At 41.5% G+C, this 71,202-nt stretch overlaps 4 protein-coding genes and 1 pseudogene across 10 annotated transcripts; 4 read left to right on the top strand and 1 right to left on the bottom strand.

Annotated features, from left to right (window-relative positions):
- Nucleotides 1-4,143: 4,143 nt before the first annotated feature.
- LOC122019852 (lipase-like PAD4) lies at nt 4,144-11,769 on the top strand. Of its 5 annotated transcripts, none has more exons than XR_006122048.1 (6): nt 4,144-4,337; nt 4,427-4,781; nt 5,850-6,599; nt 6,804-7,619; nt 8,460-8,510; nt 9,930-10,175. XR_006122048.1 is itself a non-coding variant. In XM_042577424.1 (5 exons), the coding sequence occupies exons 1-4, from the start codon at nt 4,306-4,308 to the stop codon at nt 7,599-7,601; spliced, it is 1,935 nt and encodes a 644-aa protein (XP_042433358.1). In that variant the 5' UTR covers nt 4,144-4,305; the 3' UTR covers nt 7,602-7,619; nt 11,650-11,769. The 5 variants fall into 5 exon arrangements, 3 of the variants coding, with proteins under 3 accessions (XP_042433358.1, XP_042433357.1, XP_042433356.1); XR_006122049.1 differs by having other exon boundaries at nt 8,451-8,510; XM_042577424.1 differs by lacking the exons at nt 8,460-8,510; nt 9,930-10,175 and adding an exon at nt 11,650-11,769.
- Nucleotides 11,770-19,419: 7,650 nt separating this feature from the next.
- Nucleotides 19,420-20,520, top strand: LOC122021339 (amino acid permease 3-like). The gene is made up of 2 exons (XM_042579462.1): nt 19,420-19,793; nt 19,888-20,520. The coding sequence occupies exons 1-2, from the start codon at nt 19,649-19,651 to the stop codon at nt 20,073-20,075; spliced, it is 333 nt and encodes a 110-aa protein (XP_042435396.1). The 5' UTR covers nt 19,420-19,648; the 3' UTR covers nt 20,076-20,520.
- Nucleotides 20,521-20,698: 178 nt separating this feature from the next.
- LOC122019521 lies at nt 20,699-22,020 on the top strand (annotated as a pseudogene).
- A 1,450-nt stretch (nt 22,021-23,470) lies between these two features.
- LOC122020649 lies at nt 23,471-24,492 on the bottom strand. Its single transcript, XM_042578655.1, has 2 exons — nt 23,837-24,492; nt 23,471-23,770 (listed from the first exon to the last, which is right to left on the bottom strand). The coding sequence occupies exons 1-2, from the start codon at nt 24,445-24,447 to the stop codon at nt 23,692-23,694; spliced, it is 690 nt and encodes a 229-aa protein (XP_042434589.1). The 5' UTR covers nt 24,448-24,492; the 3' UTR covers nt 23,471-23,691.
- A 17,070-nt stretch (nt 24,493-41,562) lies between these two features.
- On the top strand, nt 41,563-49,011 carry LOC122020800 (O-fucosyltransferase 38-like). 3 transcript variants are annotated; one of them, XM_042578824.1, is made up of 12 exons: nt 41,563-41,875; nt 42,238-42,316; nt 43,296-43,363; nt 44,256-44,344; nt 44,429-44,606; nt 47,041-47,169; nt 47,296-47,429; nt 47,499-47,712; nt 47,801-47,985; nt 48,389-48,484; nt 48,612-48,750; nt 48,975-49,011. In XM_042578824.1, the coding sequence occupies exons 1-11, from the start codon at nt 41,699-41,701 to the stop codon at nt 48,736-48,738; spliced, it is 1,476 nt and encodes a 491-aa protein (XP_042434758.1). In that variant the 5' UTR covers nt 41,563-41,698; the 3' UTR covers nt 48,739-48,750; nt 48,975-49,011. The 3 variants fall into 3 exon arrangements, with proteins under 3 accessions (XP_042434758.1, XP_042434757.1, XP_042434759.1); XM_042578823.1 differs by lacking the exon at nt 48,975-49,011 and having other exon boundaries at nt 48,612-48,875; XM_042578825.1 differs by lacking the exons at nt 43,296-43,363; nt 48,975-49,011 and having other exon boundaries at nt 41,733-41,875; nt 48,612-48,875.
- Nucleotides 49,012-71,202: the final 22,191 nt, after the last annotated feature.

The raw sequence follows: 71,202 nt of genomic DNA, 5'->3' as shown, positions 1-71,202 counted from the left end.
AATTCTAATTGCACATTAATGATGCTTAACTTTGCAATTACTCTCATGCTTTTAAGGACATGATTTTATAGGTTCCTAGAATTGTGGTTGTGTTGCCTAAGTAATCAAATACATTGATCTCGTATAAAGTGCTTTTTATATTTGATTTAGATACACGAGTGTTGATTGTTTTCTAGCAAAATATGCCCACTATTTTTGCAAATGGCGGCTTCCATGAAAGCCTCTTGCTACACAATAACCATGCTATCTATCTCTTTATCATCTCAATGTTAGCTGTAATATTATATCTATATATATAGAGAAAGTATTATTAACCTTGAGCGATGCGCACACGAGTAGCCCGTGAGCGCCTCTCATGGGAGAGGCACCTCCAATCATTGGAGGTGCCTCCTTGTGTGAGAGGCGTCCATGAGAGACGCCCACACGTATCACCCAAGGCACAACGAGCGTGGACGCCTCTCACAGGGGGAGGCACCTCGTGTGAGAGGCGCCCACGTGTGTCGACCATGCACATTGTGCAAGGTGAAAAACATGTATATATATATATATATATATATATATATATATATATATATATAATCTCGAACGGCCATGTGGACGCCTCTCATAGTGAATGAACCAATTTTTTTTTTTTGTTTAGTTTTTTAAGCTCCTAATTTTGCGAACGGAAAAATTTTAGATATGCACGGAATATACAAGGTAATAGAGCGCTCTCTCTCTATATACATATGTTGGTGCTATTTTGAGCGTCGGCTGTGGGTGACACTCACAGCAGCAACAATCAGTGATTTATGTGTGATCCTGTCGGGAAGCTGAGAAGACGGACCTACCGGTGTGACGTGTCTGGAAGGTTGACCGTATCCCCATGACCTGGTTGATGAGCTGTCTCCTGTGTTGACCGAGTCGTCAGAAATCCTCCGGTCAACCGCGATCGTTACCCGACCGGTACCGGTGCCGAGGTCCCGCGAACATATACATCCAGGACAACAACTACACAAATGAAGACGCACCGCCCGGGCGCCGGACGGTCGCCATGCTGATCGAACGCCGCCGCAGCAGATAGACCACAGATGAATAGCCGAACAGATCCGCAGACGGTCCGACCACGTCGAGGTAACGAGGGCCCAACAGGCAGCCCGACCGAAACCCGAGTAGACCAGTGAGGGCCCAGATATCGCCGCCGGATGATAGCGATCCGCCGGAGGCAAGCCGGAAGGAGCATGTCGAGGCGACCGGTCGCCGACCGTGGGTCGAGGCACGGAAGTCGACAGCCGCCCAGGAATCACAGACGTCGACCGGCGACAGAGTGCAGCCACGGTGGCACCGGGTCACGGCAGAGGCGGCGAAGAGGACCAACGCGAGTGAGCGCCGCCGACGTTAGAGGCGAGACGAGCGAGAAGGAGAGAGATCCACGCAGCGATGTTGGCGACGCAGGTGGAGAGGAGATCGGGCCCGCCGGCGAGGAGAGCCCGCCATCCTCGAGGAGGCGCGACGAAGAACCGCCGCCTCCATGGTGGTGGAGGCCATCCCGCCACCGCAGGTGGTGGCGGCGGGCTCTTTTTAAAAGAAAACTCTTCGACAACGCCTTCGCTTCCTTAATTCCTTTAAACCCTCATATATCCTCGCGCAAGTCCGACTGACTGGACAGTCCATCGCAAAGGGCTGAACCGCCCTTGATACCAAAGTCCAATTGCTGAACACAATGTACATTGTCATGCGAGCGGTCGCCATAATAACGATGTCGCATGAGATAGCAACGATGTCGAGCGGATCAAGTCGATAACCGGCCCGATGCCGAGCGAACGATAAACATCAAACGAGCGACAAAACAACAGGCGAGCGACGAGTGCAAGGATAGTAGACGGAGACCTCCGGGTTTCGAGTCAGAGGGTTATCGACTTGATCTGCTCGTTTGATGTTTTGCCGCTCGTTTGATGTTTATCGTTCGCTCGGCATCGGGCCGGTTATCGACTTGATCCGCTTGACATCGTTGATATCTCATGCGACATCATTATTATGGCGACCGCTCGCATGACAGTGTACATTGTGTTCAGCAATTGAACTTTGGTATCGAGGGCGGTTCAACCCTTTGCGATGGATTGTCAAGTCAGTCGGACTTGCACCTCCTTCGACTAGACTTGAAGGGGAGGCTTGTGATGCGGATATATTGAGGGGTTTAAAGGGAATTAAGGGAAACAGGAAGGGCAGTTTGGTCATTGGACGGGAATAGGGTTTTTCTTTTAAGAAGGGCACTGTAGCACACCGAGGGCAGGGGGATTCCTTCGTGCTTTTCCGCCACCTGCGGTAGCAGGATGGCCTCCACCACCATGGAGAGGAGCAGCCGGTTCTTCTTCATCCATGGCCGCCTCCTCCGAGGATAGCTGTCGACGAGCCACCTCTTCCTCCCCCCTCTCTGCTCGCCGGCAGGGGCCCCCGGTAACCACCTCCTCTCCACCTTACGCACGTCACCGACATCGCTTACATTGGATCTATTTCTCCCTCTCCTTACTCGCTCGTCAGCAACTCGCCCGAGCATCGTCTCTAGCCTCCCTAACGCCGGCAGCCCCTAGCGCGCTCACTCGCGTGTTGGTCCTCTTTGCTCGCCGCCTCTGCCGACTGACCCGCGACCTCTGCCGGCCGCACAGTGCCACCGTTGTAGGCTGCACTCCTGTCGCCGGATCTGACGTGTCAGCTCACCTTCGTCTTATGATTCCTCGCCAACGGCTTGTCCCAGCTTCCATGCGCCTCAGCCCCCTGGTCGGCAGCCAGGTGCTGCCTCCAGCACGCTCCCTTCCAGCGGACACTAACGCCGCTGCCTCCAGCGGTTACGCTCGTCGCTACAGTCACCATCCAGGCAGCCACCAGAATGCTTAGGCCCCTCACTATTGGTCTACTCCTGGTTTCGAGTTAGAGGGTATCCGGCCTGCGAGCCGTTGTTGTATTTCGGCCCTCGTGCCGTTATTCCGGCCTACGAGCCGATACTGTAGTCGGACCATGCTCCGTCCTGCGGATCTATATCGCGTCTGGTTTCGAGCCACCGGAACCAGCTATTCATCTGGTGGACATCTATCTACTCTGCACGGCAGCAGCGACTCGATCAACATAGCGACCAGCTCACCGACCCATCCGAGGGCGTTCCCCTAGGGCCAGGGTACGTCTTCATATTCATTTTGTACTTAGTTTGTTGTCCTATTATTATGTGGATGCTTATATGTTCGCGGGACCTACCTCGAGCACCGAGGTACCAGGGATCGGGGTAACCCGATCACTGGTTGCAGGTACGGTTGACCGGAGGATTTCTGACGACTCGGTCAACACAGGAGACAGCTCATCAACCGGATCACGGGGATGCGGTCAATCTTCCAGACATGTCACACCGACAGGTCCGTCTTCTCAGCTTCCCGACAGGATCAATATACATGACGTATGAGCAACTAAATATGATTCTGGTTGCCCCAAGTTATTTTTGAGAACTCGGGAGCTCAAAAGTGATTAGAACATATGAAATCTTACTAATCATCCACGATCACGCACATAATAAATCATACGAAATTCGATGATTATCCAATAAAACAACGATAAATTTAACTAGCCAGATTTTGGCCAATAGAAAATAAATTTATCTAATTAAAAAAATAATTAAATTAAGTTTAAATATTATTAATAAAAATTAATTAGATATTATTTTTAAAATAATATTAAATATAAAAAAATTGAGAAAGAATATAATTGACTCGTAAAAAATAAAACATGACCCTAAAAATTATTTTAAAAAAATTTAACTAGTCAGATCGTAGCGGATTGTCCATCAAAACAAATCTGTCATCCGAATAACAATTCGGCTGCACATCAATTCGGTCACACATAGAAGCTACAGTCGTTTGTTGCTAAGTCGTTATCCAAATTTCTTCGGAACTTGACCCATGATAAAAGGCATTTCGTTAATTGGGCGGCCCATCGAACGGAGATAACAGCTGCCGCACGCAAACAACAAAAACAAAAACAAAACCAAAAACGAACGGCAGTGCTATCCATTGAATTGGATCGTTACCTATCAAATAAATAAATAAATAAATAAATAATTGAATTGGATCGTCAACCATGTTTTACATTTGTAGTTATCGTCCTTCATCAAACACGCTTTCACACCTCAGCCTCCACTTTTAAAGATCCAAAGCTACTGCCACCCCTCTCTCTCTCTCTACTCTTTTAGGTTTTGTTTGCTAATTGCAAAAGTGGCCATGAAATCCAAACCACCCAATTTTCTCCTCCCGAATCCCACTCCTCCTCCCCCGAGCTGAATCCATGGCTTCTCGCATGGAGCTGGAGCGATCCATGTAACTACCCTTCTCTCTCTCTCTCTCTCTCTCTGTGTATGTATATATGTATATATATATGTTGATTTGGGCATGTTTGTCTCTTGAAGGTTCGAGACAAGCCATGTCCTTGGGGCGCTCCTGGCCTCCTCCCCTCTGCTGACCCAGGCGTGGAGCGGCTGCCTGCGGGCCAATGCCGGCAGCACCAGCTTCGTTCTCGACCGCTGCGGCGACACGGTGTTCGTCGCCTTCTCCGGAGCACAGATTACCGCTTCGTCGCCGGCGGCCACCTCTGGCCTCTGTGGTGGGTTCTTCGACCCTGTTCCCCTCCCCAGCGATTCGCGCGAGCTCTTCGCGCCGTTGGAGGCGGGCGAAGGGAACGACGGAGGGAAGCCGCAACCGGTTCTCCTCCAGGCCGGCGCCCTTCATCTCTTTATGAATTTCTACCATAGCTCCGAGTTCCAGGTAGGCGTTCGATTTGCGAAATTCGGGTTTATTCTTCTTCAAAGTTTAATCAAATTAGGATGATTTCTTGCAAGTTTTTTTTTTTTTTTTTCCTTTCACCAAATCCCCTCCATGAGATATAGTGGTCTTGTTACTTTGTTGAGCGGAGCAAAAAGAAAAATTGGCCTTTGGACTTTTTACTCCACGAGCCACTTTACCATAGTGTCAGTTATTAGATGGCGTCCAAAGTCAAATCTCAGTACATCCTTTAGGAGTAGGCACTACAATTCCTGAGATATATGTGAATCTGGGCATGGGATTTGTTACTCTTGTCATTGTTTTAGTCTAATTGAATCTGAAATTTGCTACTCGTGGTGAAAAATAGTCACTTTACATGTAAGAAAGCTCGTTTTGCTCGGTCCAAGGGGATTCCTTATTTGTGTTTCTTAGAAGGAGCCTTATTAGTTCTATCGGACTACAAGAACATTAGAAAATTTTCTGACATAGAAGCTCTTGGGTCATGGCATCCTTATTTTTGGTTCTTCCTATACAAGGTCTAGAAGATTTACAGTAGAGTTAGAGATGCCGCATTATATGCTCGGAGAAGGCTTTCCTTATGCAACCAAAGATGGTCAACAAATTTCAGTCAAAGGTAGGCTAAGTGTCATAGGGAAGTTTTTAATAAGCCAGCTGATAAAGTCCTGGTCTTCGTAGTTGAAATCAATTTTGCATTAAGAAGGAAGATGCCAATCTAACAATGTTGACCTGCTTTCCCCTGCAAAAATTTACGTTAGCCAGTTCTAAGTTCCTTTTTATTGTTTTAGTAAGGAATAAGATATGTGATCTCAATTATTAAGACGTGGTCGTGTTTACCAACACAGGAGTACGAATTCTTAAATGCCACCTGCCAAGTCTTAATTGCTGTCTCAATCGAGTGAATGTTCTGATAAGATGCATATGATGTTTGGATTTTTTTTATCTTCAAGGACCGTGATGCTATGTTATCTTAGAGCATTACTTGATTTCTCATATATAACAATATTATGTTGCTATAGTCTAATCATTATTTTCTTCCTTCTAAATGCTTAGCTGATGATATCAGAGACAAAAAACCAGTTGGTGGTTTTGACTGGCCATTCTATGGGTGGTTGCTTAGCCTCTCTTTTGGCCCTTTATTTCCTCTGCTCATCTTATGCTCGACCAAATGCTCTGGTACCCAGTTCACTACTCTGCATCACATTTGGAAGCCCATTAATTGGGAATGCAACACTATCCCAAGCGATTTTGAGGGAACGTTGGGGTGGAAAGTTCTGCCATGTTGTTGCACAGCATGACATCATGCCAAGGCTGCTATTCAGCCCTTTCAATTCCATGCCTCCCCGGTTAACTACCTTGATTTACAATCTCATGCAGTCATGGCATGTCTCAATGCGGTATCCTCAGTTCTCAAGACCCAAATCGCACTTGTCTGATGACGAGAAATCAATGCTGCATCACTATATATCAATGCACATCGGTGAAGTAGCAACGGCAGCAGCAGGGCAAAAGCGGCAAACTAGCCCCTATCAACCATTTGGAAACTATGCTTTGTGTTCTGCAGAAGGTTTAGTGTGCATGGATGATCCACTCACTGTGGTGAAGATGCTCCACCTGACCTTCATGACTGGTAATGGAATTAGCAACTTTGAGGAGCAGCATCTCGACTATGGAGATCTTGTTTCAAAGATATCAGAAAACTTACAATTCAAGAAGCAGCCCTGCCATGAAGAATGTGAATCCAAATCTAGGTATAGCGTAGGGATCTCACTGGCTTTAGAGGCTTCAGGGATTAATGTTCAGGTAGCTTGTTATTTATAGCTAACTCAACCTCTTCATCTTTGCTTTAAAAATTTAAGCCATCATCAATTGGTCTTCAATGTGTTTCTTTTGTTCATTTCAATGTATGCTTATGAGACATAGTATTTAGAAAGCTCATAATCTAAGCCTGTGCTAAATGGTTGTGTTAAGAACCTGAAACATTAATAGAGTACATAAATGTATCAGGACATGGGCAACATGGAGGCCCGAGAATGTCATGAACTGAGCATGTGCCAGCGCCCAAAGCTGCACAGCGCAAGCTTGGCAATAAAGCTAGCCAAGGTGACGCCATGCCGTGCCCAGATCGAGTGGTACAAAGCATTGTGTGATGATGACATGGGCTACTATGACTGCTTCAAGCTCGAGAGGGCATCCAAGCGTGAAGCAAAGGTCAACATGAATCGCATCAGGCTTGGCCAATTCTGGGATGAGTTGCTCTCCATGCTTCAGCACAACGAGCTACCGCACAATTTCCTAAAGCGTGATAAGTGGGTCAATGCTGCACAATTCTACAAGCTCCTTGTCGAACCCCTTGATATTGCTGAGTACTACCGATGCAAGCTCCACAAGACCAAGGGCCACTACCTGAGCCATGGCAGGGAGAGGAGGTATGAGGTGTTTGAGAAATGGTGGAATGAGAACAAGGATAAAAATTCTCTGGATAAGGCTGAACGTAAGAGGAGCAAGTATGCTGGACTGACTCAGGACTCGTGTTTTTGGGCCAAGGTGGAGGAGGTGAGGGAGTGCCTTACGAATGCAATGAATGAGAAGAGCCCCACTAAACTGGTGAAGCTGTGGGAGAACATCAATGGCTTTGAGAGTTACGCAAATAGGCTGATTGAGCAAAAGGAGGTGTCGATCGATGTGCTGGCCCCGCGGTCAAGCTACAGCTTGTGGTTGAATGAACTGAAGGAATTGAAGCTGAAGCAGGGATGCTGTATTCTTTCGTCCTCTGTACTAGTTGGAATAACCGGAGGGACATAGTCTGTCAAGCATTACCAGGTATCTATATGTGCAGTGTCCAAATTATATAGTATAATTGCTCTTAATATAAAGCCTTAGATTGAATCTCCTTGATTCGCCAATTAAAAGTTTCATATCCTTGTTTACCTCATTGGCCTGTTGTGATAAAGGCCATTACTAGATAGAAAATATCAAGTATAGTGCATAAATGTTAATGTTCTTGCAAAACATAACAATTCATTTTGTAGTTCAGAATGTATAGTTCTTTCTCCTTAAAAAAATCAGTCTATCAAACTTGATCTAATACTTGAGTGAATTGATAAAATATAGAGGTAGACTTTTGACTTTTTTTAGTGGCAATTACATTGAATGCCAAAACTGGTCACTGATGCTTTTTTGTTGGTAATATCTGTTCTGGTCATAACCTAACAGAGAAGTTTATAAAGACCCATAATTTTTTTTTTTTTTTTTGAGGAAAAAGATTGAGTGGTAGGAGAGTCTCCTACCAATATAGTTAGAGCTCATAACAAGGGAAATTGTATACTTGTATAGAAAGGCTAACTTGTAAGTTGTAAAGATGGCTAGCCTAACTACTATAAGGAAACTAAAATAACTGCTATACCAAACTACAATAAGCATGGATGTATCAAAGTAAAGGAAAAAAAAACTTAAACATGCAAATTCAAATTAGGCCAGAAAGTTGATCTAAAGACAAATCAAAGGTTTCTCCACCTTTCTTGTGCTACTGCAATCTTCAGCAAAGAAGAGTTTGGATAACATTATCAATCAGATTGATCTAGTGCATCTTTCGACTAATTTCATTAAGTAGTATGGTTCTATATTTTTACCTTGATATACTCATTCATCCAGTTCCTGCAGAGATGTCACCAGCTAGTGACGGATGGGCTCTGCCAAAATCTCCCATTCAAGGTGATTCCATTCTGTTGATTCCATATACACTAGAAAGTTTGTAGATCCTAAAGTTGAAGGTCTTGCTTGAGTGAGGCATAGGGAAATATATTCGTCAATAGAGATACTGATAGCCTAACCAACACAATATCATCCTCTTCTAGTGTTTGGATACTGTCTAATTAGATGTGCAGAAGTTTCCAAAGTAACTTTAGAATTCAATTCAGTTTCCAAATAACTTCAGAAGTCCAATCCCCAAAATTATACATCAGTTTTCCAAATAATTTTAGGAAATAATTTTGAAACATTTAGAAATAATTTTGAGAACCAATTTTAACTATAATCAATTTCAAAATAATTTTAGGAATTAATTTAGAACTTTTGAGCAGTTCAAGGATTAATTTTGTATCCTATGATAGCTAATGTCGTATCCTACACTAGGGCTGAAGCCTAGTTCAAGGATTAACCAACACAATATCCATTACTTTCTCCTATAGGATTGATCACTAGGGCTGAAGCCTCTACTATTAGTGACCTAGTGACCTTAAATCGATGACTGAGACTTTGTTATTCACCAGACGCTACCTCTTGATTTAATTTGGGTCTTCTTGTTGCTCTCCGAAAATGTACTAGCAATTGTTCTACAACTCAACTCATTTCTATATCTTTTTCTAAAAGATAAAATGTTATGTTTTGCTTTCTCACCTTGTCCTCTCTTGCTCTAGTTTCTTTTTTTTTATCTTTATCTCTATTACTATTACTTAAGGATGATTTTAGAGGCAACCTCATATCTTGGATGAAGACACACTATGGTTTAAGGATATACAAGCTTTATGTTTTAATGTTAAATGAGAACTAGTATTTCTTCTTCCTGAGAGTTTATAGTAGATTGCAAATGGTTACTATGAAAACATCATCTTGCAATATTTTGGATCTACTACTGACTTGATTAGTGACCAAGGGGTACTCTCAATTCTATACAATGGATTATTTAGAGACTTCTTCACCTTTATTTAAGATTGCATTAGCTTTTTTTAGTTGACACTATATATCCAACTCTTCAAACTGAATTATGACTAATTCTGGGGTGACTGGCATGATCCCACATAAATTTTCCACTAAGTGTTCATGGAGACCAATCCAGACAATTTAGGCTCGCTTCTCACCTGAGAGAATATCCCCTACAGTGCGCTATAGTTGAGACTCAAATAGATCTCTTGGCTAACCATTGTACCACTGCCTCATTGCATTAGTTTCATGAAAGAGGTATACATACAGTAACCTTTAGGATTTATGGTCAAGGAGAGAAGTAGTCCAGTATGCAAATTGAAGTTTCTATAGTTAGAATCATTTTATCTTCTTGACTCAGAAAGGTTAACATAGAGAAATAAGTGGTATACCACTCTCGAAAATTGATACTTTTGTTATTTCGGTTCATAGGTTAAAGACCAAGTGTCAAATGTGATACAGTGTGGCCAGACACGCGGAGTCATGGTTGTGGCTAGATCGAATATATGTATATAAGTAAGCATGGGTGACATCCGACGTGTGCACCTGTGGCTAGATCGAATATATGTATATAAGTAAGCATGGGTGACATTCGACGTGTACACCTGACACGTGTCAAAATTTAATTTTTTTTAATTCCTATATGTATGTAATAATTTTTTTCTCTTTCTTCTTAAATTAAATTAAAATTATCTCTTCTCTTTCTTTTGATTGTATGTAATAATTATTGTGGTACCGATTTTTAATACCAGCATAACAAATTAAATACATTAGCTATCATTATGGTGTTAAAGGTAGTCCGGTGCACAAAGTTCCTGTCATGCGGGGTCCTAGGGAAGGATTCATTATACGCAGTCTTATCCTATTTTTTGCAAGAGGTTATTTTCAGGATTCGAACCTATGATCTTTTGGTCACATGACAACAGCTTTACCCTATCGTTGTGGTGTTGATTTTTAAAAATTTTAAAAATCAGCATGAAGATTTGTGCTGGCACTAAGATGGTGCACCAAGGTGTTAGGGTGTTAGGGTGCTGGTCTTTAAAGGCCAACATCAGGTGTGCTAATTTTTAATCAGATGTTGATTTTTAAAGAGCAGCATCAACACCAAGATGGTATTTGATCTTTAAAAACTAGCACCAGGTTAAAAAACTAGCACCAAGTTAAAAATCAACACCATCTGATGCTGGTACCACCACATCTTTAAAGACCAGCACACCTTGGTGTTGGTTTAAAGACCAGCACCATATTAAAAATCGGTGCTGGTCTTTAAGCACCAAGGTGTTAAAGACCAGCAATGAGGTGATGTTGGTTTTTGTGCCGGTCTTTAAAAGTCGGTGCTGGTTTTTAAAAATTAGAATCATCTTGTGTTAATTTTTAAAAATTAATACTATTTAAATTGTGGTGTTGATTTTTAAACCAGTATAATAATAATTGTTGTATACAATCAAAGGAGAGAGAAAAAAAATTTATTTTAATTTAAGAATAAAGAGAGAATAGTCATTGCATAAAGATGAAAGAGGAGGATATGCGTGCCTGCATGCGACTTTCATTTCCCTCATCTGCATACTCTCTTCCTTTTTTGGCAAATTTATAGGCACTTTTGGAACTTGTTCTTGTTAAGTATGAAAACCATGCAAGTGATGATGCCTCTTCACCTTTGAAGATTCAAGCATACACATGATTAGGACAGTTGATGTCCTCTTAGAAGTTTGGCATCCCCCTAACAATCATATCCAACACCTTAAGATAACTTCTTTCTAAATCAACAAAAACAGACTTCATTGACTTTCTATGAACTATGATCCAAGACAAAACAGAGTCCACTGCAGCTTGAACACACTTTATATATTCCCTCTAGCCATCTTTTTGTCTCTTCACTTTGACTATTTTGTCTGCTCTCCTAAACTTTTCTCTATTGCCTTTGAAAAATCAACAAAAAACAGACTTGATTGACTTTGTAAAATCTCTATGAACTATGATCCAAGACTAAACAAAGTCGACTGCAGTTTAAACACACTATATATTCCCTCTAACCAGCTTTTTGTCTCTTTACTCTGACATTTTTTGCCTTCTCTCCTAAACTTTTCTCAACTGCGTGCGTTGCTTGCTGCATCCAACTTTTGAAATTTTTTTTTTTAAAAATGTCTTGCAGGTTGACAATAAAAAGTCACATTTGGAACATAATTTAGGGATGCAGATGCTCCAAGTCGATTACCTTCTCGATAAAAAGTAGTTGGATGCTATATATATATATTTGAGTATTATAACACTATTAGATGGATACACAAACACTAAAATTGAAATTCTGGATGAGCAGTGTTCTCTAGAGATCTAAGTGACTCAATTTTATCTGGACTTTGAATTATGGTTGTAGCTGTTGTTTCTAGTAAATTCTGGAGTATGCAAACTGATCGTCGAGGCTAGTGTTCGACACTATCTCCGTAAACGATATTGCTCCGTTACGGTGCTTAACGGATTGTTACAATTCGTTCCCAAGATACAACGACGACAATCGTCTCGGAATCGTAGCACTCCGACTTCCGAGACCAGCGAACCTTCTCGTAGGCTTCTTAGACTCTTGAATGCACAAGATGAGTGAGTGAATACTTGAGGAAGAGAAGATTAAGTTGAGTGATTTAATTCCAATCTGGAGGGTTCTATTTATACAGAAGGAAGAGGCTTTAGGGAGGGGTGTGACCTTTGGTGGATTAATCTGGGCCGTCCGGACTGAAGAGTTATAACCCTTCACATAGCCCCTTTAATCTCATCCATCAGATCTAAGAGTTGTGACCTCGTGTCTATCACCATCGGATCCGGATCCATTGATCCGATTTCAGATCATGTCTCATCCCAAGCCGTCGATCGTGACTCATTGTGATCCAACGCCTAGATCGCATCACAAGCGATCCACCATACTTCTTTGATCAACGTTGATCAACGACCGCCATCCGTTCGCCCAACCAACTGTCCAGCCATCTCCCTTTGCCCACGAGGATGCCACATAGGCACCATGTCACCGGAGCATAAATTTAAGCTCCTCAACGCAGTGCAAAGTGCGCCCAAAGCGCCCATTGCGCACGTGCGCACGTGCGCACGTGCGCACGTGGCGGGTGGCGGGCTCACAGGTGCGAGCACCTGCTCGCCCCTGAGCAGAGAGTACCTGGTACTTTTCTGAGTTAACTCCAATAACTCAACATCATTAATAAGTAAGGAATGCACATCGGAAATTTCCGATGTGGGACTATTCTCCCTTGCATTTCCTTAATGAATAACCAACGTTATTTTGGGCCGACTTTGAACATTAATTTCTTATTCACCCTTAATCGGTTTTGAGCAAATTAATGTCTAAATCTATCTACGCGAAACGTAGATTTCAATTTTGAAGTCAATTACGACTTTCAACAATTGATGGCTTCCGATTTTTCCTCCTCAAAATCGTATTGGTCCATTTAGGCCCCAATATCCAACAATCCCCCACATGAATGGAAATTAATGTAATGCGTGTATGCATGCTGACACTTTACAAGAGTCCAATCGATAAGTCACTGCATCGGGAGAGGTAGTTTGTGGCTTTGAACCTTCCGTAGTGGAATGCTATCGAGTATACTAGGCTGCGCAGTGCACGTGATGTCTTGAACTGCTCAGCTGTTTGTGTATACTAAGACAATAACACCCACACAGAGACCTATCTCACCTACTTTAGGTTCTCATGGTTGGTTCCGTTTTGGCCATGGACACCATCTTGGATTCATGAGTGTTTCATTGAAGCGGCCTGTCTTCACACTCACATAGGTGACACTTCTATCAAGAGTATCCTACCATACTCCACTTTATAAGGTATAGAAGTCACTAAAAGCATAAGCTTAACCTCACTACATGAGGTAGGACAGCACAAATTCATCCTAGGATTGGGATAGAGATAAACTATCTCCTGTGCTGAACCACTTTGTTGTCCCATCGAACCAAGATCTTGGGATCTCCAACAACAAGGTTGGGTTTTCCTTCAGTTGTTTTAGTTGTAGATTTTAAATCCCATTCCTCTTGATGAGCAATATACTTGATCTCGACTCAACCCTTTCGTAAGAGGATCTGCCAAATTATCTTTGGACTTAACATAGTCGATTGCAATCACTCCATTCGAGATCAACTGCCTAATGGTATTATGTCTACGACGTATATGTCTTGACTTCCCATTATACATACTACTCTGTGCCCTTCCAATCGCCGATTGACTATCACAGTGGATCAGTACGGCAGGTACAGGTTTTTCCCAGCTCGGAATATCTTCCAAGAAGTTCCGCAGCCATTCAGCTTCCTCAGCTGCTTTGTCTAGTGCTATAAACTCGGATTCCATAGTTGACCGAGCAATGCACGTCTGCTTAGTGGATTTCCAAGATACTGCTCCCCCACCGATCGTGAATACATATCCACTAGTGGATTTGGAGTCTTTTGTATCTGATATCCAATTAGCATCACAATATCCCTCCAACACAGCGGGATATTTTCCATAATGTAATCCATAGTTCATAGTATATTTCAAATATCTAAGAACTCGCATCAATGCCTTCCAATGGGCGTCGTTTGGATTACTGGTGAAACGACTCAGCTTGTTGACCGTACAGGCAATATCCGGACGTGTGCAGTTTGTAAGATACATCAAACTGCCTATTATCCGAGAGTATTCCAACTGCGATATGGTCTCACCATGGTTTTTCGCTAAGTGTTGACTTAGATCCATAGGTGTTTTTACAGTAGAAAGATCGTACGCATTGAATCTTTTCAATACTGATTCTACATAATGGGATTGCGTTAGAACTATCCCCTCTGATGTCCTGAGAATTTTAATTCCCAATATAACATCTGCTTGACCCATATCTTTCATATCGAAATTTTTTGTCAATATTTTCTTTGTAGTCATGATTACATCATGATTACTGCCCATTATTAGCATGTCGTCTACGTACAGACAGACGATTATATAGCCTTTGGGTGAGTCTTTGACATAAATGCATTTGTCACATTCATTTATTCTGAATTCGTTTGACAGCATTACTTTGTCAAATTTTTCGTGCCATTGTTTAGGCGCTTGCTTAAGTCCGTATAACGACTTAACAAGTCGACACACCTTTTTCTCATTTCTTGGAGCTATGAACCCTTCGGGTTGCTCCATATAAATTTCTTCTTCCAACTCACCATTTAAGAACGCAGTCTTAACATCCATTTGATGTATTTCAAGGTCATACAGTGCTGCAATGGCTATTAGCACTCGTATGGACGTAATCCTTGTCACCGGTGAGTAGGTGTCGAAGTAATTAAGGCCTTCCTCTTGCTTGTACCCTTTGGCTACAAGTCTGGCCTTATACTTGTCAATTGATCCATCAGCTTTATACTTGCGTTTTAGTATCCACTTACAACCTAATGGTTTATTACCAGAAGGAAGGTCTACTAATTCCCAAGTATGATTATTCATGATAGACTCAATCTCACTATTGACAGCTTCTTTCCACATTGGAGCATCGGGACTAGAGAGAGCCTCACTTAATGTTCTTGGTTCCATTTCTGACATGAAAGTCATGAAATCTGGCCCGAACGATTTCTCAACTCTAGCCCGTTTGCTACGACGTGGCTCTTTGTTTTGATCGTCAATAGTTCTTTTATAACAGCTAAGTTCGGTAACGACATTCTCGTTTGAACTTCCGTTGTTATCATTTTCAACATTTCCCTTCTTATTTGGGAATACGTTTTCAAAGAATATTGCATTCCGAGATTCTATGGTTGTTCCCACATGAATATCAGGAATGTCTGATTTGTGAACTAGGAAACGATATGCACTACTATTATGGGCATATCCGACAAATACCGCATCGAACGTTTTAGGTCCGATCTTTACTTGCTTTGGTTTAGGTACTTCGACCTTTGCCAAACACCCCCACACTTTCAGGTATTTGTACGATGGCTCGCGGCCTTTCCATAGTTCATAAGGAGTTTTATCACTTTTCTTATGAGGGATTTTGTTGAGAATGTGATTTGCCGATAATATTGCTTCCCCCCACAAGTTTTGAGGTAAGCCTGAATTTATCAACAAGGCATTCATCATCTCTTTTAGTGTCCGATTTTTACGTTCGGCAACACCGTTCGATTGAGGTGAGTAAGGCGCCGTTGTTTGATGAATAATGCCGATTTTGAACAAAATTCATTAAACGGTGCACCATATTCTCCACCTCTATCGCTACGAATTATTTTAATTCGTTTGTCAAGTTGATTTTCAACTTCTGTTTTATAAGTTCTAAATGCCTCTAGGGCTTCGTCTTTACTTCTTAAAAGAAAGACATAACAGAACTTTGTGCAGTCATCGATAAAAGTAATAAAATACTTTTTACCTCCTCTAGTTTGCACAAATTTCAAGTCGCATAGATCACTATGTATTAACTCTAGAGGAGTCGTTGACCTTTCCACCGAATGAAAAGGTAGTTTCGTCATTTTTGCTTCCACGCACACTTCACATTTGTGTGTTCCGTCAACATTGACGTTTGGTAATAAATTTAATTTGACGAGACGTTTAAGAGTATTATTATGCACATGTCCGAGTCGATCATGCCACAAATTAAAACACTCAACAACATAGCTGGAAGCATTTATTTTATTACCATCAATATTTCGGAGTACAGGCATTACAACCATTTTGAATAGACCCTTTTCTAGGTACCCCTTTCCTACGAAGATATTATTCTTCGTAAGTACAAAGTTGTCTGACTGGAACACTAGCCTAAATCCGGCCTTAACTAGTGCCGCTCCAGAAACTAGGTTCTTACTGATGTCGGGAACATGGAGTACATCAATGAGTGTTAGCTCCTTTCCGGACGTCATCTTCGTAACAACTTTTCCGAGTCCGACAATTGGCGACGCCGTGGAATTACCCATATAGAGCTTCCGCCATTTATCGGAGTATACTTGGCGAACCTCGCCTTATAGGAAAAGTTATGCCGAGTTGCTCCAGTATCACTGACCAACTGCTTCGGGTTGGTCTCCACCAAGTTGGCTTCAAATACACCCGACGTGAGCCCCAAGTCATCAAAAGAGGTTGCGACGTGGTTCGCAGCATCCTTTGGCCCCTTGGTTGGCTTCTTGGGCGTCTGCAGTCCTTGGACAGGTGTCCCGCCTTTCCACAGTTGTAGCAGGTTCCTTGAGCCTTCTTCTTGAACTGCTTCAGCTTTTTGGCGTTCGGCTCAACCAGGTTGGACATATCGTCTATAGTCTGCTTCGTTCCTCTGGATCAAATAACTTTCGATTATCCTCCTCTATTCGTAGCCTCGGGATCAGGTCTTCAGTTTATCTCCTTTTGCTTGTGCTTTAGGTAATTCTTGAAATCCTTCCATGACGGAGGGAGCTTCTCAATTACCGCAGCAACTGCGAATGACTCGTTCAGCTTCATTCCTTCGGTGTCCAGATCATGCAGTATTAATTGCATATCTTGGACTTGAGATGAGACGCTCTTTGAGTCCACCATCTTGAAATCCATAAACCGGCCGACGATGAATTTCTTCAGTCCGGCATTTTCGGTCTTTGTATTTCTTCTCAAGTGATTCCCACAAAGATTTCGCTGTCTCCAATGAACAATACACGTTATACAACGTGTTGTCCAAGGCGTTGAGAATGTAGTTGCGACACAGAAAATCTCCGTGCGTCCACGTATCGCAAGCAGCCTTGCTACCGTCCGTAGCGACTGGCGGGTCTTCACGCAAAAACCGTACAAGGTTTAGCGTTGTTAAGTAGAACAGCATCTTCTGCTGCCATCTTTTGAAGTCGGCTCCGGTGAATTTCTCCGGCTTTTCTCCGTGCGGAATGGATGTCGGAACGGCGGTCGGAACGGCCGTTGGAACGTCGTTGGTAGCCATATCAGTTTGTACGGAATATCGTTTACGACTGTTGTTTCCGGTAAATTCCGGAGTATGCAAACTAATCGTCGAGGCTAGTGTTCGACACTATCTCCGTAAACGATATTGCTCCGCTACGGTGCTTAACGGATTGTTGCAATTCGTTCCCAAGATACAACGACGACAATCGTCTCGGAATCGTAGCACTCCGACTTCCGAGACCAGCGAACCTTCTCGTAGGCTTCTTAGACTCTTGAATGCACAAGATGAGTGAGTGAATACTTGAGGAAGAGAAGATTAAGTTGAGTGATTTAATTCCAATCTGGAGGGTTCTATTTATACAGAAGGAAGAGACTTTAGGGAGGGGTGTGACCTTTGGGTGGATTAATCTGGGCCGTCCGGACTGAAGAGTTATAACCCTTCACATAGCCCCTTTAATTTCATCCATCAGATATAAGAGTTGTGACCCTCAGATCTATCAGCCATCGGATCTGGATCCATTGATCCGATGCTTCAGATCATGTCTCATCCCAAGCCGTCAGATCGTGACTCATTGTGATCCAACGCTCTAGATCGCATCACAAGCGATCCACCATACTTCTTTGATCAACGTTGATCAACGGCTGCCATCCGTTCGCCCAACCAACTGTCCAGTCATGAAATGCAAAGTGCGCCTACAAAGCGCCCATTGCGCACGTGCGCACGTGGCGGGTGGCGGGCTCACAGGTGCGAGCACCTGCTCGCCCCTGAGCAGAGAGTACCTGGTACTTTTCTGAGTTAACTCCAATAACTCAACATCATTAATAAGTAAGGAATGCACATCGGAAATTTCCGATGTGGGACTATTCTCCCTTGCATTTCCTTAATGAATAACCAACGTTATTTTGGGCCGACTTTGAACATTAATTTCCCATTCACCCTTAATCGGTTTTGAGCAAATTAATAGTCTAAATCTATCTACGCGAAACGTAGATTTCAATTTTGAAGTCAATTACGACTTTCAACAATTGATGGCTTCCGATTTTTTCTCCTCAAAATCGTATTGGTCCATTTAGGCCCCAATATCCAACAGTAGCACCATTAAGGTGACTCAGTCATGTCATTAATGGATATGCAAATACCAAAATAGAGATTTTAGAACACTAAGAGTGATGCGCATTTTTCATTTTCATTTTCTGAAAAACGCACGTTTTCTAGAAAATATAAAACGACTTTTTGTTATTTTCTATTTTTCTAGAAAACGCTAACTTTTTTTATAGAAAACAAGTACGAAAAACGCAAATCAAACATCATTTTTCAGAAAACACGCATTTTTCAAAAAATGAAAATGGAAAACGCGCGTACCAAATACACCTTAATGTGTTTTTGGATGTTGTTGAAGCTCAATTTTCCCCCTCCAATTTTCATTTTGGCTATAATAATAATAATAATAATAATAATAATAATAATAATACATATTTTTTTAGAGGTCTAGAAACTCAAATTTTTTTCCTTAAGACGTATGTTTAAACCAATATAGCACCATTAAAATAGAATGGATAACATAGAGGTGCACTTTAAAATTTATATGCATTTCCATCTATTTTTTTATGCACATAAAGGAGAGATTTCATGTAATTTTGTCCCTAAATAAGTATTTTCAAATATGGCGAGTTCGAATTCAAAATAAATTAGTAATTTTCCCATCCTTGTGTATATGAAACATTTGCAACTCATCTCCTTTGTATATTGTAACTATTCCTACTTAGGGGATTAATAAATTAAAGTACATGCTCAAAAAACAAATATTATAATTAAATAACAATCTATGGAAATTTTGATTTTTTTTGACATAATAAAAATACTTAATAATTAAATAAAAATACCTAAAATAATTAAATAAAAACACCTAAAATAATTAAATAAAACATCTTTTATAAATATTTATTATAATTAAATGAAGGAATTAATGAATGTTTAGATTTTAATTATTATTTTTTATCAAAATAAAGATAACTATTATAAATAAATATAACTCAATGAAATATTATAATAATAAAAATGGCACAACCATCTCATAAATAAATAAATAGAAAAACTAAAAATAGGTTAAAATTATCAGTGAACCTTAGCGGTTCTCGGGGTATTTACTTGCCCCTCCTCCTTCTTCCCGGCCTTCTGTATAAACCACAGCGACATGGGCGATCTCCGTTCCTCAGTGCTTCACTACCATGCCTCGGTCCTTCCCTTTCCTGGAGAGCAGCAAGATCTCAACTTCCATCTGTTTCCGTTGACGAGATGAGTGAGAACGGCGCCGCCATGTGCTGCCAGCAGACTGCTTTCGCTCCCCAGAGCATCTCACTCGAGCTTGGGGACGGGCACCAGACCGTCGATGGTGGAAGCGAGTGCTACGACGACGACGACGGCCGGACCAAGCGGACTGGTAAACACCGTGGCAACTCGAGGGGCTCGTTTTTTGTCCTCGTCCTTGGCTCAAAATTCGACCTTTATTTGTCTTATATCTTGTTTGATTTCAGGGACCTTGTGGATGGCGAGCGCACACATCGTGACGGCGGTGATCGGCTCCGGCGTACTTTCGCTGGCCTGGGCGACCGGGAAACTCTTCTGGGCCAGCGATCCCATGACCGGGAAGCACAGCTACAACTACATGAACGCCATCAGATGCGGTGGTAAAAGGAGCCGGCCGAGGACGATTCAAAGATAGGAAAAGCAGCTAACGTGGAGGTCAAAGTCAAGGTGATCAAAGACATAAAATTGCCGGGTTATCAAAGTTGGTTGGGCGGGTGACAGCAGCTTGATTGGACTTGAAGGGTCCGATCGACCTAGAGCCTCGTCTAATCAAATTGTTGTCTGATAGAGCGATAGGTTGCGCGCCAATAGTCGGACGACTAAATAAAGGAGAATAGATGTTCGCAATTGTGACGATCCTATAAGGACTAGTTCAATCGGACCGCCTGTCCGTCCGTACGAGGAATAACTTATTGAGCTGAGTGGCCATGGAGAAGAACGGCCTAGAGCGATCGGACGGGGAATCCAAGTAGAGCGGCTCCCCCGCTCGGCCAAATAGTGGGGCCCCTTGCTTAGGTCATTGTATCATTTTGAGAGTTAGTGTCGCTGATAACAAAATATGGTCAGTAGGTAAATCGTACGACGGAAGCTTCCATTGTCAAATCATGTATTTGCATGTCCTGTTAAGGAAAAGTGTCAGGGACATTTTTCTAACTTATCTTTTCATAAAACAATTGAAAAAACATGGGCGTGCCTTGAGAGGTGTGCACGTTCGCTATTAGAGTACCATATAAAAGGGGTTCATATATCGATGGAAATATGCGTTATTTGCGATTATGTTCTTATTGTTGTTATAGTTTTTTTTTGTTCTTCACTGTTGCCGTTAATTAACTTAAGCGTCAGAAGATCAACATCGGAGACCCTTTCCTAACCTAGTACTGACGTTCTTGATTTTATAGAGCGCAACGGAGTCTTTATAAGTTCAACGGCAGAGCCATAGTTAGTTATCTTCACCGCTTTCGGACAACATCATCATCCATTCCTACCTGGGTGAACTCGCGAACCGTCTTCAGCTTCCATTAGCATGCTGTGAGCTGAACACCGGAATGACGACTTCTGGAAGCAAATTTCTTGTTAACTTTCTTCCACCTTCTAAGCTTTTGCTTGGTTGCGTTCCATGAAACAGAGCCATCAAGAGGTCGAATTGCTTCCGCGAGAAAGGCCAGAAGCCATGCCATGCCTCCAAGCACTCCTTACATGATCATCTTCGTCGCCGTAGAGATCTTCCTCTCCCAGATTTGGTGGCTCTAGCCGCCGTCGTGTCCTTCACCTACTCTTCCATCGGCCAGGGCATTGCCCAAGTCGTCGGTCCACCACCGAATTCGCAATCTTTCCTTGCATTGGAACAGAGGACAGAGGCTTCAAAGGTAGCCTCACCGGGATCAGCATCGGCGTCATCTCGCATTCTCGCTGACCCAGAAGGTTTGGTACAGCCTCCAGGCCTTCGGCGACATCGCCGTCGCCTACTTCTTCTCTCTCGTCCTCATAGAAATCCAGGACACCTCAAAGCGCCGTCGCCGTCGGAGGCAAGGGTGATGGAGAAGGCTTCGCTTGTGAGCATCATCACGACGATGCTCTTCTACATGCTGTGCGGCTGCATGGGCTACGCGGCCTTTGGCGACGAGGTGCCCAGCAACCTCCTCACCAACTTCGGCTTCTACCCCCTTCGGCTCCTCAACGTCGCCAACGGAGCCATCGTCGTCCACCTCGTCGGTGCTTGCCAGATCTTCTGCCAGCCGCTGTTCGCCTTCGTGGAGAAGTGGGCGTCCACTACGTGGCCAGACTGCGGTTTCGTCACGCGGGAAATATCGTTGCCATTGACGCTCGCTTCCATTCTTCAACGACGTGGTGGGGCTGCTCGGGCGCCCGGCTTCTGGCCGCTGACGGTTTACTTCCCGGTGGAGATGTACGTGGCACAGAATAGGATCCGGAGGTGGAGCACGCGGTGGGTGTGCCTGCAAATGCTGAGCCTGACGTCTCTCATGATCACCGTCGCAGCGATCATCGTCTCCGTTGCCGGAATCGTGACCGACCTGCAGGTCTACCGGCCCTTTAAGAGCAGCTATCGATTGATTAACTGAAGAACCAGTTACAGAGCAGAGCATGTAGTACTGAAATCTGAAATTGCAGAGTGAAATTTTTTATCTCATTTTGATCTCGTTGCCTTCCACCAATCAAGTGGAAGTTTTTATATTTACAACGGAAAAAAAAAAAGAAGATTAGGAAAGAAATCCTGCTACAATCTAATTATAAGCCAACGGCGCCTCGCTCTCGCGCGAGTTGAGAGACGAATCATCCCCGCCGGCGATCGTCACTTTATTACCGGAGGCAGGAGCGACGGTGGCGGCTCTCACCAGCGGCCTCTCGACGTCGCATGCCTTCGTACACCGGTAGGTGCAGGTGACTAGCCAGAAGAGCCAGGGAATGGCAACGAGGACCACGCCGGCGACGGGGAACGAAGCCGTGTCCGGTGACTCGGGAAGGACGATGTAGAGCGCGAGGAGGACGCCGCCGGCGAGCAGCACCATGAGAAAGCAACAGGAGACGAGCCACACACAGCAGCGGCGGGCTGCCCCTCCCTCCTCCTCCGGCGGCGGCGGCATCGATTGAGGTTGATTTCTCAAGAACTTGCAGGGGTCGACTAGATTACATATTGCGCTTTATTGGTAATGGTGATCATGGAGGAGGGAGAAAGGGATTAGACGGAGTGTTGCTGGGGTAATTAACGGAAGCCAATAAAGGAGGTGCTCCTGTTCGAATGGTGGCGGCATTCTGATGGTTCTTAAGCAACCAGAACGAGAGAAAGAGATAAAAGGGCGGGGAAACTACACGTGCTATAAGCGTGCATTATATAGTAATATTTAGAATGCTCAGTAAATTGTTTAATAGATTTTTTTTAGAATACCTTTCAAAGTTTAGTAAATGTCAAAAGGCAGTAAAGATTTTTTTATTTTAAATGGTAAATGAGTGATTTAAATAATAATTTTTTAAGGTGACATGTATAAATACATATCTTATCAAGTCATGCCTCTATCTCTTATGTTCATGAAGCTCCTTAAGTTCATGTTGATTGAAGCAAAACTCTCAAACAAACATCTCTATGTTCATATCTTGGTCCTATTGCGGGGGCATTGGAGACGAACGTATTCACCTTTTGCCACAATATCTTGGTCCTATTGGTCTCGGGGACATGGTTAAATTGGTTAGTGCGGAGTGGAGTTATTATCATAGGACAAGAGTTCGAATCTCGGCAAAGTCGAGGAAAAAAAACCTCCTCTGCACTGGTCAATTATAGCTTTCTGATTTATCTCCTCACAAATGGTCGTGAGACCGACCGTGTGGGACCGCTGCTGGTATGACGGATTCCACCTTTTTACTATTATATCTTGGTCCTATTGAGTTCACATAGTTAATGTTCAACACCAACACACCTATCGAATAGTGGTTCAAGAGTTCAACCTCATGAACTAATTCATGAATTAACATCTACAGATATTGCTATTAATTGTATCATACAGGGCCATTTAGTAAACTGAGTTTTATTATGTTCAGCAAATTACAATGCAACTTGAAGACCTTTTCTTTTTTCAGCAAGCAATTCTGAAACCCTCAATATTCCTTGTGATTACTTCATCACATATCTCATCACAACCATTTTTCCAACTTCTCAAGCTCTCCAGAATCTAACCATTCGTGTCCTTGATGAGATAACTACACTATTAGCAAACCTCCTGAATCTAACAGAGGATTCATTAATCGACTTCCTTTGATGCTTCCTTGGACTTGCTCTTGTTTGTAGCTAAGAAGCCACAGCAGCAGCCTCTCATCTTCCTGAAACATCAAAATAATACGTTCGAACAACACACGCACATGAGATTTTTGTCTGAAGAAATTTACCTGCTACTGCTACTTGTTTCAGAACTGCTTTTGATTCTGCTTCTTCCCCTGCCTTGCAACTCTTGCAGCCCCTTCTCTGCTTCTGGCTTTGGAGACACCTTTGCAAAAGAATTAGACCTCGAGCTCTTCGTCTTCCCTCCATCTAAAACTGGCACAGAGGTTTTGAGGAACAAGCCTCCTTTGCTTCTATCCGTGGCCTTCTCTGCCTTATTCTTGGCCCCTTCCTGCCTCGTCTCTGCAGCTTCCTCCACCTTCTTCACTATCCTTGGAGTCTCCACCAAATCTCTCAGTGATAGCTCATAAGCTGACTCCGGCATGCCTCTCATCAAATCCATCATCTCCTGCCTGTAACTGACGATCTCCTGAGCTCGCGGAGAGCTACTGGCTAATCGACTCGACGGAAAGTTCATGTTCTTCCACAGGAGAGGCGACGGAGTGCTCGAATCATCCTTATGCTCATCCTCGCCCTGCTCGTAATCACTGCAGTCGAAGGAAGCTCTTGGATTTGCAAAACTAAATTGGTTTATCATGGCGGAGAGATGGAAGGAATCGTAGGGAGAGTGGGGGGAGGGTGGAAACGACCAAGGGAAGGCGAACGTTTCTGTCTTCATCAGGAAAGGTCTCGTTTTAATGGAGCCATTCGCTGCCCCTTTTCTTCTCTTTAACTTGCGATTTTCTTCACGGTTGTGGTTGGAAAGGTGGATGTAAAACATGGTTTCTAGATGGTGTTAACATGACATCCTAGGTTTTCTAGACATTTGTAAAATTAAAAATTTTGAATAAATTTTTTTGAATTATTCTAGAGATGAGGTTTGAGATGGATAATTCAAGAGTAATAGTAAAAATTTAAATTTATTTTTTTTTATCTTGAAATTGATGTAATATACATGAAGTCATACAATTTATGCTATGAATTAGATCACAAAAAAAAATTATTTAGAGATATTTCAATAAAATTTTATATTGTTGATGATTAGGATCCTTAAAAAACTTATTCAAAACTCTAACTATTGGGCATGTCTTTACATATTTATTTAGGTAATTTCACTATTAAATCTTTTTTCTTGGGGATCAAAGTTACCGATTTCTACTCGCAATATGATTTTGGATTTTGATCCTATCCGAGAGTCGAGATGACCGACGCTGAGGATGTGCCGCTTCTATTGATTGTGCGTGGACCTCCGATGAGACTAGCCTGCAAGCACAAAGTGGCAGTACCGAGCTAGGGAGTGGTTCCCCGACGATGGTCCTCCGACGCTCAAGTCAGATCTCCGGCTAAAGTAGCAAGCAAGTAAAGAAACGAAAGTGGCAGCATAATGGTAGCTACAGTAGAATGGACATACTTCCGTCGAAGCTTGGGGTCCTTTATTTAGGGCTCCCTGGGGTGCGCATGCACGCTTCTCGAGGTGTGCACACATCTCAAAGCTTTCCCTGATAGAACGTGTTAGAAAAGTGTACCTGACACCATACCTCAATAGCCCGAGCATATCCTGACAAGACAGTGGAAGCTTTCATCGTATGATTCTCTGTCTAATCATGTCGCTGACCATGCTGTCTGTCTACGGCACGGGTCTCAAGGAGGATATCAGTCGATCCTACATTTATTTGCTAGTGGCCCGAGTGGGTGGGCCGCTCGACAAGCTTTTGTCTGCTAGTGGGCCGAGCGGATGACCGCTTAGCTAATTCTGCTGTCTGGGCCGAGCAGGAAGGTCACTCGGTTACTTCCGTTGTTTGGGCCGAGCGGGTCGTGTTTCTGTTTCGTTGGCTGTGATATGATCTTTGGTCGATCGGGATGTCCGCCTAGCACATATCCCGTCGGTCGGCGCCTGCCTTGGTGATGCTGGGCCTTTGAGTGTTGGAAGCTCGATGCGAGACCGAGCTGTAGTAACGTTGGACCAACCATTCCTTAGTCCGATCGGTTGATGGGGTCGCCCGATCGGACGCTAGCCTGGGGGCGTTGATCGCCTTGACTTTGACCTTTCACGTGGCATTGATCTCCTGCTGGGTGGGGCCCAACCTTATCATTGGATCATATGCCTCCCCCTCAAGTTTAGTCGAAGGAGGCTGCAAGTCTGACTGACTGGACAAGGTAGTCTGGTGATTGGTTGGTCGATCGACCAGTATGCTGGTTGGACCCCGACCGATCCATGTAGGACCGATATTCAAGGTCGCTCGGTGTTTTGAGGGTTTGCACTTGGAAGATTCTTCCTTCGGCATCTTTGGATGAGTGTGAACCGCGCGGTCAATGTTGACGTAATCCGAATCTCCTTGGAATTCATGCAAATCACCCCCATTAAGGTCAAGCACGCGCCCACGTTTAATAATGGCGCCTATTAAATGCCGCCCTATGAGAGCATACCACGTGTCGCGGTCGTAGTCGTCGCACGTCCGAGGCGACAGACGTAGATGTGACGTCTGTCGGTTTGAATTCAACGGCTGGATCTGCACTCCGATTCCTGTGACCTAGATCGGACCGCTCCAATCAGCCAAGCCCAACCTTTATAAGGCCGCCGCGTCCTCCTTCTCACTTTGCGTCTTCTTCTCCGATAGCTGCCGGCGACTCTGTGCATGCAACCAGTGCTCCGACGTCTTTGTGCTCCTCTCCCGCGGCGACTTTTCCTTTTCGTATGCTCCTTCAAACCTTCCTGTCATCAAGTTCTCGTCATCCTTTTCTCCTCGCACCATTGTTCAGACATGTGTTTTGCGTTTTTCCTTTTCGTCCCTCGAGTTTCTGCTTTTCTTGCTTCCGGCCATGGCTAGTTCTTCTCAGCCGTCCAACCCTACTCCCGGTCTCTGGTACAGTACCATGGAGACCAGGTTCGATGCAGGCGATGCTGTGAGCCTCATAAATGCCTTTGACCTTTCATCTGACCACGAAATAGTTTTGGCCTCCTTGTCCGATCGACCCAATGACCTGCCGACCGGCACAGTCTGTTTTTTCCGAGACCAATTCATGGCCGGTCTTCGATTCCCCATCCATCCTTTTATAACTGAGGTCTGTAATTACTTCCGTGTCCCTCTTGTGTAGCTCGTCCCCAATTCCTTTCGCCTCTTTTGCGGGGTGATCGTACTGTTCAAAGTGCACAGTATTCCCCTAATCCCTTGAGTATTCCATTACTTTTATTATCCCAAGCAGTCTGAGCTGGACACTTATCTTTTTCAGTCTCGAGTCGGCCTTGTCTTCTTTGACAAGATGTCCACTTCCAACAAGCACTGGAAGGAGTACTTCTTCTTCCTGCGCCTCCCCGAGCGGTCGAGCTTTCCCACTAAGTGGCAGGTCGAACTGCCACCTCCGCTAGATCTGAAGAAATACAAGAGCCAACCGGACTACCTCCATGCAGCTAACATGCTGGCCAGCCAGAAATATGACATCCACGAGCTTCTACCGGAGGGTGTCATGTATATATTCGGGCTATGTCCGATCCGAATGAGGCTCCCGAGTGGCCTAGGTATAGAATTTCCTAGTCTTCTTCTCTTGAGTCTAACTGATTGATTCTTTCTTTTGCAGCTGACATAATGATGTGTGCCCGGGCAGTCGGTCTAATGAAGCTGAAGAACGCTGAGATAGAGGCGGCAGCGGCGAAAGAGATGACAAGCCTCGGCCTGACTCTGGTCGGCTCTCACGAGGGCGAGAGCGAGGCGACGCCACTTGAAGGCGATGCCGATCGGACACCCCACACCGAACCAACGGCGGACCCACTCCCACCTGAGACGCAGCCTGCCACTCAGACTGGGAGCTCGGGGTCCTCTAGCGATGGAGTTCCTCTCTCCAAGCGCAAGAGACGTCGTACTACCCCGTCCCATTCTGCCGCCTCGGTGGTGCGTTCTTCCGAGCGGGGAGGCACTTCCTCTCCGGCTGCTCCTGGGACAGTAGAAGTCATTTCTTCTTATCGGACCCCCTCGTTGGCCGATCTGCCATTGGACCCGATCGCAGCCCAGCCGATCGCGTCTCTCCCTCCAGCTCAGCGCAAGATTCTGCGATCCGACATTCTTCCAACCTCGACCTCCCAATCTTCTGACCACGCAACTTCTTCCCAATCAGCGCCAACTGGTCGGCGCTCCGTAATAGCGATCCTCCACCTGTCGACCGAAGATCTCCATGATCCGAGCGCGCATCCATCTTCTCTCGAGCATCAAATCTTCATCCACGGACGACTCGCTTGTATTTGGGAGGAGGCTAGAGTGTGGGTGGTGATGATGCCTCCGGAGGCGATCGCCAATAGTCATCTGGAGATTTCCACCGGGGTATGTATTTAAACTTTTAGAAATTAATTTACCAATTACCTCCGATCGACGCTGACATCCATCTGGTCGCTTGCAGTACTGGGTGGAAAATGTGGCGATGTGCAACCGCCTGACGTTTGTGGAGGATGAGCTGAAGAAGCTCAAGATTTCTGGGGGAGCCTCTTCCTCCCAGGGGCTATCCATTACCGAATTGTAGGCCGATCTGGAGAAGGCCAATAAACTCTTGGAGGCCGAGCGGAAGAAGTCTACCGATCAGGCCATCATGTTGGGTCGGCTTGAGACTCAGGTGAAAACCTATGACAAGAAGATCGAGCAGGCTGTCTCCAGGAAGAACCGAGCCATAGCTGACTTGGAGTTGAAAAACTAGGAGGCTCGGAAGTTAGCCGAGAAGCTCAAGGAGGCGGAGAACTTTTTGATCGCCGAACGGGACAACCGTTCGGTTAGGGAGGCTGATCTTCAAGGGTAAGTGAGGACCCTTGAAGGTGCTCTAGAGTCCTCCTACGCTGCTCTAAAGTCTTACGAGGATGCCGAACCGAGCCGCTACGAGGCCATGAAGCAAGAATACCTCCGTTTGGAGAAATTTTCTGATAAAGTTGTTAATCGGGTTGTCCGGAGTTTCGAACTGGCCATAACTAGGACGTTCAACCAGTTGCAAGCGAACATGCATATCTCCGGCTCTTTGACTGATGGCGTCATCGACTGGGTTCAACTGAACGACTCGATGTCGGACGAAGTCTTCGACTATCTCAAGTGAGGAGGGATCTTGTAACCTTTGAATGTTTGACTGTCGCTCGGCAACTTTTGGTTTGTTATCAATGAAGTCATTTTGTAGTTCTTCCTCATATGTTTGCTTGTCTATCACAAAGTCTTTGACTATGTAGCCCCGAACGGGTGTCATGCTCGCATTTCAATCATTGATAAATTCATCAAGGTCATATGTCTGGGTTTTAAGGTTATCGCTCGACCCTAGGGTCTATAGTCGCCGCTCGATATCATGGTGCCCATGTCACTGGTTAGGAGAGGGAGACAGGCGGTGATAACTTCTGGGCGCCGGTTGGGCAACTGAGTTGAATCCGCGATAGTCGCGGATATTGTGGGTTGCTGACTGATGGAAGAAATAGAACATGGGGGGTTCATATCTTTCCTTTTGGTTTTGGGTGCTCGGAGGCCACATGCTGAACGGCGTGCGGCCTTGCTTCCTGATGTGGTCGTGTTCCTTCGGCCCGGGGCTCGCGTGGTGACTGATGGCTGATCAGCGGCCTTCGTTCGGTCGGTGCTGATGGCTCGGATGACGTTTCCTTTCTTCTTGCCGCCTGGGTCTCTTCCACGTTTATGTATTCATTGGCCTTTTTCAACATGTAGTCGTAGTCCAGAGTCGGCTTTCAGATGAGCGACCGGAAGAAGTCCCCGTCCATAAGCCCTTAGGTGAAGGCGTTCATCATGGTCTCCGAGGAGACTGAGGGGATGTCCAAGGCCACCTGGTTGAATCGTTGGATGTATGCCCGGAGGGACTCTCTGGGACCTTGCTTCATGGAGAATAGGCTGACGCTCGTCTTTTGGTAGTGCCTGCTGTTAGCAAAATGATGTAGGAAGGGCGTTCGGAAGTCCTTGAAGCTTTGGATGGACCCGTCTGGCAGCCTTCTGAACCATCGTTGTGCCGAGCTGGAGAGTGTGGTGAGGAAGACTCAGCACTTGACTCCCTCTATGTACTGATAAAGAGTAGCAGCGTTATCGAACTTACCAAGATGGTCATCCGGGTCGGTCGACCCGTTATATTCTCCGATCGCCAAGGGAGCGTAGTGCCTTGGCAACGGATCTTGTAGGATTGCCTCGGAGAACTGGTGGTTGATCCACTTGGGCGACGAATCAGCTCAGGGCGCCTTGCCTTTCCTTGCGTCCCGCATGGGTGCTTCATCTGAAGAAGAGTCCCTTCCTTGATTGGCTTGAGCAATCTCGGAGGGCGTTTGAAACAAGGCTCGGTGGAATGGAATAGGCGCGGGTGGAGTCTCCTTGTGAGTGTCGGTTGACCCTTTATTCTGCCCCCAGATGGACAATTGCTTCAGTCGGTCTTCATGGGCCGCTCGGCCTCTCGAGGTCGATGTTTCTTGTTGAGCCAACCGATCGGCTAGTGCTCTTTGCTGCTGCTGCTCGACTAATTTTGCCGCTCACGATTGTATAAGTGTGTCGAGCTCCTCTTGAGTGAGCGTCACCGTATGAAGTCGTCCAGCTTCTTCCATCCTCTCAGCTCGGATACAGGTGCGTTCTCACAGACGGCGCCAAATTTGATCCTGTCCGAAAGTCGAGGTGACGAACGTTGGGGAGGTGACGAACGTTGGGGATGTGACGCTCCTGTTGATCGTGCGTGGACCTCCGATGAGACTAGCCTGCAAACACAAAATGCCAGTGCTGAGACAGGGAGTGGTTCCCCGACGATGGCCCTCCGATGCTCAAGTCAAATCTCCGACGAAAGCAGCAAGCAAGCAAATAAACGAAAGTGACAGCGTAACGGTTGCTACAGTAGAATGAACATACCTTTGTCGAACCTTGGGGTCCTTTATATAGGGCTCCCTGGGGTGCGTGTGCACGCTTCTCGAGGCGTGCACACATCTCAAAGCTTTCCCTGATAGAACGTGTCGGAAAAGTATACCTGACACCATACCTCAACAACCCGAGCATATCCTAACAAGACAGTGGAAGCTTCTGTTGTATGATTCTCTGCCTGATCATGTCGCTAGCCATGCTGTCTGTCTACGGCACGGGTCTCGAGGAGGATATCAGTCGATCCTGCCTTTGTCTGCTAGTGGGCAAAGTGGGTGGGCCGCTCGGCCAGCTTTTGTCTGTTAGTGTGTCGAGCGGATGACCGCTTGGCTAATTCTGTTGTCTGGACCGAGCGGGGAGGCCGCTCGGCTACTTCCGTTGTCTGGACTGAGCGGGTCGTGTTTTTGTTTCATTGGCTGTGATATGATCTTTGGCTGATCGGGATGTCCGCCTGGCACATGTCCCGTCGGTCGGCGCCTGCCTTGGTGATGCTAGGCCTTTGAGCGTCAGAAGCTCGGTTTGAGACCGAGCTGTAGTAATGTCGGACCAGTCATTCCTTAGTCTAATCGGTTGATGGGGTCGCCCGATCGGACGCTAGCCTAGGGACGTTGATCGTCTTAATTTTGACCTTCCACGTGACATTGACCTCCTGCAGGATGGAGCCCGACTTTATCACAAGATCAGGTTCAAACTTCAAACTCGGGTGGTTAAAGGATAAAATCATCACCTTAGCACTATCCTTTTTTGACAGTTTCAGTTCTCTGAAAAGGGGTAAATTATGAAAACTTATTTAACTTTACTGGAGCGGCCTGACAGAATGCATGAGATAATTATAACTTCAAACTTCAAACTTCAAACTTCAAACTTCAAACTCGATCCATATAAATGCTGGGTAAGCAGAATTCAGCCCTCTGTACCAGTTGCCAATTTGTTAAGGCATCGTGTTGCTTCAGCCAACAGGCCGGAAAGCATTCATTGCCTCCAGATTGGGGCCATAAATGAATTAAAAAAACGATATCAAAGAATCCGAAAATCTCTTAGATGGATCGATCGATTGATCGACCTGGTGATGAAGTAGCTTGAGGGGTCAAATTCTTAAAACAACGTTTGGAATACGGTGATGATGGTGCCATATCTTTGCAACCTTAATATATGAGGAAATTTAATTTTGGCTTTGGTGAAGACATGTGATCTACTCAGATTTGGACTTGTTATGGCTTTTAGACGAGGCTATGTCTGTGATTAGTTAAGTTTAATTCACAAAGGTTGTTTCTTCATCTCTTTTTATCGTGCTGTTTGTGCAATCAAAACGTTGAAATATAAAGAGATAAGCAAATTGTTCAATCTCAAATTAAGTATACATTTATTATAAGGTGGACGGAAATAACTAGATGTTATTTATTAGGCAACAATCAAGATCAAGAGAGCATCTCAGTTTTTTCTAGATCATCAAGGGCATCCCATTTTAATTTTTTATGAAAAGGATTCTCCATAGATAACTCATGTACAATTATTTAGTTACCCTCCATTATATTATTTCTATTATTGTCTCCAACTTATATCTTCTATCTAAATTTTGAACCGATTGCATATTTTAATAGTTATGGAACCATAATTAATATAAATGTCAAAGTAGCTATGATTTTATAATTGTTATAATATGAATGTTATGATCAATCTATATTATAGCAGAGACGAAATCACATCTGTTATAATAATTATAGTAGTTATAGTTTCACAACTGTTACAATATGAATGGTAAGTGAATAAGATTACATCTGCGTTGTAACAATTACAAAACTCTAACGGGTATAACATGAATATTTTTAAACATGTTAATTATGAATTGTAATAGCTATGAAATCATAACTACTACAATATGTGTAATAGCTATGATTTCATAAATATTACCATGCTCCCTAATAGTTGAGGATTTCGATGATATATATATATATATATATTTTGAAGAGTAGTTGAATAATTATACATAAGTTATTGATCGGGTATGATGGTTGTTTTTATAAAAAATTAATGTAAGATGTCTCTCTGATTTAAAAAAATAGTCGCATTCATTCCACTTTTGCCCTTATTTATTTTCATTTATTATTTATTATTTTTTTTCTATTTTTTTAATAATAATTGTTTTCCTCTTGAGAAACATGTGTTAAAAAACAAATGGAATAGTGATGTGAGAGAATTAATGATATATTGAATTATATAGGCTTCAGTGTCTTCAAATTTATCTATTCACATTATCAAGTTTAAAAAATATGTTTAAGCTTGTTTATTGAAAAGTCTGTCCGATTAAATTAGGAAAAACAATGAAAACTAATTTTCTTCTTAAGTAGTAAATTTTCGATGATTAAGTCTGAGCTTTGAATCAGGTATAACAATGCAATATCTCATCAATATCCATTAATTCATTTTCTCGACTTCTGTCATCTTCTCTTTATTGTAACAATCAGAAATGTATCTCATTATTTTATAAAAATAAATAAATAACAAAAGGCACATTCCAGAAGGAGGAACAATGATGCTACTATTTAAAAAAGTCACGCAGATGGGCAGGAATGGATCAAGATTTTCGTCGGGCGTTCATGAATAAATTAGATATTTAATTTGATAACATTTATTTATAATTATTCTATTATAAAAAATATAAAATAAAATAAATTCAAATATTGATAAATTCGATTAAAAATAGCATATATAAAAATATATTTTTTTTATAGATCAAATATTTATTTAACTAATTTATTAAGAATCTGGACCTTTAATGATTAATTTGGGTGAACTCTAAAGTTAAATTATTTTTTTTTCATAGTAAAAATAATTTTAAAATTGTTTTATATGAAAAATATGCACCGTCGTTCTCTTTAATCTTAATCACATGCTACAAATATGAAGGTAAAGATTATATCAAGAGAGATTATCCAGAGATAAAGAAATTTATTGTAGAGAATAAAGATAGTTCGGCAAAGTCTGTAAGTATAGTTGAAGAGAAAAATTTAGAGAGCGATGATGGAGATATACTATCAGTTATGTCGAGTTCGGAGCAGTTGACGAATGTATAGATTTTAGACTCTGCATGTTCATTTCACATGATTTCAAACAAGGATTAGTTTGACACCTATAGGGCAGTGGATTCTGGTTCAGTGTTGATAGGAAACAATGCGTCATGCAAAGTTATCGACATAGGGAACGTCATAATCAAGATGTTTAATGGTATAATCAGAACCCTATGTGATGTCAAATATATACCAGAGGTAATGAAGAACTTGATCTCGCTAAGCACACTAGATGATAATGGTTGCAATTACAAATCAATGAGTGAGGTGATGAAAGTCAGCAAGGGAGCTCTAATAGTAATGAAAGGACAAAAGTTAGCAGAGAATATCTATAAGTTGATAGAGACTACAGTTGTAGGTGGAGTCGTCTCGGTAGAATTTGAATCAGATAGTACAGTTTTGTGACATATTCAGCTAAGGCATATAGGTGAATGTGGGATGCTAGAACTTCACAAAAGAGATTTGTTGAAGGATATTAAGATGTGTAAGCTTGAATTCTATAAATTTTGTATTCTTGGGAAACATAGCAAAGTGCAATTCAAGACAGCAACAAATAAGATGGAGGGTATTATGGACTACGTATGTACGGATCTATAGGGACTAGCTAGTGTAGCATCACGTAGAGGACACTTATATTTTGTGAATTTTATTAATGATTAGTCACGAAAGGTCTGGGTATACTTTATGTGTCACAAGTCAGAAACTTTTATAACCTTTAAACAGTGGAAAACTAAAGTGGAGAACTAGATCGGAAGGAAGATCAAATGTCTTAGGTTAGATAATGAGATTGAGTACACAGATTCAAAATTTTAAGAATTTTGTGAGTAGCATGAGATAATGAGGCATTTTTCAGTTCGTAGGACACCTCAACAGAATGAGGTGGTAGAAAGATTGAACAGAACAATCATTAAGAAGGCAAGATGTCTCAGGTTGAATATAGGGCTAGCAAAGAATTTTGTAGAAGCAGTTGACATGACATGTTCTCTCATTAATAGATCATCAAGGGCAGCACTAGAAGGCAAAGTATTAGAGAAACTATGGACAGAAAATCAAGTAGATTACTTTCATCTTTGAGTTTTTGAATGTCCATCATATATACGCATATCTAATGAGGAAAGATTGTTGGACCCCGTGATGTTTTGATGTGATCAACCAAGTTGGTTAGGTCCTGCTTTGTGTTTGACCCTTGTGTCTGAGTGTACAGGAGCTTAGGAGTGCAGGAAGTCGAGCGGAAGAGACAGCTAACGAGAAGGACGGCATGGGAAGGGAGCCGATGGGCTCGGTGTGTCCGAAGGATGAGAGAGTTGTGGAAGAGTACACCAATGGGTGAGAAGAACGTACACGACATTCGAGGGCGTTAAGCCTGGAGGAAGACTGCTCGAGGAGAAGGCCGGGGAATTGGGTTCGGGTGAGCCCTATTTCGGTTGGCCGAAATCACCAAAAAGAACGGGACTTCGGAAGACGAAGCAAAGATGCAAGCAAGCTGGAAAAAGCTGCCAGCCAGCTTGGAGGCACCTCCATTAGGCTTGGAGGTGCCTCCAGCTTGAAGGCGCCTTCAATGCTTGTTGGAGGCGCCTCGGACTTGGCAGAAGTGAACGTTGACTTTTGGATAAAGTTTTATCCACTCTCTCGATGGAGGCGACCCCTATTGGAGACGCCTCGGACCCCTATTGGAGGCGCCTCGGACATCCGAGATAGGATTTCCAGAGGCTATATAAAGGCCTCTGGAACTAGGAATTAGACATCAACTATTCCATCAACTCTGTAATCAATTCCTAGCAATAGTTCTGAGGTGTAAGAGTGTAAAAGACTTCTTCGCTTTCAGAGAAGGAGATTTTTCTACTGCGCGCTTTTCATTGCCTTGGATTAACAACTTTCTTGGTTGTAACCAGGTTAACTCCCGAGTCTCTAGCTTTATAGTTTTAATTTTATTATTATTGCTATTGCACTGTCGAGTTGAAAAATCCGAGGAGGGTAGTTTTAATTCGTGCAGGCAATTCACCCCTCTCTTGCTGGCCTCCGCTGCACCAACAAGTGATATCAGAACTAGACCGCCTCAGAAGGACTAACCGCCGACTGAAGCACAATGATCAAGACGATAGCCGGAGCGAATATTCATCCCCCGAAGTTCAACAGAGACTTCACGACGTGGAAATGCCGAATGGAGGTATTTTTCAAGACAGAATTTAACATTTGCTTAATTATGAAATATGGCTATGCAGTTCCAAAAGATAAAGAAGGAGCAAGCCGACTTCGTCGCCAACGGAAAGGCTGAGTTTCACCTGCTCAGCGTGCTGCTACCACAAGAGGTAAGTCGAATCGAAAGCTACGACTCCGCGAAAGACCTCTGGGAAAAATTCCTGGAGCTTCATGAAGGTACCTCGGAAGCTAAGCTAGCGAGGCGCGACATCCTCTAGACCCAATTAACGAACCTCCAGATGAACTAAGGCGAGAATGTAGCACAACTCCAAGCAAGGATCAAAGAGTTGATCACGAAACTAACCAATCTTGGAGAAGAAGTAACGAACCGAGACTCAATCCGGTACGCGCTCAACGTCTTCCCCAGAACTCTAGAGTGGGCCTCCTTAGTAGATGCGTACTACATCTCTAAGGACTTCGAGGTAAGTACTTTAGAAAATTTGTTTTCTATATTTGAACTTCATGAATCTCGAGTTGCAGAGCCCAATGGAGTAGAGAAGACTAGTCAGAACATTGCCTTAAAAGTAAAGACAAACGCTTCTGACTCTGACGCATCGATTGACGAAAATGAAGCTGCATTAATGGTAAGACGTTTTAATAAGTTTTTCAAATCTAACAAATTTAGATCGCAGTCGAGTAAACGTCATCCAAAGATAAGGACAGTCCGTTGCTACAATTGCAATGAAGAAGGGCACATCAAGGATGACTGCCCAAAGTTAAAGAAAAATGAGAAAGAGAAGGTAAAGACAAAGTACAAGAAACCAGAATCCTCCAAGCACAAGAACCTGAAGGCCACTTAGTCAGATTCATCATCCTCCAAGTCAGACCTCGAAGAATTCTCGGGATTAGCGCTAATGGCAAGCCATCAGTTGGAAGAAGAGTCAACCTCAGAAATGAGCATAGATGAAGGGGGAGGAACATCAGAAGAGGAAAGCTGCAGTGAAGGCGGAGCATCACCAAGTCAGGTAAGTAAGGTACGTGCTCTAACCCCTACTCAGTCGTTTAAATTTATCAAATCTCTTTCTAAAGATTTGTTTAAATTAGAAAAAGAAAATACTGAATTGAAAATGAAATTAGTAAAAAGCATGTCCACTTGAGATATATGATAATCTAAAATCAGAAAATTAAAAATTAAAAATTGAAGTTGAAAAATTTAAAAATAATGCATGTTTAAATAAATTCCCAAAATAAAAAATTAGAATTTATGGAAAATTGAACTAGTACATTGGAAATCATCAGGGTCAACTTAGAAGAGTGCCCAAGAACTATGTACCCCCTAAATTCTTGAATAATCCTGTAGGAAGGAACCTCTATTGGGTTCCGAAATCTGTACTAAATTAATTTGTTTAATTAAAGTTTTCAAGAGAGAAAATTAAACAAAGAATTTCTTTATGAAACTTTGTCTAAGGAAGTGGTTGTTACTCCAATAACCAAGAAGGCCTAGTGCCTCGCCACGACCTGGAAGCTGAAATATTGAAATAAAATATTTAATTAACTTTCTGAAAAAGCATTAAACTAGAATTAAATAATGCTTTGAAAGTTTTTTTTTAACATTTTTGAAAATTTAGTTTACTTAGAAATCCTTTTGAAAAATTCCATTATGTTTAGAAAATTTTGGAAAATTCATCTTACTCAAAATTTGTCTAACTTAAAAATCGACTAAATATTTTTAATATCAAACTCTTACCCCGTTTTGCTGTGATCAAAGGGGGAAGAGATTAGTACAAGTCTAGGGGGAGATAATTTTTTTTTAAATTTTTTTTAAAACTTTTATTTAGCTGCAATTTTACTTATTGCAAATTTATACTTAAAATGTTAGTTTAGTAATTTTCTTTAAAATTACTATTTGTCTATTTTTTACCCTAACTTGAACTTGGGTTGATACACATCAAAAAGGGGGAGATTGTTGGACCCCGTGGTGTTTTGATATGATCAACCAAGTTGGTTAGGTCCTGCTTTGTATTTGACCCCTGTGTCTGAGTGTGCAGGAGCTTAGGAGCGCATGAATTCGAGCGGAAGAGGCAGCTAGCGAGAAGGACTGCACGGGAAGGGAGCCGACGGGCTCGATGCGTCCGAAGGACGAGAGAGCTGCGGAAGAGTACACCGGTGGACGAGAAGAACGTGTACGACGTTCGAGGGACGTTAAGCCGAGAGGAAGACTGCTCGAGGAGAAGGTCGGAAATTGGGTTCGGGTGAGCCCTATTTCAGTTGACCGAAATCATCCAAAAGAATGGGACTTCGGAAGACAAAGCAAAGACACAAGCAAGTTGGAAAAAGCTGCCAGCCAGCTTGGAGGCGCCTCCATCAGGCTTGGAGGCGCCTTCAATGCTTGTTGGAGGGGCCTCAGACCTGGCAGAAGTGAACGTTGGCTTTTGGATAAAGTTTTATCCACTCTCTTGATGGAGGCGCCTCGGACATCCGAGATAGGATTTTCAGAGGCTATATAAAGGCCTCTGGAACTAGGAATTAGACATCAACTGTTTTATTAACTCTGTAATCAATTCCTAGCAATAGTTCTGAGCTGTAAGAGTGTAAAAGGCTTCTCCGCCTTCAGAGAAAGAGATTTTTCTACTGCGTGCTTTTCATTGCCCTGGATTAACAACCTTCTTGGTTGTAACCAAGTTAACTCCCGAGTCTCTAGCTTTATTGTTTTAATTTTATTATTATTGCTATTGCACTGTTGAGTTGAAAAATCCGAGGAGGGTAGTTTTAATTCGTGCAGGCAATTCACCCCCTCTTACCGGCCTCCGTTGCACCAACAAAGATCAAAGCTGGATGTGAAGTTAAAGCAGTGAATTTTTTTGGGGTATCAAAAAGGAGTTAAAGGCTTTAAGCTTTGGGATCCTAAGATCAACAATGTGGTGACAATAAAGATGTGGTGTTTGACGAAAAGACTATGCTACAGTGTACTCAGGAAGAAGGAAAGGAAACACCACAGAGCAACATGGAGAAAGATATTGTGTAGGTAGAGTTAGAGACTCAAAACTCCGATGATTCTAGCTCAGAGCACACAGAGCATCGTACTATAGCTAGTGGCAGAATGAGACGAGTCATAAAACATCCCACAAGATACAAATCCAAAGGTTTGGTATCTTATGTGCTTATCACTAATAGCGGAGATCCTACATCTTTTTAGGAGGCGATACATAGCTCTGAGAAGGAAAAGTAGATGGGTGCTATGGTAAAGGAGATGGAGTCGTTGTATAAGAACCAAACATTGGATCTAGTGGATTTTCTTGAAGGAGAGAAAGCTATAGAGTGCAAATAGATATTTAAGAAGAAAGATGCAATGTTAGAAGGAGAAGAAATGAAGTTCAAGACTCGGTTTGTAGCAAAGGGGTATTCATAGAGAAATGAGATTGACTATGAAGAAATTTTCTCTTCAGTGGTAAGATATACGTCAATTAGAGCGGTGTTGGCTTTGGTGGCACATCATGATTTGCAGCTGGAGTAAATGGATGTAAAAACGACATTTCTTCATGGAAATTTGGAGGAGCAAATTTTTATATCATAACCCGAGGGATTTAGTCAGCTTGGTAAAGAGCGGTTTGTTTACAAGTTGAAGAAATCACTCTATGCATTGAAACAAACTCCTAGGCAATGGTACAAACGTTTTGATTCATACATAATTTAAAACGGATATAGAAGATATGAGTATAATTGTTGCATATATGTGAAGAGCCTTGAAGATAAATTATTGGTTTTCTTGCTACAATACGTAGATGACATGCTCATTATTGCAAAGAAGATGAAAGAGGCCAATAAATTGAAGAGACTACTGAGCAAGGAATTTGACATGGAATATTTGGGAGAGCCTAAGAAGATTCTTGGGATGGAGATTTACAGGGATAGAGTTGCAGGGAGATTATGATTGTCTCAACGTAGCTATGTCGAGAAGGTGCTGAATAGATTCAATATGAAGAATGCAAAGTCGGTGAGCACACCCCTGACACATCACTTCAAGTTATCCAGTACACAATGTCCAAAGACGGATGACGAGATCCAAGAGATGTCAAATGTTCTTTATGCCAGTGCAGTTGGTTGTCTGATGTATGCCATAATTTGCACGAGACCATATTTGGCGCACGTAGTCAGTATGGTGAGTAAGTTTTTCTCAAATCCTAGTCGACCACATTAGGATGTAGTGAAGTGGATTTTCAGATACTTGAGAAATACAACTGATTATGACATCATATTCAGTAGACAACCGAAAGATCTTTTAGTTGTTAGGTACGTAGATGCAGACTATGCAGAAGATTTAGATAACAAAAGGTCTACTACAGGATACGTGTTCACTGTGGCAGGAGGACCTATTTGTTGGAAATCTATAATACAATTTATTGTTGCATTGTCTATTACGGAGTTGGAGTACATGACAGCCGCTGAAGTAGCGAAAGAAGCTTTATGGCTATTTATTTGGCGAAGAATTAGGTATATCATGTGAGAACCAAGCATATTGATGTAAAGTTTCACAAGATTAGAGAGTTGATTGCTTCTAGGGAAATTCAACTTGAGAAAGTTCATACTGTAGACAATGCTGCAGATATGCTGACAAAGCCAGTGACTACAGAGAAGTTAAGCATTGCTTGAACTTGATCCATATTTCTAGATGCTAGATGAAGGAAGCCTAGATCTAGAGATCCATGTGAAGTTTTGTTCAGATACTCGTGTTCTTCGAAGGGGTGAATATTTATTAAGGTGGAGATTGTTGACGGATGACTCATATTTGGATGAAGGCCAATGTGATGGATATCATGGAAGAAAAATCTATTAAGATTTTTCGTAATAAAATTCTGTTACGATTTTATATAACAAAATTTTGTTATGATTTTTATAACAAAATTTTGTTGCGAGTTTTTATAACAAAATTCTGTTACGATTTTATCGGGTTTGTGATCTATACAATATTTATAGGGATTATTGTAAGCCTATTGTATAACAATAATCACAAGAATAATAAAATATGATTTTCTTGTGTAAGAAAATTCTAATAAAATTTCGATCGTTTTTTAGAGTAGACACATCATCAAACTACGATAACTCTTCTTCCTCTTCTTCTTTTTTCTTTGCGCAACAACCCCAATCAATTGGGGACATTCTCCCAATTATTTCCCAATTGATTTGGGAATGCCCTCATTCACGTGGCAAAAAGGCGATTCGCTCGCCCCCAGCGCCCCCGCCAATCCGTCCCTAGGCCAACACGGAGGAGGTAAATCACGGATGACCACTAGCCATTAGTGCAAATGGCTAAAACATGGGGGAGGTTATGCTTAGTCAACCTCAAGACCTCATGTGATAATACCCCATGTCTTAACCATTGCATCACCCCGAGAGGACGGGAATACTCTCATTCACGATTGTCACAGCGAAGGAATAATGGACACAAAATCAATCGGGCATTTATAATATCGATTTAATTGATTTAATCAAATTTTAATTTATAAAATCAAAACTGAATCGATTAAATTGATATACTGATATTTTTTTAAAAAAAATAAATTTCTCAATTAATCAAATCAAAATTTTAATTTCCATCGATTCAATCAATTAATATCCCACAAATTTGATTTACCAACTCGATTACTCTGGTGGGTTCAATTAATAGTTTTGAGCAAGACTGATAATTACACGCCTAATTTTTCCATTTGTATTTGAGCAAGACGGAGATATCTCCCATGCGCTGGTCGTTCCAGGGCCCAAGCGGCGAATAAATTTCTCATTTATTTCATCCCGTAACTCAACCTGCCAAGTGGGGTGTGCTGGAGCTGCTGGCTCGCAGGATCTGTTCGAGAGCTCCGGGAGCGCTGTGCGAATGGTTAACCCTAGATCTTCGTCTTCGTATCGTCTTCGTCGATCTCGTTTCGTGGTTCCTCCGACAATTTATCGCCTCGCGTTGATCCTCCTCGCCTTCTCCGTCTTCCTCTTCCTCGTATCTCAGAGGCAGATTCCCGTGTTCGATCGGGGTCCATCGCTGCCTCAGAAGTCGTCGGTACGCCATTCTGTCTTTTAAGTCTTTTACCTTCTAAAAGAGGAAAGCTTCTTGAGTGGATTTTGCGGGGGGTCTGTCATGGGAATGGCTTTTCAGCATACAAGTTTGATATATTCGTTTAGTTGTTGAAATAATTGTTTCGTGTAAGCATCGGCTTGTGGAAGTAGTTATCCAGTTAACTTCAATAATTCTTGTGTTTCATGATTGATTTTTTTTTTTTTTTCATTTGTTCCATATAAATCTCGGTCTTTATCTCTTCCAAGATACAATTGCACGACTAATTTTGATTTTTATTTATCAAGCATATTTATTCTGTCTATTGTCATCTCTGTCCGTTCAATTGCTCCTTCCTTGTGGAACAGGAATTAGAAGAGCGACTATGGGATTCTGCTTCTGGTTATGGATACCGTCCTTGTGTCAAGCCAACCCATAAATATGCAGGTCTCTTTATCTCTTATATTTGAACTTTGTTGAAGTGCAAATTCATGATACAGTACTTGGTCATGCATTAAACTTACAGTGAGAAATGCAGCTACGGAGATACTTTTAGATATAGCTATAATTAATTAAATGATTAAGCATATACGTTAGTTTGGACAATAAAATGATTGAACCAAGACATTAAAGTGTAAATATAAAATTAGAGGAAATTCTAATAATTGATTCTTCGACTATCCTAAGCTAAGATGCAACTCTCATGTAAGTCTAATTTGGTGATACACTCATACAAGATTAACTGGGGTCAGCCTTCTGTTGTAGCTACAGTGGAAAACCATGTTTGCAGGCCCTAACACTCTTGAGCACCAAAGGAATAAAAAGTAGAGGAATGAGGAAACATTGCTGTTTCCTTTATTCCAAGGTGATCAAATTCTCTTAAATAGAGAAGCTCAAACTTGGGCAAAATAAGATTGGGCCATAGTTACTCTAACTTAGGTACAACCACTGAGTTTCCTATATGATTGTTCCTAAAAATCTGTACACATGATTATGGTGGTAAATGAAGAGTCCATGTATTATTGAACTGGGCACAACCATTCATGTGTCAAGTCTCATATATATATACACAGACACGTGCGCGCGGGTGGGCTCATGATAGCCGCTCACCAAGGTGAGCGGCTATCACAAGCGACCCTCATGAAAAAAAATGTTAATTTTTTTAAGCTCCGGTTGTGCCAATAAGATTTTGCCTTTAGGGTTTATGGGTTGGGTTATAGTATTAAGCACAAAAAAATTTTCAAATCGAAAAAATATGTTGGGTGTGCGGGGTAAGGTGTGTGGTGGGATAACAAAACCCTCCACACACAAGATAAGTGAGTAATTTCTGATACTTTGGATTATAGTGGAACTTTTACATTTTTTCCTTTCTAATTTCTTTTATTATTTAGTTAATGAATTGTTATAACATGTCTCTTATGGCCAGCTCCCCAGAATCAGAAGCACTACTTAACTGTCAGAAGTAATGGAGGACTTAACCAAATGCGCACTGGTGTATGTTGACAAAAAAATCTTCTTATTCTTACACATTTTTTTTTTTTAATTTGACTTGGTACATACTACAGAGTCTTAGCTTCAGTTACTCTTATTCTTACGCTCTTTTTTTCCCATTAGTCTCCTGGGGCTTTATGACTGGATCAAGCAGACTTAAATGACTGATCGGTATTTAGTTTGGTTTTATGTATCATAATGTTGGCATAAATAGCTGTGAAGTTATGGAAATATTCATGTAGATATTGCTATACATATAGGAGAAGATCAAAAATCTATTTATTTTGCCCTGTCATCAACTTGAAGGTTTGCTTGCTGACTGGAACAAGCAAAGCCATGGTTTTTTTTTTTTTTCATGTTGATTAGTGTGGGTCATGCTAGAATCTGTCAACATTAGAAAGATCTATAGTGTGAGAACAGACTATTTCTGTCTAATTGCTACTCTTTTTAAAGATCATCCATACATGTACTTTAAGTGAGCCGGTTAGCAGTATATGAATTGGAAGGTTAATCGTGTGACACCATTCACCACTATAACGTTTTAGGAGCTATTTGTGTCTTTGACACTTAGGTATACAAAAGTCAACAGGTGCAACTGATCACATGTTCACTCCAATTGAAAATCCAAAAAGTAAAGAAGTTCAGCTACTGCAAAATATTTCCTCTGTGCATTTGTCCTAATGTCTTATATGTAGATTTTCTCCAATCTTCAATTTCTTATCGGCATCTTCTCATTATGTCATGATTGATCTATTAATTTGTGAAATTTTCTTGACGAATGATTTAACCTTGGCACACATGGTTGATTATCTTATATTTAGTCTCATATTTAGTTCTGATCAGCTTATTGAATAGCATATAGCATGTGGAGTTGATAAGGATGCCTTGATTGCAGATTTGTGATATGGTTGCTGTTGCTCGCTTGATGAATGCCACACTAGTAATTCCACAGTTGGATAAACGTTCTTTTTGGCAAGACACTAGGTCTGCTTTACAAAAGTTGCACATCTGATTTATAGAAAATAAATGCATGGCTTATTGCAAAAATATTTGCTTTATGTATTGCAGCACCTTTTCTGATATTTTTGATGAGTCTCACTTTATTAAAGCTCTAGAGAATGATGTACACATTGTGAGTGAGTTACCAAAGGAGATGGAGTCAGCTCCAAGGGCTCGTAAGCACTTTACTTCTTGGTCCAGTGCAAGTTATTATGAGGGAATGTCACAAATGTGGAAGGATTATGAGGTAGATTCTTTTTTAATGTGCATATTATTCCAAATGACTGTTTTTATTTTTTTGATAGTTTACAACTGAGGACTTCTAGATAATCTATTCGCAGCCATTCTTTTTCTGAATATTCTGTCACTATCAATGAGGAGTTCATTTAGACTCTTTCAAGGTTTTCTCTTATGATTTTTTGACAGGGACGATCCTTTTATTTAGAGAAAATTTGCTTTGAGGCATACAACTATAAAAAATGCTAACTATATTTAGTTGTGAAAAACTATGGTGTTCTGCTGCCTTAACAAGTTGCTTTAACATTTTTAATAAGTTGACACAAATATCAAAAAACAAGTGATCAACTGCTTAATTCAGGCAGGCCAATTGTTTAGGTTTCCCCAGGTTATTTAACTTTCTTTCTAGTCATGGATAATTATCATTCTAGTTGGCTTTTTAGCTAGGCACCTTGGTAATCTAAAAGATAACTTGATTGAAAACTGAGTTGGGTGATTGATGCAACATCAGGACAAACAAAGTTCATTAAGAGGATAATTAAAATTTATTAAACTGAAAGATCCTTAAAAACAAAGGAAATTGGGCTTCTTTTAATGCCTCCATGATGAAACTTGGACAAAAAGTAAATGAAAAAAAATAACCCATAGGAATTTGGTAAATAAACAACCTATTCTCGAAATAACTTACTCCGGAACAAGAATTAGAATTTCCTAATTTGTTGTGACTAACTAGAATAAAATCTTACATATTTTAGGAACTTATAAAATATAAACTTCCTAAAGAGCTCGATTTCATAAAGGAGATTGGAAAACTACTTTTAGATGTAATGGAGTGGTTGATCAAGAGTCACCTTGGTTGATTTGTACAAAAGCACTACATCTAAAGTTTTGTGGTTGAATTTTTTGAGTAGTCACTAGAGAAGATGAATTATATATATAAAAATTCCTTACCTAGAAGAACTTAATCCTGTTGAGTGTGGTTCGAGTCTTGGAAACAACCTCTTGCAAAGCAGGCTAAGGTTACGTACAATAGACCCTTCCCAGAACCCTGCATTGGCGAGAGCTTTGTGCACCAGGATGCAATTTTTTTTAATTGAGTGGTCAATCAAGAGTCACCTTGGTTGATTTGTACAAAAGCACTGCATCTACAGATATTTTGTGGTTGAATTTTTTGAGTAGTTTTGTTGTTGGATATGTACGAAAGCACTGCAGCTAAACATCCTAAGTGGAAGAGATGAGATAACCAAAACTGGGATATGCTCGTAAAAGGAGTGGTATTGGAAAATTAAATTTGAGAATTCTTGGGCCATTCTATGTATGAGATAGGTGGTTGTTAGAACAACTTCACCTCAAAGATATTTTCGAGCATATATAGTGAACAATAAATATCTAGCAACTTCAAATAGGTGACAATTTGTTCTTTTTTGCTACACCATTGCAGCACATAAACTATGGTGAATAAATTCCTTGGTTGTTCGAGATTCATCAAGAAAAGAGTGGATGTGTCCTGTTCCATTGTTTGTTCTCTAAGTTCATCAGTCATCCTGCTAATGGATTCTAAATTACATGTTAAATTTGGTACACGCATCATAGAATGAAGAGCAGTTGTTTTTAACAAGTTTAGTGAACCTTTTCCAGCAATGGATCACTGCTGACACTAGGTTCCTCAGTTTTCTGCTCCATTGATGCTCGGTAATTCATGCCATCTAACTTATAGTTTGTGATCTACTGAAGGATTATGAAACCACTATTGATGGGACAGATTCAGATGTGATAGAAGACGACACATACTGATTTCTGAGTCTTCTTTCTGGAAGTCATCATCATGTGGCTTCAAGTGAGGAAGGAAAAAATGGATAGGATAATAGATTCAAGGTATTGATGGAGAATGACTTTCTTGTCGTCATCTTTATAAAATGGAATTACAACATATATAAACAATGAAAAAATAATCTGTCTTAAAGAAAGGAACAAAATAATCAAGAAACAAAATAATTTAAAAATCAACTTTCTAAAAAGCCAAAAACAAGATAGTATCTATCTCCTACAAATTAAGTATCTCCTAAATAGAATGATTTAGAGTATCTTCTTCCAAATAAAATGATTCAGAATATCTTCTTCCAAATAGAATGATTGGGAATATCTTATTGAAGACATTCCAAAAGACAATGATTCTACAAAATCTGTGTCAAAACATCCTATTGGCTGCTTCAAGAAGTTCCATCTAAGCCTTGGAGTTGGTCTTTTGGGGATATGTTGCTAGTGCTTGTGACTAAGGGGTTGTTTATTAGGGTGGTTGTTTAATTATCAATGTTGATTTTTCTATCCATAGACCTTGTTTTGATCTTGGTTGACATCTTGTCTCACTTTCCGGATTCAGTATGATGGCAAGTTAAGACTTTAGCTGGAGTATTGATATAAATTTATGTCATAATACCTTTCAGGTCATTCATGTCCCCAAATCTGATTCCAGGCTGGCAAACAATGACCTTCCTGTTGATATTCAAAGGTTGCGTTGTCGTGCTATGTATTATGCCCTCCGTTTCTCAAATCCCATAGAAAGCCTTGGAAAGGTCTGAAAAAGGCATAATATCCTACAGCTTTTAGTCAATTAAGTATTTTCCTTCATAGTTCATTCAGTCAATATTTTTCATATCTTGTAAATTAGGTTCTGAGACTGCATGCTGCTGATACAACAGAAGCTAGTGGAACGGCTGAAGTCACATGGCCCATATATCGCTCTTCATCTGCGTTATGAGAAGGATATGCTGGCTTTTACTGGTTGTACCTATGGTCTTACTGATATTGAAGCTGGAGAACTCAAAATTTTGAGGTTGGTGATGTTGTTTTCCATTATTTTTGGTATATTGTTATATGCTTATGATGACTAAACTGTTCCTAGGGAGAATACAAATCACTGGAAGATGAAGGGTATAAATTCAACTGAACAAAGACTAGGTGGTTTCTGCCCTCTGACTCCCAAGGAGGTCGGTGTCTTTCTGCATTCTATGGGATATCCGTCATCCACTTGGATTTACATTGCGGCTGGTGACATCTATGGTGGTGAAACTTACCTTTCCGATTTAAGGTCTCAGTTTCCGAACTTAGTTTCCAAGGTTCACACCGTGACTTAAATCTTGCTTGTGCCCGATAGTAATGAATGTATTATCCTGAGATACTAAAAGTTTGACTATTTATATGTAGGAGAGTTTGGCAACTGTTGAAGAATTAAAGGAATTTGCAAAGCATGCTACTCAAACTGCAGCTATTGACTACATTGTCTCAATTGAAAGTGATGTATTTATACCTTCATATACTGGAAATATGGCAAGAGCTGTTGAGGGTCATAGGAGATTTTTAGGACACCGCAAGACAATTAATCCAGATAGGTAAGCGAATGGTACTCGGCATTCTCTTTTTTCATTCATCACACCTTGTGACAGCAAATTTGCCTAGATAGAGAGATTGTGTAAAAAACCTGTTTAGATTACTTAAACATCTGGATAGGTCTAGTTCTTCTCTAATTTATAATAAACACAATTTTTACCTCCAATTTCACATTAAAACTGAAGGTGCTAATATATTTGTATATAAGATCCTCCTTTCAAAATGTCTGGCACCTCATCACTGTCATGATTAGAATGGGTTTTATGTGGAGATTCCTAATTGTGAGTTTCATTTAGATGCTTTTGGACTTTACTTCTCAAATTAGATGGCATTCCATTCCGACGTTAATCATTTTACTTTTCTTTTCTTACTGTATTCATTTTACCACCTTTCTCCACTCTGCAGGAAAGGATTGGTAAAACTCTTTGATATGTTGGAAAAAGGAGAGCTGAAAGAAGATACAAAATTTTCTTCACGAGTAATTGATATGCACAAACACAGGTACTCTTTTTGAATCTGCATCGTTCTGAGAATTGTTTTATCTTCTCTTGAAGTCCTCGTAACATTTTCCAAAATCAGAAATCAAGATGACGACTAGGTATTTAATAACTCCCCTGTTGTTTCACAGACAGGGAGCGCCAAGAAAGAGGTATGGATCTCTGCCTGGAAGTAAAGGCCGGGATCGGTTTAGAACTGAAGAATCATTTTATGAAAACCCATTTCCTGAGTGCATTTGCCCAGCAGATCACCATTGACTCTCTTCTTTGGTAAATATCTAATAAATAATGTGTTTTTGGCAATTACTAGATAAACTGAAAGCAACTTTTCACTCATCAATATGCTGAATTACATATAGGTAATTGAATTAATTCTAAGACATTTCTTTTTCAAATTTAGTCACTGATATTTCAGATGATGTTATCTGTTGGCATTGTTCCTTACTTTGTTCGTCTTGCTCCCCCTTGATTATCCGTCGTGGATTGTTTTTCAGGTCTTTTTTGAAGTTGTTTACACTTCGTAGGGACAGAGGTAAAAACTAATAGATTCATTTCTCTTGAGTCTTTTTTTTTTTAATTGGCGAAATTATATCATGTGATTTTGTGAGAATGCAAATGACGTTAGCATTGCTTTGTAGGATATCCGTCTATCCGAGGGCTAACAACAAAGTTTTCAAGGGTTAAGTACTAAATATGTCATAAAGTTTTGAAACATTATCAAGTTAATCGTGATTTTTTTTATTTTAAACAAAAGTCACAATTTCTTTCAAATCTAGCACATTCTCTATCTAAAAAATTAAATATTTTGATTATGATTTATTAATCTATCATAAATTTGTGAAACATAATCAAATTTAGAGGTGCCTTATTTTAAACAAATATACCACTTAACTATTACTTTTGTGATAAATCTAGTACTTTCCAAATGTATCAAGTATATGATATAAGGAGAATTTAGTCTGTCAAAACAATGATGTTATATCAAAGCAATTCTTAGGATAATTCATAATCTTCTCTATTTATATATTTTGTTACAAGATTAAAATGAGATATAAAATCTGAAAATTCCTGCTATATTTATTCTTTAACACATTCGAAAGCCAGGTTGGGAGGTTGGTAGGGCAACTTGTTTGATTGAATGGAGGACAGAGCCTCTGGTCCACAATTTACGGACCAGAGGATGGTTCATTATTGTAGACTCTTGATTTGGATGGATCCTACCAATTTGAAAGTGGGCTCCATCCAAATCAATGTTCCTCATATAGTGGACCATCAGATCATAGGATCACTACTGGATTGAATGAGCTTGGATTCTAGTTCAATCCAAATGTATAATCTAATTCACTAGACTAAATTGACCTATGATTTCAATTGAATCGTCTGACTTGGTAGGGATGACTTTTGTGTTGCAATTGAATTGAATTTTATACCAAAACCCTCAAAAGGAGGAAAAATTATTAGTTTAGTATATATAAACCCTCAAAAGGGCGAGAGTGACCCCGCCCTTGCCAATCTCATTTTCCACATGCACCATCTCTCCCTCTCGTTAAGCTATAACGATGGAGCTCTCCACTGGTCAACCTTGTAGCCCTCGCCGCCAGCCATGCCATTGTTGACCTATCTCTTCTTTCTCCATCGGATTCGGCCGATTCGGCCGACGTTGCCCTTCAGTGATACCCCCCTTCCCTCAGCACATTGACCACCTCCTGTAGCAAACTCTAGTGCCGCTTCGCAGCCTTCGATGAGCAATCCCCAGTTGTCGGTGCCATTGTTGTCGCCCTTGTGACCAGATCTGACTTGTCGGCTCCCTTGCCTTCAGATTCGATCTATGCTGAGCGCAACCCGACATTTGTTCCGAAGATTCAACATTTTGCTCGGTCCCTCCGACCTGACTCGTCTCCAGCTTTCATGTCTTCCAATCTGCGTTGTTAGTATCCTAAGGTAGTTTTGATGTGATCAACCAAGTCAAGTTAGGTCTTATTGATATTTAACCTCTGTGTCTAAGTGTGCAGGAACTTAGGAGCACAGGAAGTCGAGCAAAAGACGTAGCTAGCGAGAAGGACGACACGGGCGAGAGCCGACGGGCTCAGTGTGTCCGAGGAACGAGGTGTTGCAGAAGAGTACGCTGGCGGCCGAGAAAGAGGTGCACAACATTTCCGAGAGACGAGAAGCCAGACCGGAATATTGCTCGAATGTCGAAAAATGGGTTCGGGTGAGCCCTATTTCGGATGGTTGAAATCACCGAAGCAAGTGGAACCAGAGCGGAAGACCCGGACTAATGCGAGCGGAACCGAAGCGGAAGGCCGAGATTGAAAGTCAATAGAAAGTTGACTTTCTTGGTCTGTGTGCCTGGACTCTGGGCGCTCGGACCAGGAACTTCATCCGAACGTGACTTGGCGCGTTTCATTATGACGGAGATAAAAATTTATCCCCCTCCTAACACCTGGAACCCTTCTAGGCGCCATATAGCCTTGGTCCCAGTAGTTCAGAACAACACTTGTAAACAATTCCTCTTTAGTTTTGTTCTGTAATTAAGTGCTTCAACTGCTGTAAGAGGCTTCTCCGCTTGAAGAAGATTGTTTAGTGAGCTTCAACTTTCTTGGATTAGCAATCCCTTGATTGCAAACCAAGTAACCCTTTTGTGCCTCTTCTTTTTAAACAGTTTCTTATCTCTTTTATGCAAGTGTTTAGTTTAATAAAGCTGTAAAGTTCGAGAAAGGTTCAGTTTTTTTTATTGTGCAAGCTATTCACCCTCTCTAGTCGGCCGCCAAGGGACCTACAATTGGTATCAGAGCCTAACAGGTTCAGGAGGACTAACTGCAGAACGAAGCACAAGAGATGACCGGACCGACCATCAACCCATCGAAGTTTGAGGGGGAATTCGCGAGCAGAAAGAAAAAGATGAAGGTATTCTTTAAGACATATTTCGATTTACTATTAATTATGAAATTTAGTTTTGTAGCACCAGTGGACAAAGAAGAATACCAATGAATAAAGAAGGAGCAAGCCAACTTCTTGACAAATGGCAAAGCAGAGTTCCATCTGCTTAGCGTCTTAACACCTTAAGAAGTCAATCGAATCGGAGCCTACGAGTCAGTAAAGGAGCTCTGGGAGAAATTCCTGGAACTACACGAAGGGACCTCGGAGGTAAAACTCGCAAGACAGGATCTGCTCAGGAACCAGATCAGCAACATCAAATTAGAGGAAGGCGAAACTGTTGCACACCTTTACTCAAGAATAAAGGAACTCATCACCGGACTCACGAATCTTGGAGAAAAGGTAACCAACCGAGATTCGTTAAGGTACACGCTTAATGTATTTCCTAGGACTACTGAATGATCATCATTAGTAGATGCTTATTATATCTCTAAGGATCTAGAAGTAAGCACGTTAGAAGAGTAATTTTCAACTTTTGAAGTTCATGAAAAAAGATGTGTAGATCTGAAGAAGGAGCCTAAGCACAATATTGCCTTAAAGGAAAAAATGAACGAACCAGATTCTAGATCTTCTCTTGATGATGACGAAACGACGTTCATGGTAAGAAAATTTAAAAAATTATTTAAAACTAATAAATTTAATCAAGTGTAGGGTAATAGAAGGAAAAGAAAGATAAGATGCTACCACTGCAATGAAGAAGGACACGTGAAAGACAACTGCCCTAAATTGAAAAAAAAACAAAGACAAGGACAAGGAGAAGAACAAGAAGTCAGCTCAAACCAAGTATAATCTAAAAGCGACATGGGACGAAATGTCGTCCAAGTTAGAAATAGAAGCCATCACCGAACTTGCATTAGTGTTAAGTTACCAGGAAGATGAAGACGAAGCAAGCTCATTCTCAATGAGCATTGAGAGCATTGATGAAGGGGGAGCAACATCAGAAGGAAACAACACTTCAAAGGGAGTTTCAGACCACAGGATCGACAATGTAAGTTAGGTACAGTCGTTACCTCCTGATAGGTTATTTCTCTTTATAAAAATGCTATCAAAAATTTCTTACAAATTAGAAATAGAAAATAAAAAATTATTAAAATAAAATAATGAGTTAAAAGGAACTCTAGCAACGACTTGTCGATTAGAGGATTTTGACAAACTAAAATTAGAAAATAAAAATTTAAAGGAACAAATACAAAATTTGAAAAATTCTGCATGTTCCACTTACATTTCTTCAAAATTTAGAAATAATTCAAGACTTAAGTGGTATCTTAGATATCACATGGGCTAAATTAAAAAAATATCATAGAAATATATCCTTAAGAAATTTTTAATTAATCTAGTAGGTAGGAACTTATATTGGGTTCTAAAAACATGCTTAGATTAAATTGTTATGTTTTAAAGTTAGACCTAGGGCTTTCAGAAAAAAAATTAAATGTTTAATTTCTTTAAAAAACTTTGTCTAGAAGTCGTTATTGTTCCAATAACTAAGAAGGTCCAGTGCCTCGCCATAGCCTGGAAACCAATTACTGAAATGAATATTTAATTGACTAACTATTAAGCGTGTAATTAAAAATGATCTAATGCTTTCAAACAAATTATTTGTCAAAATTTCTGTTAGAAATTATTTAGAAGTTAACTTTTTAGCTGTACAAAAATGTTAAAATGTTTTCTGTTATTTTTTTTTACAGAGTTGTTTTCAAACTTTATTTTTCTGTAAAAAATTATCATCTTTCTGGAATTTTTTCTTTCAAAAATTTTATGTCTACTCAACCCTTAGTAAAATTTTTTAATTTTTTTTCCAAAATTCATTATAAGATTTCAGATTTTTCAATTTTTTTTTATTTTTTGAAAAATAGTGTTTCCCTTAACTTTGTTTTAGATTTATTTTTCAAAGGATTTACAAGTACCCCATTTTTAATGTGATCAAAGGGGGAGAAGTGAAGATTAAGTCTATGGGTAGGGTATTATTAATTTTTACACATTATTATTTATAAAATTTACCTTGTTATTAATGGTTTATGTTTTTTTTCCTAACTTAACTTGGGTTGTTCACATCAAAAAGGGGAGGTTGTTAGTTCCTCAAGGTAATTTTGATGTGATCAACCAAGTCAGATTATGTTCTGTTGGTATTTAACCTCTGTGCCTAAGTGTGTAGGAATTTAGTAGCACAGGAAGTCGAGCGAAAGACGCAGCTAGCGAGAAGGACGACACAGGAGAGAGCCGACGGGCTCAGTACGTTCGATGGACGGGACGCTGTAGAAGAGTACACTGGTGGATGAGTAGGAGGGGCGCGATGTTTCCGAGGGACGAGAAGCTAGAGTGGAAGACTGCTTGAAAGTCGAAAAATGAGTTCGGATGAGCCCTATTCCAGATGGATGAAATCATCCAATCAAGTGGAATCGGAGCGGAAGACCCGAACCAATGCTAGCAGAACCAGAGCAGAAGACTGGGACCAAAAGTCAATAGGAAGTTGACTTTCTTGGTCCGGGCACCCGGACCATGAACTTCATCTGAACGTGATGTGGCATGTTCCGTTGCGATGGGGATAAAAATTTATCCCCCTCCAAGTGCCTGGAACCCTTCCAAGTGCCCCGACTAATGCTATAAATACAACCCTGGTCCCAATATCTCAGAACAACACTTGTAAATGATTCCTCTTTAGTTTTGTTCTGTAATTAAGTGCTTCAACTGCTGTAAGAGGTTTCTCCGCTTGAAGGAGATTGTTTAGTGAGCTTCAACTTCCTTGGATTAGCAATCCTCTGATTGCAAACCAAGTAACCCTTTTATGTATTTTCTTTTTAAACAATTTCTTATTTCTTTTATGCAAGTGTTTGTTGGTGCAATCGACCTAAGTTTGATCAGTACGATCATGGTTGTGATGTGTGTGTTAAAGAGTTTAAGTTAGACTTTCATATTATTTTGATATGTGTTTAAGTCTTGCAGGACTCGGTGAAACACACATAAGGAGCTTGGTGCGGCTAAGCTTGGGAAGCTCATCCTATGACTCGGATCCATGAGATCGGTGAAGGATGGTTCATCCGAGGGACCGCGGACGAGGAGCAACGGAGTGAAGCTGAAGGAAGTGGACTTCAAGGCAACGTGAAGGATGACATGGAGAGGAACCGCGGGTTCGGGTGCATATGAGGGACGAAGGCCGAGGAAGAGGGTTTCAAGGGAGACTCCGGAGAGGATGAGTGTGAGGGTGTCACCATGACCAGTCAATTGCTAGAAGTGACAATCGACTGGGAGTGAACAGAAGTATTCTATTCGCTCAGCCAGCAACGACCAGTCGACTGGTACTTTTACCAGTCGACTGGTAAGTAGCCGTTGGCAAACCATTGGCACTGCGAAGTAGCCGTTGGCTACCTCCAACGGTAGCACCAATCGACTGATGAAAGTACCAGTCGACTGGTGCCGAGATGAGTGATATGATGATCAACTCTGTCCTCTTATTTATAGGAAGCTTTGGGGCATGAAGGAGGTTACTGATACTTGTTGAAGAACTCCTTAGTCATTGCTCAAAGCTTCCAAAGCCTACTCTCTTCCTCCCAATCCTAAACTTCATCTTGTAAAGAGGAAGAGATCTTTTGTGAGAGGTTTGCTCCACCGAGAAGGAGAAAGCTCTAGCCGTAGATTGCCGGGGACTGATCCACTGAAGGATCAAGGGTTCGCCCACCTCAAGGACACGCCGTGGAGTAGGAGCAAGCAATCTCCGAACCACGTAAAGGAATTGTATTAACATTTGTATTCTTGTTTGCCTTCGTTGTTTTAGTTTTTGTATTTCCGCTTGCGCACTAACGTTTTGTAGAGAAGCAATCGAGTTGGGGGTGACCTAGCTATCCAACTCCACTTCTAGCCGACCACCAATCTCCTACAAGTGGTATCAAAGCGAGGATGCCCTTCAACAGACTATTCGCCGAGAAGAGCACTTCATCAAAATGGTCGGTTCAAGCATCCATCCACCCAAATTCGAAGGAGACTTCTCTTGGTGGAAGAAGAGAATGGAGGTATTCTTCGAAATCAATTTCAATATAATGCTAATTATAGAAAATGGTTTTGAGATGCCTAGGGACCAAGACAATAAGTTAATTGAGAAAATAAGGTGGAACAAGAAGCAAAGAGAAGAACACATAGCAAACTCAAGAGCATTGCATCATCTTCTAAGTGTTCTTCCCCAACAAGAAGTAACAAGGATTGAAAACTATACAAGTGCCAAAGACTTGTGGGAAAAGCTAGTGGAGCTTCATGAAGAGACGTCGGAAGCAAAATTGGCAAAAAGTGATCTTCTCCGATCTCAACTCAACAGCATCAAGCTTGAGAAAGGAGAAAAGGTATCAATTTTACATTATAGAATTAAGAAAATTATTAATGGACTAACAAGTGTAGGTGAGTCACTTTCAAATCGGGACATGATGAAGAAAACCCTCAATGCCTTCCCAAGAACCACAAATTGGATGTCAATAATAGACTCGTTCTACATCTCAAAGGATCTAGAGAAGTGCACTCTAGATGAGTTCTTCTCAACCATGGAGCTCCATGAGACTCGAGTTGCAGGGTTAGATGGAGAAACTCATAGATCAAGAGGAGTAGCCCTTGTGGCAAACAAGGGAAAGGGTAAGAAGAATAAGTCTTTATCCCCAGTTCCCCACCATCCTTCGACTCCGAAGAATTAAGTGCCTCAATGGATAGCGATCAAGAGGCGTATATGGTAAGGAAAATGAGAAGGACATTTAAAAAGTTTTCAACTAACAAATCTCATGCTAGGAAGAGCTCAAGAAGCAAAAGTAGAACAAGGAGGATCATTTGCTACAATTGCCAAAGAGAAGGGCACATGAGGGATGAATGCCCCCTCTTGAAGAAGAAAGAAGAAAAGAAGAAGGAAGAGAAGAAGAAGACAAAAGAAAATGGGAAGAAGGTTAAAAACCTAAAGGCAACATGGGATGATCCATCTTCATCGGAGGAAGAAGAACACCATGTGCCCCATTTTGCTCTAATGAGAATTGATGATGTAGCCTCCACCTCATCCAAAAATAAAGGGGGAAAGAGCTCAAGTGAAGATGAAGAAGGGAGCTCAAGTGAAGGGGGAGGTCAAACATCGAATTCGAACATCTTGATAAGTGAGATATATAATCTTCCTCCTCATGTTTTAATTAAGATTATTAAAAGTACAAATGAGGATTTGTTCAAGGCAAAAAGGAAAAATAAGTCCTTGAAAAATGATATTATTTGCCTTGAAGAAAAATTAGAATCCATGTGTTCTAAGGACAATGATATGCATGCTTCTTCTACAAATTCAAATGATTCATGTTTAGTAGAAAAAAATAAGACTTTAAGTGAAAAGGTAGAATACCTTACCAATGTCCTTAGAAAAATTTGAAATTGGATCCAAAACCTTAAATATGATCATTGGGAGTTAAAGGACAAGTTTTAAGAAAAATGGGTTAGGATACAATGAACCCAACAAATGAAAAGACCTATCATTGTCTACTTGCTAGGGGCAATCAAAAACTAAGATCATAGATAGAAAATGGATCCCCAAGGAATATTTGGTTAACCCAATTAGAAAGAATTTCTATTGGGTGCCAAAGTCAATCCTCAAGGGTTAGAGGATTTTGAGTTAGTCAACCATTGAAATCATAATTCAAATCTTTGAAAAATGGTTGACTTGAGACCTTAAGGGGAGCACTTAGCCTTGATAGAAATTCATGATAAAGAGGGCTAAGTAGAGATTACCTTTATTTCATCTCACAATGACTTGCATTATTTTCTAAACATAGATGTGAGATGATAAGATGATACAAATAATTCATTTATGTTTATGACATTTTGATGAGTTATGAAATGTATCAATTTTTAGTGATCATAGGCCAACTATGGGGAAAGAAAATATTTAATTAATGGGCATCTTGCCCATAGATCATAGTTGGACCTTTTAAATATTTTGAAAATAATTCTATGTTTTACTTACTGTGGTATAGTTATTTTGAAATATATGAATTTAAAATAAGTTTTCAAATTAATACAAACTTGAGTGATTTTTAAGGTGTTTGAGTTTTTATCAAAACTTTAAAAATATGATAAATTTTCATTGAAACATATTTTTCCTTGTTAAAGAACATTATAAGAAATATGTGCTCAAAATTTCATGATTTTTCAAATTTTCTGGAATATTCTATGCATTTCTGAAGTTGACTTCAAAAGGCTGGAATTCGGATTGGCAATGTGCCAATCGACTGGTAGCTGTTTTCCAGCACTGTTAAGAGTTGGTTTTGGTTAACTTAGTCAAATTTTGATGCCATGATATGCATGTAGGGCTGTAAACGAGCCGAGCCGAGCCGAGTTTTGGGGTGTTCAAGCTTATTTGATAAGATAATCGAGCCGAGCCGAGCCGAGCTTAAAATGAACCAAGCTTTTGAAATGAGTGTTCAAGCTTGGCTTGGTTTATTTTTTATGAGCTTGAGCTTGTTTGAAGCTTGGCTTGAGCTTGGTTCGTTTAGATGTTATCAAGCTCTCAATTCAAGCTTGACTTGAGCTTGGCTTGGGCTTGGTTCGAGCTTGGCTTGAGCTTGGTTTGAGCTTGGTTCGTTTAGATGTTATCAAGCTCTCGATTCAAGCTTATTTGATTGGTTGAAACTTTTAATTGTTTGATTAGTTATTAAGATTGATAATTTAAATTTATTTATTTTATTTTATTATTTATTTAGCATATTGAAAGAGTTTTATTAATAAATATGGTTCGTGAACATTGTTCACGAACGTTGTTCACGAACATTGTTCACGAACGTTGTTCACGAACGTTAACGAGCTGAACACATATGTGTTCAAGCTTGTTTGTTTAGCTTAACGAGCTGTTCAAGCTTGTTTGTTTAATTAATCTTATGTATATTGAACGAACATAAACAAGCTCTTACCAAGCCGAACACCAAGCTTGTTCACGAACGCTTGGTTCATTTACAGCCCTATATACATGATTGTTTAGTGCAATCTTTTGATGGTGTCAAAGGGGGAGAAATGAGAAATTTTAAGTTAAGAAACTTAATTCTCCATATTTTTGTAAAACTTGAAAATTAAGGTTGAGAGCATATGTTAAGGGGGAGCTTGAGTTTTATGCTTCATGTTTACATATTGCTTGTAATTTTCAAAGTTATTATTTGTGCCTAACTTAAACCTATTGCCACATATCAAAAAGGGGGAGATTGTTGGTGCAATCGACCTAAGTTTGATTGGTACGATCATGATTTTGATATGTGTGTCAAAAAGTTTAAGTTAAGCTTTCATATTATTTTCATATGTGTTAAGTCTTGCAGGACTCGGTGAAACACACATGAGGAGCTTGGTGTGGCTAAGCTTGGGAAGCTCATCCTATGACTCAGGTCCATGAGATTGGTGAAGGATGGTGCATCCGAGGGACCGCGGACGAGGAGCAACGGAGTGAAGCCGAAGGAAGCGGACTTCAAGGCAATGTGAAGAATGACACGGAGAGGAGCTGCGGGTTCGGGTGCATCTGAGGGACGAAAACTGAGGAAGAGAGCTTCAAGTGAGACTCCGGAGAGGATGAGTGTGAGAGTGTAACTGGGACCAGTCGACTGCTGGAAGTGACAGTCGACTGGTCTAGTCGATTATGCAGTTGACTGGGAGCGAACAAAAATATTTTGTTCGCTCAGCCAGCAACGACCAGTCGACTGGTACTTTTACCAATTGACTGATAAGTAGCCGTTGACAAACCATTGGCACTGCGTGTTGGGATCTTAGATGGCTAGAGGGGGGGGGGGGTGAATAGCCTCTTTGAAAAATACTAAACACAAATTCCTTCAAGAACTTTGTTAGCACAGCGGAATTAGAAAACTAAAATAAAGAGAGAACACAGCACACTAACTCAGAGATTTACGAGGTTCCGGGATAACTTGCCCCTACTCCTCGGCGTGTCCGTAAGGTGGACGATCCCTTGATCTTCCGGTAGATCACACCCCGGAAGCTATCCGGTTAAAGGATTCTCCTTCTCGGTGGAGTAACCTCTCCACAAAGTCTTTAACAGCAGTAAGAAATTAAGCACAAGACTTATAGTAGTGGCTCAAGTGAAATGATCAAAGGAAGCTCACAGCCACAATCAGCGAAGAATAAGCACAAGCAGGAACACAAGAATACAACCTCTCTTCAAGCACAAAGCACATCACACCTTGTTTCACACAATCAACCGAGAGCTCTATTCCTTGCTTCCTCGTCTCTCTTCTTATGCCTCTGTTTTTTTGCTGCAGAAACTCTGCGTCGAATCTCTGCTGTAAACACAAGCATCGCCAATCACTCTTCCTCCTCAGCTAGTTCTCTGAACTCACACCAATACCATCCTTGGTCTTGCTGGTGTCTTCTGAGCTCCAACCAACCCACAGGAGTCATCGCGAACAGAGATTGCAGTCTGTTAGCATCAGTATCCGTTGATGCTCAATCTTCCCTCATCGCAGTGATACACAGAAGAAAGTAAGCTCTGTCTTATTCCTTTGATGAGGCTTAATTTGAAATTAAACACTGGAATGGAACCTGCAACCTGCACCACATAAAGCTCACAGCAGAAGTTGATTAGTTCAAACGAATCAGAAACCAGCAGAACCTGACAGTGTGTGCAGACAGTGTGGTGGATCGGTCAGCGGACCGATCCACACCTTTGAATTGATGTCTGATCGGTCGTGAAGACCGATCAGGGTATGGCCTGATCGGTCTGCAGACCGATCAGGGCATAATGAGTGCGGTTCCTCGCACTCCTAAGATCGTCACCTGATCGGTCCCAAGACCGATCAGGATATGGCCTGATCGGTCCTACGGACCGATCAGAGTGCATATGGATCGGTCCACTGCCTTTTTCCTTCTCGCGACATCATCTCCTGATCGGTCTACAGACCGATCAGATTACACTCAGTAGGCTACTGAGTGTTTCCTGATCGGTCACCAGACCGATCAGCAAACCTAGTTTCATCAGACCGGTCTATGCACCGATCAGGCAATCAAAATCTCACTGGATCGGTCTGTTGACCGATCCAACGCCTATGTGATACTAGGATTGGTCCTGAGAATGAGCTACCGAGCCCTCTCTGACTTCGTCCGGTCCAGAGAACGAGCTACCGAGCCCTCTCTGACCTAGTCCGGAGAACGAGCTACCGAGCCCTCTCCGACTTCGTCCGGTCCAGAGAACGAGCTACCAAGCCCTCTCTGACCATTCCGTGCCAAGTCACCATACTTGGACTTTTCCCGTGCCAAGCTCCCTGCTTGGACTTTTCACCAGATGTCTGGTCAACCTTGACCCATCTGGATTTCCCTTGCCTGGCTTCACTCACCAGGACTTTCCCTCCCAACTGATCAACCTCGATCAGTAGTCATTCTGAGTTTAATTAATATCTGATACAAACTTAAATCAGTGTCAACATCAAAACAACAGCCAGGTCAGACTGTATCAACACTGCGAAGTAGTGTTGGTTACCTCCAACGGTAGCACCAATTGACTGATGAAAGTACCAGTCGACTGGTGCCGAGATGAGTTGATATGATGATCAACTCTCTGCTCTTATTTATAGGAAGCTTTGGGGGCATGAAGGAGGTTATTGATACTTGTTGAAAAACTCCTTAGTCATTGCTCAAAGCTTCCAAAGCCTACTCTCTTTCTCCCAAGCCTAAACTTCATCTTGTAAAGAGGAGGAGATATTTTGTGTGAGGTTTGCTCCACCGAGAAGGAGAAATCTCTAGCCGGAGATTGCCGGGGACTGATCCACCGAAGGATCAAGGGTTCGTCTACCTTAAGGACATGCCGTGGAGTAGGAGCAAGCAATCTCTGAACCACGTAAAGGAATTGTGTTAGCGTTTGTATTCTTGTTTGCCTTCGTTGCTTTGGTTTTTGTATTTCCGCTTGCGCACTAACGTTTTGTAGAGAAGCAATCGAGTTGGAGGTGACTTAGCTATCCAACCCTCCTTCTAGTCGGCCACCAATCTCCTACAGTGTTTAGTTTAATAAAGCTGTAAAGTTCAAGAAAGGTTTGATTTTTTTATTGTGTAGACTATTCACCCCCTCTAGTCGGCCTCCAAGGGACCTACATTCATGCCACTGTTATATTCCGGAGGGCAAGCGTCGGTTGTGTGTTGGCCTACATGTCGATGTTATTTTCTGACCTGCGAGCCTCGGTTGTGTGTCAGCCTATGTGCTGCTATTTTCAGCATTCACGCCACTGTTATATTTCGGCATGTGAGCCATGATTGTGTTCTAGTCTGTGTTCCATGTTCCGACCTGTGTGTCGCTGTCATATTCCGAGCCTTTGTGTCGCTATCATATTTTAGCCTGCATACCATTGTCATATTTCAGATTATGTGTCGCTGCCATATTTCGGCCTGCGTGCCACTGTCGTATTCTAGCTCCGTACCATCCTCCAGCTCTGGGCCACCCTCCGACTCCATGCCGTCCTCTTGCTCTGTGCCACCCTTCGCCTTTGCATTATCACCTCCGGCTCTGTGCCGCTTCCGATCTACTCTTGTGGGACTGGTATGCTTTAATTTCAGTTTTTATGTTCTATTAGACCAATAATCTGTGAAAGATTCTTGTTGGGACCTTGATGTTCGCTAGAGGGGGGTGAATAGCGTCTCACCCAAATCGTCGCTTCCTACGCTTTTTAGTGCACAACAGAAACAAAAATACTAACAAACAAAAGCAAAGCTAACCCTAGAAAACAATAAACAAGAAGCAAACCCAATGACACATTGTTTAACGTGGTTCGGAGATGAAGCTCCTACTCCTCGGCTGTCCGTAAGGTGGACAATCCCGATCTGTCCGTGGATGACTCCCCGGAAAACCTCCGGCTAGCTCGCGTAGCTCCTTGTGGGTGGAGAAACCTCGCCACAAAATCTCACCAAGGACTCTTGAGAAGCTAGGGCACTGGTAGACTACTAATAGGGGTTAACCACCTCTATTTCGTCAACTTTAACCAAGCTTCCAATGCTTAGTTATATAGGCCACGGGTTGGAAAACCCCGCCTACCAGTCGACCGCCAAAACATGCAGTCAACTGCCCTTCGTAGAAATTCGACCGTTGCAGCTCAACGGCTCGATACCAACCCTCTGTTCGCTCTCAGTCGACTGCATCAGTCGACTGATGAAACCACCAGTCGACTGCTACAGTAACGTTACAGTACTGTTACAGTACCGCTACAATACTGCTACAATAACGCTACAGTCCCCCCTAATTCTAGAATTTTACCCCGGGTACATTCACTCAACACTCATTCTCGCCCGACCGACCTAGACCTAGCCTTCTAGCCTCCTCCATCAGCTTTGCGTCCCTCGAATGCCTCCCCATCCTTCACGTCTTACCTTCTGGAGCTTCCATCAGCTTTGTCATTATTGTCAGGTCTTCCTTTGCCAAGAGGTCGCGCCTCCGGGACTTCATCCATTGCCAAGTCACACTTGGACTTACGTTGCCAAAACTACATGCTTGGACTTACACCGCCAAGACTCATCATTGGACTTTCCTCCTTTGCCAAGATCACACTTGGACTTTCCTTGTTGTACTTGTATCCTGCACACTTACAATGCATATCAAATACAACAATAAACCTAACTTAAACCTTTGCCCAAACATCAAAACTTAGGGTACCCAGATTGCTCCAATAATCTCCCTCTTTTTGATGTTTGGCAACCTGTTTAAGTTAGGGAAACAATATAGCAATAATAATACAAATAAATATACAATCTACATATGCATAAATCATGGAACCTAATCCAAGGCTCCCCCTTCACCTAAGCTCCCCCTTGAGCTAGGATTTCTTGTAAAGATAAACTTCTCCCCCTTTGTTAATAAATGAGCAATCGCTCTCCCTTCACCTAAGCTCCTTCTTAAGCTAGGATTTCTTGCAAAGGTATGTAGGTTTCTCACTTAAACCTAAATTTCTCCCCCTTTGCCATACATCAAAAAGAGCTCCAACAATATCCCAATTATTGGACTCTTTGACCTCTAATGACCATAAACATCATGTATTAATCCCCCATAAGATTACATATATGTTCACCACTCTTTTGGTCATTTTCTAATGCTGAAAAACATTTTCAGACCGTATCAGTCGACTGTTATAAATACCAGCCGACTGACATCATCAAAATGAGCTTATAGAGACATTCTGTGCTCATGAACAGTGCTACCAGTCGACTAGTAAAATCATCAGTCGACTGGTCTCATCAAAATGAGCTTATAGAGGTACTCTGTGCTGAAAATTACTGTTACCAGTCGACTGGTAACTGTACCAGTCGATTGGTACTCTTTTTGGCAAAAATTAGCCTTTTTTACCCACTTTCAGAAATGCGCCAAAAATTTCACAGATCTCCAAAAAATTTCAAATTTTGTGGAGATGTCTATTTTATCCATGCCTACTTGGAAAAAATATATATAAAAATATATTTATCACAGATTCCAAGATTGACACAAAATTCAAAACTAGCTAAATGGTTCAATTGAACCTTAACCTAAAGTCCTAGTTTTGGCTTCCTCTTGATGTATCTGCCCATACTAAACCATAATGCATTCCTAGCATTAGTTTATATGACATCTATACATCAAAAACTAATTTTCATGCAATATGACCCCAATTCACATTTCAATGTATGAAATACTTCCCAATTGTGTCAACCCAATATGTTAGAGACTTAAGTCCGTCTCCTAACCACTTGGTACATTTGATAACCCATCTACCATGGGTCCCAAAGGCTCTTTCTAACCTTAGGAATCTTAACCTTAGTCACCTCCCTTGGTGACTCATCCACTATACCTAGGCCACTTCGGTGCACCTCGGGTGACACTTGGCCTACAAAACTCACCTTCTTAACCTTAGATACATTGTCTTTGGTTAATATCTACTTGTCCTTAACCTTGGACATCCCATCATTGCCATAATTATATGCCACCCTAGCATATTCCTTCTTATTGGCCTTGGATGACCCTCCTTTGTCCTTGGTCACACCTCCCTTACCAATGTCATGGACTACCTTAACACTTGACCTCCTTTTAGTCTTGGAGGGACCTAATTTGACATTTTTGGGTCTTTGACCACCCAAAGACATGTCAAGTCCTTTAGGTCCAATAATGAACCTCTCTAGGACTTTCTCCATTTCCTCAAGCTGTCTTCAAGGCTTGATTTTCCAATTCTAGGGTTCTAACCCTAGAATCAACATGCCTATTATGGACATTCCTAGACCTACCCTTCCTAGGCATGCGTCTCCCCTTCTTGGGATTAATTCTTAGGTTTTCACCTACTTTCCTTCCCTTAGGCAAAGTGGTTTGGGTCTTATTAGGTCTACCCTTAGTGTATAATTTCTTAGGGTTATCTACCATGTTAACCCTATTTCTATCATTATACCTAAATCGATGATTATGCTTAGGTAAATAATCTATATTATTTCTAACAAGCATATAATAATTGGAGATTGGATTAAACTTCAAAATAGGGATTACATTCCCTTTTACCTTTGAAGCTCCCCCTTGACTTGTGCTCCTCTTCTTTTCCCATTTCTTCAAGTGCGCCAATTTCTTGAGCTCTCCTCTCCTTGGGCACTTTGTGTGGTAGTGACCCCACTCACCACATGTAAAGCACCTAATGTGCTTCTTCTCCTTCTTCTTCCTACAACTCACATTAGTTTCTAAATTAACTTTAGTGAGTTTAGGGTTTACCTCCTTTACCTTCTTGAGCGAAGGACACCTACTCTTGTAGTGCCCCATCTTACCACACTCAAAGCATTTGATGTGATCCTTTGTGCTCTTCTTGGTAGTTGAGGTGGAGGGTTGAGCTTCCAAGATCTCCTTTTACTTGGATTGCTCTTCTTCCTCTTCACTTGAAGATGTGGACGGTTCCACTTCTTCCTCCCTTGAAGATGTGGATGATACCTCCTCATCTTCCTTCTCCTCCTCGGATGTTGAGCTCGTGTCAACATTCGATTGATCCTTCTCTTCTTGGACCAATGAGTCATTCTCCTTGGGTTCCTCCTCTTCTTGGATTTGTGTAGGACTCTTATGAAGCGCAATTACCTTTTTCCAAAGGCCACTTGCATTCTCGTATTCACCTACATTCAATATCGCATTAGGAGGTAATAAATTAATTAAAATTCTAGTTACCTCCTTGTCCGTCTCCGATTGCTCCCTTTGCTCATCGGTCCAATATCGACGTCGGAGACGCTTTCCCTTCTTGCCCGTTGGAGCTTTAAACGGTTCCTCCAACGCAATCCATTGGTTCCAATTCATTTGGAACCACATCTCCATGCGCTTCCTCCAATAGTCGAAGTCCTCGTGCTCGTATGGAGGCGGGATTCGGATGTCCCATCCGAGAGGTCCCTCCGACTCCATCTTCTTCCTTTAGCCATTCTCTTGGCGATTAGTCCAACAAGAGCTCACCTAGCACTGATACCACTTGTTGGAACCTTGATGTTCGCTAGAGGGGGGGGTGAATAACGTCTCACCCAAATCGTCACTTCCTATGCTTGTTACTGCACAGCAGGAACAAAAATACTAACAAACAAAAGCAAAGCTAACCCTAGAAAACAATAAACAAGAAGCAAACCCAATGACACGTTGTTTAACGTGGTTCGGAGATGAAGCTCCTACTCCTCGGGTGTCCGTAAGGTGGACGATCCCGATTCGTCCGTGGATGACTCTCCGAAAAACCTCCGGCTAGCTCGTGTAGCTCCTTGTGGGTGGAGAAACCTCGCCACAAAATCTCACCAAGGACTCTTGAAAAGGTAGGGCACTGGTAGACTACTAATAGGGGTTGACCATCTCTATTTCGTCAACTTTAACCAAGCTTCCAATGCTTGGTTATATAGGCCACAGGTTGGAAAACCCCGCCTACCAGTCGACTGTCAAAACATGCAGTCGACTGCCCTTCGTGGAAATTTGACCGTTGTAGCCCAACGGCTCGATACCAACCCTCTGTTCGCTCTCAGTCGACTGCACCAGTCGACTGCATCAGTCGATTGATGAAACCATCAGTCGACTGCTACAGTACTGCTATAGTAATGCTACAGTACCCCCTAATTCTAGAATTTTACCCCGAGTACATTCACTCAACACTCATTCTCGCCCGACCGACCTAGACCTAGCCTTCTAGCCTCCTCCATCAGCTTTGCGTCCCTCGGATGCCTCCCCATCCTTCACGTCTTACCTTCTGGAGCTTCCATCAGCTTTGTCATTGTTATCAGGTCTTCCTTTGCCAAGAGGTCGTGCCTCCGGGACTTCATCCATTGCCAAGTCACACTTGGACTTATGTTGCCAAGACTACATGCTTGGACTTACATCGCCAAGACTCATCATTGGAATTTCCTCCTTTGCCAAGATCACACTTGGACTTTCCTTGTTGTACCTATATCCTGCACACTCACAATGCATATCAAATACAACAATAAACCTAACTTAATCCTTTGCCCAAACATCAAAACTTAGGGTACCTAGATTGCTCCAACAAGATTGTGGGGAATTAACAAAATTTAAATACACAAAATTAAATTCAATTTATCTGTTGAAATGCCTTGAGCTAATAATCTCATGCCGCCAGTGGGGGATAGTTTTTGCCAAGTACTAACCGCGGGGTGGCTGAGCAAGCAGAGTTCAAAGTTTGAGCGGCTGATTCCGTACGGATGAGAAGTCGTGCGAGCGAGTTCGAACGGGCGAGTGTTGAGTGGGAAAGTGGACGAATAAGCCGAGAGGCCTAATGTCCCCAACGGCTGATAGGTCGAGCAGTGGAGACTGTCGAACATTGAGTTTTAGTGGATGAGTGGAGCAGAGCGGCCGGGTGGACCAACCGAGTGACTGGGCGAGCAAGCAGCAGATTGGCCGATCGGAAAGAGTGACCAACCGGGCAGATTAGCTGAGCAGCAGGGCTGGTAGAGCGGTCGAGTCACCTATCAGACCAAGTGACCGACTGGGCAGAGCAGCCAAAGGTAAAATGGCCGGGCGAGCATACAATCGGGCAGGCGTGCAGCCAAGTGGACGAAGAGGCCGAGCAAGTGTGCGGTTGGGCGGGCATGCAGACGAGTGGAGGAAGAGGTCAAGCGAATAGGTGAGCATAGAAGCCGAGCGGCCGAGCGGCCGAGCGACTTACCGAGTGAGCGAGCGGTCGACCGGTGAATGGATCGAGGCATGTAATCATCGCAGTTGACTTGAAATAGAATCGCCCCACCTCCGACTATGCTTTGAGGTTTATTCAGGTCATTTGTTTCCTAGGATACAACGGTTAACCATGATTCCCACCAAGCATTTGTGATCACGACGAACTTAGTGGTACCCGACTACTATCATGGGCACTTCGCCGAGCAAAAGTTGCACGACAGAGGAGGAGAGCTTCTACTTGTGTGCATCTTTTGTTTGTGATCGCAACCTTCTTACATAGGAGCTCACACTAATGACCAACGTTAATGGTCGATTAATGATCATTATTTTATGTGACAAAATGTTGGTTGTTTCACTTGGGCAAATTTTTTCCCGACCGGTTCGACATTCGGCGCGCACAGGTCGTGCTCGTACAAGAATCAACTTGGTTCATCGCAATCCGGGCCCTGGATTTGTACCCTCCTGCTCACCCACGCGTGAGAGAGAGCCTCTCCCCATGTATTTGTTCACATCATCATCAATGCATGTGAATCAATATAAACTAACTAATATTCCTTGAAGCTCCCAATATGGGACTAAAGTCTCATTCACAATGGAGCCTCATGCCTCTTCCACCTCTTCTCTATTCATATATATATCTAACAATCCCCCACATGAATGGAAATAGAGTATGTGGTAACATTCAACAGTTGAGTCCTGTATAGGACAGATAGGTTTTACCTTTTGAACCTTCCCTTGTGAAGATCTGTTTGCTTATTGGCTCACAGTAGATGCGATGTCCTTGAACTATTCTACCGTCTGTACAAACATTGACATATCTCATGTAAGACTCTCCTTGATATAATTCAGTTCTCATGAGTGTGTTCGTTCTTGGCCATGAACACATCTAGTTAATTATATGAGAAGTTCTAAGAATTATGCCTTCAATTATTTTCGAAGCGGTCCCACTTCTTTCTCACATAGGTGATCTCTTAAGAGTATTCCTCATTACTCTACTTGGATTATTAAAAGTCATATGCTTAACCTTCATCCTTTACTGATCCATTTGGTCGTTCCCCTATAGTGAGTAACTTTGTTAGTACAATTAGGTTGTCCCTTTGAACCTAGTTCTTGAGATCTTCAGTCTGCATAGGTTGGGTTTCTTTTGCACCAACATTTCTCATCAACATCAAGCCCATCCCTTGTGATGAGCTTGTAAATAACTCTCTGTTTAATCCCTTGGTTAACAGATCTTCTAGGTTATCCTTTGATTTCACATAGTCAACAGCAATAACTCCCGTTGAGAATAGTTGTTTAATGGTATTATATCTATGATGTATATATCTAGACTTACCATTATACATATGACTCTATGCTCAAACAATTGCTGATTGACTATCATAATGTATGCAAATTACCGGTACAAGTTTTGGCCATCTCGGAATATCTTGTAAGAATTGTTATAGCCATTCAACCTCTTCACCACATTTGTCAAGAGCCACAAACTCATATTCTATTGTGGATCTAGTTATTACTTTTTGCTTAGAAGATTTCCACGAAATAGCTGCACCTCCCAGAGTGAATACATATCCACTCGTAGACTTAGAGTCTTTTATGACAGATATCTAACTCGCATCGGTATATCCTTCGATCACAGTAGGATATCTCGTATAGTGCAATCCATATTCAAGAGTATACCTCAAGTACCTTAGTATTCTTGTTATCCCTTTCTAGTACTCAACACCGGGATTACTCGTGTATCTACTCAGTTTACTAACTACGTAAACCAAGTTTGGTCATGTACAACTCATCAGATATATTAGACTTCCAATCACTCGAGAGTACTCTATCTGAGAGATACTTTTAGCTCGATTTTTCGATAGATATTGACTCGTATCTATCAGCGTTCATGCCAACGTAGTATCACCCTTAGTGAATTTCTCAAGAATTTTGTTTATGTAATGAGACTGACTAAGAATAAGTTCTTCTGTTGTTCTAAGAATTTTAATTCTTAAAATCACATCAGCTAGACCTATATCTTTCATGCTAAATCTTGAGTTCAACATATCCTTAGTGGATTTGATTATCTTATCATTACTCCCAATGATAAGTATGTTATATATATATAGACATAATATGACATAGTCATTCTTTGTGGTTTTCATGTAGACACATTTATCACACTTATTGATTTTGAATCCACATTCCTTCATGACATTATCAAATTTCTCATGTCACTGCTTTGGTGCTTGTTTCAAGCTATATAATGACTTCACCAATCTACAAACCTTAATTTTCTGTCCTGGCACAGAAAATCTCTTAGGTTCCTCTATATAGATTTTCTCTTCTAAATCCCCATTTAGAAAGGTTGTCTTTACATCCATATGATGTATTTTGATATTCCATAGAGTGGCTACAATTAATAATACTCTAATAGAAGTTATTCTCGATACGGGAGAATATATATCAACGTAATCAAGGTATTCTCATTGTTGGTATCCTTTGATTACCAATCTGGCGTTATACTTATCAATTATGCCATCTGACTTCATTTTCTTCTTAAAGATCCACTTGCAACCTAGTGATTTACTTCCGGAGGAAGATTCACAAGTTTTCAAGTGTGATTTTGTAAGATAGATTCTATCTCAGATACAATTACCTCTTTCTAGTGAGGTCCATCAGAAGAGCTTACTGTTTCTGAGTAACTTCGGGGCTCACTTTCCAATATAAAAATGATAAAATCCGATCCATAGGATTTTTCTACCTGAACTCTTTTACCTTGCCTAGGCTCAATCTCGACTGGTTCTTCATCAATATCTTCATCTTGTGTTTTATATGCTCGTTTTGAAGAGCTAGCTTTCTCTCGAGTCTTATACGGAAACATATGCTCAAAGACCGAGGCATTTCTCAATTCCATTATCGAGTTCGTGTGTATATCCGGTATTTGTGACTCGTACAAAAAAAATTAATATGCAATGCTGTTATGTGCATATCCAATAAATATGCAATTAACAGTTTTTGTCCTATCTTAATCCTTTTCGGATCATACACCAAAACTTTGGCAAGATGCCCTTACATTCATAAATATTTGCAGGATGATTATCTTCTATTCCACAACTCATATGAGCTCTTATCTATTTTCTTCCAGAGCATCATATTTAAAAGGTAATTAGCTGTTAACACATCTTCCCCCCATATGAATTCTGGTAGCTCAGAGCTCAATAAAAGAGCATTCATCATCTCCTTTTTTCTATTCTTTCGCTCAACAACTCCATTTTACTGAGGTGTATAAGGAGCTATTGTTTCGTGTCTGATCTAATGTTCAACACATAACTCAGCGAACGGTGATATATATTCATCGCCTCGGTCACTTTGAACCACCTTAATCTTTTTATTAAGCTAGTTTTCAATCTCATTTTTCTAGAGAGCAAATTTCTCTATAGCTTCATCCTTACTTTTGAGAAGATACAAATAACAATATTTTTATATTATCATCTACAAAAGTGATAAAGTATTTATTACCATCACGTGTTGGCGTACCTTTTAGGTTGCATACGTTAGTGTGGAGTGGTTAATTACTTCTTTCAATATGTTAAAAAGATAACCTTGTCATTTTAGCTCCAACACAGATTTCATACTTGTGTTTTGGGTCAAGGTGGAATGTAGGTATGCTTTACATATTTATTAATCTA

Source organism: Zingiber officinale, chromosome 9A (genome assembly GCF_018446385.1).
Source record: "Zingiber officinale cultivar Zhangliang chromosome 9A, Zo_v1.1, whole genome shotgun sequence".
NCBI lineage: Eukaryota > Viridiplantae > Streptophyta > Magnoliopsida > Zingiberales > Zingiberaceae > Zingiber > Zingiber officinale.
This window is presented reverse-complemented; position numbering and strand designations above follow the sequence as displayed.

What these genes read in the sequence shown, in the direction of transcription:
- LOC122019852 (XM_042577424.1), top strand. Translation starts at nt 4,306, where the DNA reads ATGGCTTCTCGCATGGAGCTGGAGCGATCCAT. An exon ending in ATGGAGCTGGAGCGATCCAT is followed by an intron (nt 4,338 to 4,426) that starts GTAACTACCCTT and finishes TGTCTCTTGAAG; the next exon opens with GTTCGAGACAAGCCATGTCC. An exon ending in CTTCAGGGATTAATGTTCAG is followed by an intron (nt 6,600 to 6,803) that starts GTAGCTTGTTAT and finishes TAAATGTATCAG; the next exon opens with GACATGGGCAACATGGAGGC.
- LOC122020649 (XM_042578655.1), bottom strand. Translation starts at nt 24,447, where the DNA reads ATGAAGACAGAAACGTTCGCCTTCCCTTGGTCGTTTCCACCCTCCCCC. An exon ending in GAAACAAGTAGCAGTAGCAG is followed by an intron (nt 23,771 to 23,836) that starts GTAAATTTCTTC and finishes TTGATGTTTCAG; the next exon opens with GAAGATGAGAGGCTGCTGCT.
- LOC122020800 (XM_042578824.1), top strand. Translation starts at nt 41,699, where the DNA reads ATGGTTAACCCTAGATCTTCGTCTTCGTATCGTCTTCGTCGATCTCGT. An exon ending in CGCTGCCTCAGAAGTCGTCG is followed by an intron (nt 41,876 to 42,237) that starts GTACGCCATTCT and finishes CTTGTGGAACAG; the next exon opens with GAATTAGAAGAGCGACTATG. An exon ending in TTCCGAACTTAGTTTCCAAG is followed by an intron (nt 47,713 to 47,800) that starts GTTCACACCGTG and finishes ATTTATATGTAG; the next exon opens with GAGAGTTTGGCAACTGTTGA.
- LOC122021339 (XM_042579462.1), top strand. Translation starts at nt 19,649, where the DNA reads ATGAGTGAGAACGGCGCCGCCATGTGCTGCCAGCAGACTGCTTTCGCT. An exon ending in CGGCCGGACCAAGCGGACTG is followed by an intron (nt 19,794 to 19,887) that starts GTAAACACCGTG and finishes GTTTGATTTCAG; the next exon opens with GGACCTTGTGGATGGCGAGC.